The 72,089-nt window shown below is 33.2% G+C and overlaps 4 protein-coding genes and 1 pseudogene across 9 annotated transcripts; 2 read left to right on the forward strand and 3 right to left on the reverse strand.

Moving 5' to 3' along the window:
• Positions 1-19,503: 19,503 nt before the first annotated feature.
• LOC133302658 (protein trichome birefringence-like 3) lies at positions 19,504-21,570 on the reverse strand. Of its 3 annotated transcripts, none has more exons than XM_061502475.1 (6): positions 21,376-21,570; positions 21,018-21,243; positions 20,741-20,912; positions 20,365-20,564; positions 20,026-20,184; positions 19,504-19,834 (listed from the first exon to the last, which is right to left on the reverse strand). In XM_061502475.1, exons 1-6 carry the CDS (start codon positions 21,554-21,556, stop codon positions 19,504-19,506), a joined length of 1,269 nt encoding a protein of 422 aa, XP_061358459.1. In that variant the 5' UTR covers positions 21,557-21,570. The 3 variants fall into 3 exon arrangements, with proteins under 3 accessions (XP_061358459.1, XP_061358457.1, XP_061358458.1); XM_061502473.1 differs by having other exon boundaries at positions 21,018-21,258; XM_061502474.1 differs by having other exon boundaries at positions 21,018-21,251; positions 21,372-21,570.
• A 1,600-nt stretch (positions 21,571-23,170) lies between these two features.
• Positions 23,171-25,386, forward strand: LOC133302656 (bifunctional monothiol glutaredoxin-S16, chloroplastic). The gene is made up of 2 exons (XM_061502471.1): positions 23,171-23,610; positions 24,603-25,386. The coding sequence occupies exons 1-2, from the start codon at positions 23,227-23,229 to the stop codon at positions 25,104-25,106; spliced, it is 888 nt and encodes a 295-aa protein (XP_061358455.1). The 5' UTR covers positions 23,171-23,226; the 3' UTR covers positions 25,107-25,386.
• An 876-nt stretch (positions 25,387-26,262) lies between these two features.
• Positions 26,263-31,021, forward strand: LOC133302655 (beta-glucosidase 11-like). 2 transcript variants are annotated; one of them, XM_061502470.1, is made up of 14 exons: positions 26,263-26,441; positions 26,513-26,564; positions 26,741-26,810; positions 26,943-26,998; positions 27,128-27,203; positions 27,856-27,927; positions 28,061-28,148; positions 28,291-28,546; positions 28,718-28,833; positions 29,014-29,234; positions 29,941-29,972; positions 30,062-30,149; positions 30,253-30,343; positions 30,587-31,021. In XM_061502470.1, the coding sequence occupies exons 4-14, from the start codon at positions 26,948-26,950 to the stop codon at positions 30,840-30,842; spliced, it is 1,347 nt and encodes a 448-aa protein (XP_061358454.1). In that variant the 5' UTR covers positions 26,263-26,441; positions 26,513-26,564; positions 26,741-26,810; positions 26,943-26,947; the 3' UTR covers positions 30,843-31,021. The 2 variants fall into 2 exon arrangements, with proteins under 2 accessions (XP_061358454.1, XP_061358453.1); XM_061502469.1 differs by having other exon boundaries at positions 26,263-26,564.
• Positions 31,022-33,218: 2,197 nt separating this feature from the next.
• On the reverse strand, positions 33,219-48,569 carry LOC133302651 (receptor-like protein 13). Of its 3 annotated transcripts, XM_061502462.1 has the most exons (6): positions 39,161-39,856; positions 38,940-39,014; positions 36,618-36,656; positions 36,283-36,351; positions 35,942-36,010; positions 33,219-35,542 (listed from the first exon to the last, which is right to left on the reverse strand). In XM_061502462.1, the coding sequence occupies exons 1-6, from the start codon at positions 39,174-39,176 to the stop codon at positions 33,324-33,326; spliced, it is 2,487 nt and encodes an 828-aa protein (XP_061358446.1). In that variant the 5' UTR covers positions 39,177-39,856; the 3' UTR covers positions 33,219-33,323. The 3 variants fall into 3 exon arrangements, with proteins under 3 accessions (XP_061358446.1, XP_061358447.1, XP_061358448.1); XM_061502463.1 differs by lacking the exon at positions 36,283-36,351; XM_061502464.1 differs by lacking the exons at positions 36,283-36,351; positions 36,618-36,656; positions 38,940-39,014; positions 39,161-39,856 and adding an exon at positions 48,529-48,569.
• Positions 48,570-54,528: 5,959 nt separating this feature from the next.
• On the reverse strand, positions 54,529-66,981 carry LOC133302649 (receptor-like protein 15; annotated as a pseudogene).
• Between the last annotated feature and the right edge of the window lie 5,108 nt (positions 66,982-72,089).

Genomic DNA, 72,089 nt, shown 5'->3' on the forward strand with positions numbered 1-72,089 from the left:
AAGTCATCATTGGCTGTGGCAATTATTACCAGAAACATGCAAGGGCTTGGGAAAATGATGATAAAAAAGCACATTGACCCGAGCAAAATTTCATATTAATTTGTTTAAAAAAAATTTTGTTGAACACATCCAAAATAGTTAAAGTTAAATTCACTCAAACAGATGAGAAACTAAACTAAAACATGAAAAATCACGAATGTAAGTTAAATAAAACGTTTATGCCACAACAGTAACTTTACAGAAGATCTTTAAAAAAAAAAAAAAAAAAAAAAAAAAGGTAGGGAACGAACGAACTAAAACTAAACTGCGAGCAAAGTATCTACACAGTGAAAAACACAAGCAAATCGAAACCTAGGACAAAGGAGAGCGCATGTGTTAAGGTTTCTTATATACGCCAATCCAAAAAGAATCTAGGGTTTCGGTTTACTGGTAAATAGTAATTTAGGATTTTAGAGGCCCAAATGTTTTAGTGTCGGATGGGCCGGGTTTGCTTGATTTCGGACCCCGAGGAAACTCTTTTTTTAAATAGATTTTTAAATAATTTTCAATTTAATCTTTCAAATATTATTATGTCACCATATTTGTTTTTGAAAGAATTTTATCTTCAAATTATTTTTCTCAAATATTAGCGTGTTATCACTTTGTGTTCTAAATATCACCAAATTAATCCCTAAAAAATTTAAAACATTACTCTATTTGTTATAAAATATATTAACTAATGAAAGAATAATTTGATGACAAAAAGACAATTTTGTACTTGCCAATCTTGTTATTGACTTAAGCTTTATAGTACTTCCTCCTAGCAAGTTTACCCCATGATGAACAACCTCCTATCATACACTCCAGCAACTTAAGAAAAATACTTAGGATTAACAATTTTTCGTTTAATAAAATATTAAAAATAATATTTAATTATATAAAAAAGATGTGATAATGATTAATAATTAATATGAAAGGGTTTTTCAATTAAAAAAAAGAACATTAGACTGATATTTGTTGAAGTTTTAATAATAAAAAATTAATTACTGACTTTTTAATATTAGGACAGAATTATTTTAAGACCGAAAATAATTACAACAGGTCCTAATCATCATCAGTGTTATAACTAAAAAACATAAAGGAAGTTACACTGCTTTTTATTTTAAAGACTTTTTGGGGTTCTCTTTCACATGCTAGTCGATTTTAATTGTAATTGTAATGGTAGAATCCTGTTTTTTCTTAATCTATCAATTTCAACCAAGCTTTGACATTGTTGTTATTAAAGAAATAAATCAGTTCCTAGTGATGAGCCATTTATCCGGTAACCAAAACATGCTACTTGAGTAAATTGACCTCTTGGAATCGTTTTAACACTATGATAACTTGAGCTTCTTTTATCATTCGATATCTAATTCAAAGCTCCAACAAGTTGTGGTTGATTATATGTTAATTGTATTGTGTACTTTAATTGACTTGAGTTGTGTAGATTGAAGATATGTTTTGATGATAACAAATAGGTAACAATAAAAGAAAGGACTCTTGATCAAGAACAAAAAGCATCATGCATATATGAAGATTGAAGATATATGATAAAGCCATAGAAAAGGAATAATGACATATCAAAGTGCCAAGAGCAAGGATAAGCCTTGAAAAAAGTTAGCAATGAACCAAGAGCAAATCTAATATCAAAGGTCACAAACTATGAACAACATTCAAGAGAAGCTTAATGTCACAAGCCATGGTAAAAGAGTACATATATCAAGTCAGACAAAGGGTCAACTATTGCCAATCTAACAAGTTAAAAGAAGCGACAAGGTCCAAGAACAAAGATAAAAGTTATGTCCAAGACCTCATTAGATTATACCTTTAGGACTTAGACTTATATGTAATGGTATATGATATCTTGCATAGCATGAGCTCGAGCATTTCCATCTTTGCATAATGAAAAAAGTGTGAAAATCTTAGTTAGATAGGTCAAAAATGAATCGAAATGACTTTGACTTGGTTTGAGCACACAAGCATACTTGTACAACCTAATTACACATGTTCACACTACTGAAATTTTATTTGAACTTAAAGAAATGCATTTTTGACATTGCATGATGAAAAAGAGCTTGATTCCTTGGTTTGATGTACTAAAATTGGATTGGAATGATTTTTATAAGACTTGAGCACATATACATATTTTTATAGTCCAATTATATATGTTCACATTGTTGGAATCTATTTTGAACCAAAAGGAATTAAGATTCGAGCTATAAGTGCTTGCAAGTTGCAACTAATGATATATTTGGATATATGACATTGAAATATTCAGATATGCCTCAATATATATCCGGATATGCACTTTCTAGAAAGTGTACTAATGGCTATAAACTACTATATTTTGTGGAAACTTATAAATAATCGACCCTAACGGTTCTAAAAAATCTCTGACACTACTGGATCATTTTTTGAGCCTTCTTTGATAGATTTCATTTCTCCTACACTTGCATAACTCATTATGACCATTTAAAGTCATTGAGCTCATTTCTTTGTGAAAGATCATATACTCATAGAGCTTCAATTTGTATTACCCACACTTTGAGATTGTAAATATTGGACACTATTGAATCATTTTTTTAGCCTTCTTTGATAGATTTCATTTCTCCTACACTTGCATAACTTCATTTAAAGTCCTTAGCTCATTTCTTTGTGAAAGATCATATATTCATAGAGCTTCAATTTGTACTACCCACATTTTGAGAGTGTAAATCCTTATTCAAGCACTTTTTCCATTGAATTTTCTGATTGAGTGTACTAAGGCCCCAAAAGTGTAAAGATTTCTAAGCATCTTGAAGCATAGAGGTTGTAAGGTTGCTAAGCACTTGTGAAGCTTAGTGGATTGCAAGGTTTCCAAGCACCCGGAAACTTAAAGGTTATAAAGTTTGTCAAACACCCGTGAAGTTTGACTTATAATGGAGAAAATCTTGAGAGGTTGTAATCTGGACGTAGGTCGCAAGTTGTGGTGACCGAACTAGGATAAATTGAGAATGCATTATTCCTTACTCCTAACTCTTTAGTATTAGCACTTAATTAGCTTATTCTTTAATATATTTTAATACACATTATTTGAATATATTGGGGAATATCTCATATATCAAAGATTGCATGAAATGATAATTTAAAAATAAGAAGGGGACATTTGCGAAAAATTTGTTATACTCAATTCAATCTCTTTCTTGAGTGTGGAAGCCACATTCCTAACAACTTGTAACTCCATTATATATTTATTGTATGTTTACTAACCTTCATATCATATAGAAACAAGGGCATATAGGTACCTAAGATTTGGGAATAATTGAGATGTTAATTGTGGTTGATGTAATGGAATGTACTTAATTATTTGATGTGCATATCGGCGTCGGCACGTTTATGGTGCGATTATAAGCTCTATACATTAATTTCGAGGTAAAAATTTTAAAAGGAGAAAAGATATATAACGCCCCAATCTTTATGTCTTAATGAGAAAGAGTGATTAAAATTTTAGGGCTTTATAGTTGGGTCAGTTTTATGAATTTGAAGATCTTAGGGCAGAACCATAAATGGGCAGGTTTTTAAAATAATAATAATAAATAAATAGAATATGGTAAGAGATGTAAATCAGAATGAGTGAGGTGCAATTAAATAAAATCCTCTAAAGAACCTTCAGCCATATAAATTGGATCAAATAGTTGCATGTGTGGGGTGTAAAAGGCTTAAATTAGGTAAGGTTGTACTCGATTTAATTTGAGATTCAACTACTCCAATTCTGCCAAATTCAGTTTGTCATCGTGCCAGCCAACCAAAACCTCATTTTTGTATCAATTTATATACAAGAAAAGGTCTCTAGCCAATTTAGATTGTTTCAAAGATATTGTAAAAAATTCATCAACATCAACATCAACAACACCTTTATCCCAAATTAATTGGGGTCGGTGGTAGATGAACCCACATGAAAGATACAAAACGGTTGAAAAAAAGTTAAAAAAAAAAAAAAGTAAAAAAGTAAAAAAAGCCAAAAATAAATAAATAAAAATAAACAAATAAAATAAAAATATAAAATAAGATAAAATAAAATAACAATATATGTATATATAAATAAATAAAAGTAAAAAAGAAAGGGACAAGAAGAAGTGGGGGAAATGAAGGGGAAAAGGACTAAAAAGGGACCATCTGGAACATAGGAATAACAGCGGGTCTAACCCTCCACCATACTTATAGCTTTTCTCCATTCCGTTCTAAGACATACTGTCCGCCAATCTATATCCCACTCCATTAAATCTTGTTTTACTACTTTCCCCCAAGTAAGCTTCGGCCTACCTCTGCCTCTTTTTGTGTTGAGCTCTTGGTAACAAACTTCTGTTCTTACAGGAGCATCCATGGGTCTTCTCATCACGTGCCCAAACCACCTCAATCTATGTTCTCTCATCTTCTCGGCTACCGGTACTACTTCGACCTTTCGTCGAATATCTTCATTTCTTATCTTATCCATCCTTGTGTAACCACACATCCACCTTAACATCCTCATCTCTGCTACTCCCATCTTATGCTCATGTTGCCTATGTGCTGGCCAGCATGCTCCATATAGCATTGCCGGTCTTACTGCCGTTTTATAGAATTTTCCTTTCAACTTCAGGGGGATTTTGCGGTCACACAAAAATGCAGATGCACTGCGCCATTTCATCCACCCTGCTCTGATTCTGTGATTTACATCCTCATCAATCTCTCCACCGTTTTGTAAAATGGAGCCCAAGTATTTAAAAGCATCTTTTTTGGGTACCTCTTGACCATTTAGATGCACAGGTTCTTGGTCATCATCTCGTACCAGAGAAAACTCACACTTCAGATACTCAGTCTTGCTTCGACTTAATGTGAATCCTCTGGATTCCAATGTGCTTCTCCACAATTCAAGTTTTCTATTAACACCCTCCTTGCTCTCATCAATAAGCACAATATCGTCTGCAAAAAGCATACACCATGGCACTTCCTCTTGAATATCTTTTGTTAGTTCATCCATAACTAAGGCAAAGAGGTAAGGACTTAGAGCCGACCCTTGGTGTACACCTACCGTGATAGGAAAATAACTTGATGATCCCTTGGTGTAAAAAATTAAAGTGAAAAAAATATGATTTATGTAAGTTTTGTATCAATTTACCTAAATTTGCATGACAAAATCTGAAGGATTGGGCAGGGTGACACTGTTGAAAAGGCATTGATAATTAAACTTAATAACACACATAGAAATTGTTTGAAGTTTTAACATCCATAATTTGATAACAGACTTTAATTTTAAATGAAGGAAAAAGTAAAGATTAACTGTTATTACGTGATTAATAACCAAGTATTAAATGAATTTAACAAATATTAATTTAGAGATTAATGTTTAGTGAGAGAGTATGTTAGAAGTAGAAGCAGAGTGTGTAGAGTGAAGCAGCAGGACCATCCCTTCTAATTTCCATTACCGATTGCAGGAGGGGTAAAAGAAAATGATATCGTATCTATTTTCAGTCTTCATCTTCCTCAAAGTTAATTTTCTCGTTCTCTCTTTCAAGCTCTCTATTTTTATTCCTCAACTTTCTTTGAGTGGCTGTTCGCATTTTATGCACTCCCTCCTTCTGATTGGAATAGTTTTATTTATTTTTTATTTTATTTTTCTTTGGTCTCGATTGCATGCATCTGGTTCACATTGCAGTTGCTATACTGTGACAGTAATTGCTACTTTCCTCTCCATCATCCTTTGCATGAACTCTTAAGATGATGGTCCCATAATGATTGATTTCAATTCCAAGCTCAACCTCAAAGCCCGCCCTAAGCATTTTGAGCCACATATAATTTGTGATATCCTTATCCATTTCACAATTCTACAAGAACTGGAAATCGAAATCAAAATCAAAAGGAAAAAATTGTGGAAAATAGTCTTCTTCCCGTGTAGTAGTAATTATGACTTGGCTGCATCTGTGGTTTTGATTTTGTTGATTGGTTTCTTTGCTTTCTACTTAATTAGGATGAATGAAAATTAGTAAAGAAGTAAGGACAAGTAGGGCAAAAACAGACAAAGAGGATAAAACATTTCAGTTTTGATAAATATTTGAATAAATTACATGAAACCACCTTATAGTTAAATGCTCTTTTGAAGAATCACTCTCCATTTTCAGTCCAATCAAATAACCCATGTAACACTATTATTAAACCCGATCTAGACTCGGTCAGAATACTGGATCACTGGTTGGACCGATTAACCCGTATATATATATATATATATATATATATATATATATATATATATATATATATATATATATATATTATATCTAAAATGAGTTAAATAAAATTTATTAAATAAGCTCAAAAATTGCACAATTTATAAGTTCATAATTAATTAATAAATTGCATAAAATAAGCACAAATAAATAGAAATGCACGCTTTCACTATATCAATTTAAATTGTAACTTAGAATCCCTGTAAACATATCTCTCAATGATATCCAAAATGTTATATTGAACTCATATTTTTGAAATTCATCCATATTGAAATGACATATGTCACATTCTCTTAATTTATTGTTCCACAAATTGCTTCAGTATTAGAAGCTGAAATCTAAGGTAATTGTAGAAGAGTATACTACTAGCAAATAAAATTACAAATTTTTTTAAAATGAGTTATACATTTTTTTCAGACAAGATGAAACAACTATGAATTTTGTTTTTTTTAAATGCATGACTCGACCGGGTCACCGATTTTGGCTGAGTTTTTACTGGGTTTGATGTATGGCATGTTCTATGCTTGACTCGAATTGGTCCGTTGATTGATTCATTGGGTTTCGGGTGGGTTTCATAACACTGCCTCATAACCTTTCAAATTATAACAATAAAATATATTTAATAATTTTTTTTGACAAAAATACCTCTATTCTTGTGTAACCATCACACTGTTTTTTTTTTTTTTTTGTGGTAATAGAAAGGGCATAGCCCACACAAAAAGAAACAAAACTAACCAGGCAGGGAAACTATATGTTCCCTACCAGCAGACGCTAGGTCTGCAACAAAAATTAATCTAATGCCCTCTGGAGGAGTCTCAAACAAAACATGATCACTAACTTCTGCTGAATTTTTTTTCAAATCCGATCCGATCCGATCCAATTTTTTTCGGTTTGGATTGGATCGGTTTTCGGTTTTTTGAAAATCCTAAAATTTGTTTCATGATTATCGTACAAATAACATCTTTTGTATATATTGGCTTTGTAATTTCTTTTTTTGAAATACAAAAGCATTAGGAAACGACAATATAGTTTTTTTTTTTTTGACAATGAGATATGAAGCTTTTCATATATGAAATTTTGTTAATGAGATGTGACTAAGTTTTTTCTTGGATTTAGTTGATGGGTTAGGGTTTAGAATTTTTTAGGTTATGATTGGGAAAAGACCCAATTAGGTAGAGGGAAATTAATATATTGGATCGGTTTGGATTGGATCGGTTTTCATCAACCAATCCGAAATTCGATCCAATCCAATTAAAATTTGCGTTTTTTTTCAGTTTTTGGTTTATTCGGTTTTTGGTTTATTCGGTTATCGATTTTTTGGTTCGGTTATTGCGGTTTGAATCGATTTTGATTGGTTGATGAACACCCCTAGTTAAAATACAAGAGCAAGCCCACCAAGTTAAGGAGAAGGACACTGCAACTTTGGATAAAGATAAGAAAATAGATGAGGAGCGTACCAGCTAAAAGACAAAGGTGGTATAAGAGAAGTAAAACCAAGCTCAAATGAATATGAGACTACATGATGTAATAGGCTGAAAGATTGCATGAAAGACTGAGCGATGAGTAACGATGATGGTTGTTAGAAAGGGTGTGTAAGCATTGTAATTTTGTTTGAGTGAGTGGGGTGTAGCTTTTTACAAGTTTGAGCATTTTCTGTTTTGCTATTATGTGAGTGACTTTGTATAAAAGACCTTTATCAAAATCATATGTTGGTTTAGGATTGGACAATAGGCATTTTTTCTATTTTTTATCTCTGCTTATCACCTCAGTTAACAAATTGGTTCCTTTATTGATTTTCACCATATTTATTTATTTTTAAACTCGTATTTATTTTTAAACTCTTAGATGATAATTAATTTCCTTTTTTCTCATTTTTTTCTTCTTAGTTCTTCTTATGTAACAGAAGAGGGAGTGTTAACATTATTTTCTTTAACATACTTTTCATAACACATTTTTTTATTAACATTTAAGTTATGTGGGTTTCAATAAATAAAAAATGAACATCAATTATTTAGTAGGATAAATATAAAAGTCATATAACAATATAATCACCACTTTGCCACTTTTTTCAAACTATACGATGCTTATATTTAATGAATGTCAAGATTTCCTTCTCCTTTCACCTTACACATGTCTCACCTAACTTAGACAACATACATAATATGTTTAACACAACTATAAAAACATTAAAAATAATAAAATGGGCTAACATTAATATAATTTTTGTTACCTAACCCGATCATATCTATATTCGAACTCTTCCTCCAAAATCTCTTCTTCCAAAATGCTGGAAAGTGAAAGCAGGCTTTCCCTATATACAATTGTATCTATTGTTGCAAGATCATCCTCTGAATTATATTTGAGGTTTTCTAACACCTCACCTTCACTGTTGCATCTTACGAGTCCTTACCTCCATATGTACGAACAAGTATATTGTTTGAGAAATACATTGGTACAAAGTTGTACGTATGATGTTAACCAGTGATACATTGATCCATGTTATCCAAGATGACATCACTTCATACTCTATCATCATCCATAAAGAAACTTCATCCATGTTAGTCGTATGATTCATATCCACTAAACAAATACAATCTTTTAACACCTTTAACTCAAAAAACTTTATTGAAATCATCATACACGGACAACTCTCTTAAACTCTGTTTTTCTAAATCAAATCCAAGGATTGCTCATTCAGCTTTTGTTATAAAACGCTCACCAAAAAATGAAGAGCACCATTTCAGAGGGAAGTATCCGCTCTATCAAATTCAGTTGTGTAAGGGTCCCTCGGACCCTCAACTTGAATTGTTTTCCAAGTACCGACTCTATCTGAAAAGACCTGGAAGACAAGATTCTAGTCATCCTCTAGCACGTATGATACTAGGCCTACCAAGTAGTCATCCTTAGAAGAACCATAACCCAAACCATAAAATAATTCTATCTTGCCGTTCTATTGGGGAGCTTTTGGTATGCTCTTGTGTGCATATTTGATGGATTCCAAATGAAAATTTGATCAGATAATAAAAGAACAAAACTTGTGCATGAACCCACAATCTTGATATGTAAGCGATACATTGATCCATGTAAGCGATACATTCCAATATGACATCGCTTCATACTCGATCATCATCCATAATGAAAATTCATCCATGTTAATCGTATGATTCATATCCACTAAACAAATACATTCATTCACCATCAACTCACAAAACTTTATTGAAATTATCATGCACGGAAAATTCTCTTAAACTCTGGTTTTCTAAATCAAATATAAGGATTGTTCATTCGAATTTTATTGTAAAATGCTCAACCAAAAAATGCAGACCATTTAAAAGGGAAGTATCCGCTCTTTCAAAATCTGTTGTGTAAGGGGTCCTCGGACCCTCAACTTGAATTGTTTTCCAAATGAAAAGACCTGGAAGACAAGATTTCAGTCATCCTATACCACGTATGTGAAGACCTCCTATGCATTATGGAATATGGAATATATTTTGATGATGACAAAGGGTTTACAAAAAGTCTCAAGTTGAAGATGGAGTTTGAAGATACAAGTGGTTAGCTATTTTTAGATATTTTGTTACACACTATATTATATCATATAGTATTTACCTAAGCTCCAATGCATATCATTGCATTTCATGCATTTAATTTCATATTAAATGATAATGATTAGTTTTGTTTGTTATGGTTAAGTTTAAAATTTAAAACAATTAAATAAATATAATAAAAATAAAGTAGCTTTACCATACAAATAAAATACATGTATCAGGTCACGTAAATGTGCAACGTACTTTAAAAATATATATATGGACACGTGGGTTTTTAGATCTCAATTACATATAAAAACTACTTTAAATAGCTTTTTGATAAAGCTATCAGGGCACGTTGGTTTTCAGGTTACTTGAATGTAAAGTTGCTTTAAATAATAAATATAATAAGAAAAAATAAAATAAAATAGCTTTACCAATTGAAAAAGCTATACGAAAGTTCACGTCGTGGGTTCTCTTAAGAAGATACTAAGCAATATAAAAAGAAAATAATAAACAAAAAGGGAACACACACTTTACCAATTCATACTTTCGTCTTCGTTAGTAACGCTCAGATCATTTTTCTTGTTAACATCCATTTTGAATGAAGAAGAAAAAAAAGAGAAGAAAAATACAGTGCTCATTTTCACTTGCTGATCGAGTCTTCAACATTCAATCATTCAAGAAACGCTGATTCTCTCTCCTTCTCACCTATCCGTGTTCATCATTTTCTTGGAGAAAAAATCTGGTTCTTGTGAGAACAAATCATGTCATATTTGGGGATTTTTACGGTATACTCAAGAAACTCAAATCCTTTGTGAGTCTTTGATTTAAAACATTTAATCTGAAATTTTCAGATCTATTATTTCATATGCTTTAGAGTTTTTGAGTTGTTTAATCTGAATATTAAATATCTTGAGTTGTTCATTGGTATAAAAATTTACTGTTAAAATTTGGAATTTGATTTTTTGTATTTTCTTTGTGTAAGATTTGTGTTTCTAATTTTTGTGAAATATTGATTAAAATATTAAATCTGAATTTATCTTTACACCTTGGTATACATTGTGTTAATTCAGATTTTTGTTTAGGATTTATTGTTTAGAAACCTAATCTTGAATTGTTCTAGAAATTTTATTGTTGGAATATTAAATCTGAATTTTCTGTTTTAATTGAAGTATATTGTGATTAAAATTCAGATTTCTTTTGGTTTATTATTAAAAGATTTATCTAGAACTAATTCTGAATTTTATGTGAAATTTTGAGATAAACTTCAAATCTGATTTTGCTGGTTATAATTGTGATATTCTTTTTAAATCAGATTTCTTGGTGTCCATTGATTAGAAAAATAATTGGTAATATCTAAGCTCCTTTGTGCATTAATTTTAGAGATTTTAATACATATGTCATTGGATTAATTTTCTGCATATGGCATAAATTTGTGGAGCTTAGTTTGATATTACTGTGATATATTTAGTGTGATAGGACACTGTAATTTCGGTTTATTTCACTTGTTACAGTTCTGAAAAATTATGTATTGATTGTTAAAGTGGAGTAGTAGCGTGTTGTAAAATCTGTTCTAGGTGTGTGGGTGGAACCGTGTGGGTTGGCAACCTTGTGCTTGGCTTGAGAGTGTACCTCAAGGCTTGGAGCCTCAAGAATCCACTAGGGAGAGTGGAGGTTTTGTGTGAGAGGAGTTGGTGAACTCCGTAGGTTCGGCTTGAGAGTATTCTCAGAGCTTGGAGCAGTGTAGGCACTATGAAGATTTTTGATATTTTGTTTGATGGCATGTGTGACGCGTGTTTGTAAAACAGGTACACTTGTGATAAATAAAATATCTGCAGCTACTTCAGTCTGGACGTAGCACCCTACTTAGGCTTAGTGGGTGTGAACTAGGATATATCGTGTGTCTCTTGTCTCTCATTTAATTTCTGAATATTTTGTTTAGAGACTGACAGTTACACTGATACTATTATAATTGCTGTAGCACTTAAACTGTTTTCTGGTATTTGGAAATTAATCATTTTCTGTTTTGTTTAAGAAAATTACATTGCTGTGTTTATACTCTATAAATTGCTAAGGTACGCTTTCTGTTACTACATTGTTCTTAGCATTGCGAAAAACTATTTTGGGCATATAGGGATTGAAGAAAAATTGTGTAATTGTTTACTGAATTCAAAAAGATTTTGAAAAAGTTTAGAACAACTATTCACCCCCCTCTAGGTGTTCCGTAAGCGTCCTGTGTAAGAAGCCACTTGCCCAACAGTATGATAGGCCTATCAATTAGTCCTACTTAGAAGAACCATAACGCAACTATAGAATGATTCTATCTTGTCATTCCTTTGGGGAGCTTTTGATATGCTCTTGTGTGCACATTTGATGAACTCCAAATGAATAGTTGATCAGATAATAAAAGAACAAAACCTCTGCATGAACCCACAATCTCGATATGTAAGCAAAAAGTAGAAAAATTCATTTTCCGTCGTCCTGAAGAGAAGCATCCAAGTCCAAAGAAAATGTTTCAACGGTAAAACAAACAAACATAGAAATCGCTTTCAAGACTTAATGTGCAAAAGACTCTATCAATTTTCTATCGTTCAAAGTGTAATTTTGAAAATCTTGGTCCGAGATATGCGAGTTCCATCGTTGGGACACTACATGGACACTGTATTTCTTTCCCATCACCAAGTTATATTGCAAGATCATCCTCTGAAATAAAGTTGAGGTTTTCTAACTGCTCACCTTCACTGTTGCATCTTACGACTCATTTCCCCCTTATATACGAATAAGTATATTGTTCGAGAAATATATTGGTGAAAAGTTATACGTATGATGTTAACTAGTGATACATTGATCCAAGTTATCCAATATGACATTGTTTCATACTCTATCATCATCCATAATGAAACTTCATGCATGTTAGTTGTACGATTCATACCCACTAAACAAATACAATCTTTCAACACCTTCAACTTAAAAAACTTTATTGAAATTATCATGCACGGAAAACTCTCTTAAACTACGATTTTCAAAATCAAATCCAAGGATCGCTCATTCAACTTTTGTTGTAAAATGCTCAAGCAAAAAAATGCATAGCACCATTTAAGAGCGAGGTATCCGCTCTATCAAAATCTGTTGTGTAAGGGTTCCTCGGACCCTCAACTTGAAATGTTTTCCAAGTGAAAAGATCTGGAAGACGAGATTTCAGCCATCCTCTACCACGTATGATAATAGGCCTATCAAGTAGTCATCCTTAGAAGAACCATAACCCAAACTATAGAATAATTCTATCTTGCCATTCCTTTGGAGAACTTTTGATATGCTCTTGCGTGCAATTTGATGGACTCCAAATGAATAGTTGATCAGATAATAAAAGAACAAAACCTCTGCATGAACCCACGATCTCGATATGTAAGCAAAAAGTAGAAAAATTCATTTTCCGTCGTCCTGAAGAGAAGCATCCAAGTCCAAAGAAAATGTTTCAACGGTAAAACAAACAAACATAGAAATCACTTTCAAGACTTAATGTGCAAAAGACTCTATCGATTTTCTATCGTTCAAAGTGTAATTTTGAAAATCTTGGTCCGAGATATGCGAGTTCCATCGTTGGGACACTGCATGGACACTGTATTTCTTTCCCATCAACAAGTTATATTGCAAGATCATCCTCTGAATTAAAGTTGAGGTTTTCTAACTGCTCACCTTCACTGTTGCATCTTACGAGTCATTTCCCCCATATATACGAATAAGTATATTGTTTGAGAAATATATTGGTGAAAAGTTATATGTATATGTTAACTAGTGATACATTGATCCATGTTATCCAATATGACATCGTTTCATACTCTATCATCATCCATAATGAAACTTCATGCATGTTAGTCGTACGGTTCATATCCACTAAACAAATACAATCTTTCAATACCTTCAACTCACAAAATTTTATTGAAATTATCATCCAGGACAACTCTCTTAAACTCCGATTTTCAAAATCAAATCCAAGGATCGCTCATTCAACTTTTGTTGTAAAACGCTCAAGCAAAAAATGCAGAGCACCATTTAAGAGGGAAGTATCCGCTCTATCAAAATCTGTTGTGTAAGGGCCGCTCGAACCCTCAACTTGAATTGTTTTCCAAGTGAAAAGACCTAGAAGACAAGATTTCAGTCATCCTATACCATCCTATACCACGTATGATACTAGGCCTATCAAGTAGTCATCCTTAGAAGAACCATAACCCAAACTATAGAATGGTTCTATCTTGCTATTTCTTTGGGGAGCTTTTGATATGCTTTTGTGTGCACATTTGATGTACTCCAAATGAATAGTTGATCAGATAATAAAAGAACAAAACCTCTGCATGAACCCACGATCTCGATATGTAAGCAAAAAGTAGAAAAATTCATTTTCCGCTGTCCTGAAGAGAAGCATCCAAGTCCAAAGAAAATGTTTCAACGGTAAAACAAACAAACATAGAAATCACTTTCAAGACTTAATGTGCAAAAGACTATCGATTTTCTATCGTTCAAAGTGTAATTTTGAAAATCTGGGTTCGAGATATGCGAGTTTCATCGTTGGGACATTGCATGGACACTGTATTTCTTCCCCCATCAACGAGTTATATTGCAAGATCATCCTCCGAATTATATTTGAGGTTTTCTAACACCTCACCTTCACTGTTGCAAGTTACTAGTCATTTCCCCCATATATACGAATAAGTATATTGGTACAAAGTTATATGTATGTTGGTAACCAGTGATACATTGATCCATGTTATCCAATATGACATCGCTTCATACTCTATCATCATCCATAATGAAACTTCATCCATGTTAGTCGTATGATTCATATCCACTAAACAAATACAATTATTCACCATCAACTCACAAAACTTTATTGAAATTATCATTTTCGGACAACTCTCTTAAACTCTGGTTTTCCAAATCATATCCAAGGATTGCTCATTCAACTTTTGTTGTAAAATGCTCAACCAAAAAATTTAGAGCACCATTTAAGAGGGAAGCATCCGCTCTTTTAAAATTTGTTGTGTATGGGCCCCTCGGACCCTCAACTTGAATTGTTTTCCAAGTACTTACTCTCTCAGAAAAGACCTGGAAGATAAGATTCCAATCATATTCTTTCTAATATGATACTAGTGTAGTCATCCTTAGAAGAACTATAACCCCAACCGTAGGATAATTATGTCTTGCCATTCGATTAGGGAGATTTTCGTAATGCTCTTGTGTGCTCGTTTGATGGATTAAAAATGAAAGTTGATAAGAAAATAAATGAACAAAATCTCTGAATGAACCCACGATCTTGAGATACGAGGGAAAACAAAAAGTAATCCATTTTCCATAGTCCTGAAGAGAAACTACCAAATCCAAAGGAAATGTTTCAACGGTAAAAGATTCATAGAAATAACTTTCAAGACTTAATGTGCAAAAGACTCGATCGGTTTTCTATAGTTCAAAGTGTAATTTTCCAAATCTGTGGTATGAGATATGTGAGTTTCATCGTTGGGACACTGTATTTCTTCCCCATCAACGAGTTATAGTGCAAAGCACACTGCATTTCGAAAAATGTTACAAAATCAGAATTTCATTCAATTAAAAAGTAAATGTGACTACAGTTATATATAGGTGAGTTTAGGTATTTCCTTTCTAATAAAAAAATGAAAATATAACTAACAAAACAAACGACATATAACAAACTTGAAGATCTTGTAAAGGACACATAATATACTTGGAAGGCTTTTAAGGACTTCTCAGTAGCCTCTTTTCACTCATCCCTAACCTTAAGTTCAGTCACATAACTATAATATTCACCTTTCCTACAATGAAGGGGAAAGCATTTTGAAGAATATAATAATCCTAATCTATGAATTTTGAATTATGAAATAATTAAGAAAAATAATTATGAGATTTTGAAATGATCATAGATTTAATCATGATAAATGATAGATAATTAGATGGAATATATAATCTTAAATAATAGTAATTTTTTGGTAAAAATTGCAATTAGTGAGAGTCTTGAGATAAAATGATAATTAACTAAATTATACGCGAAATCATAAAATAATACTGTGGGACATTATTTAATGTCATTGACAAAGTTTAAAATCACATTGGATAAATTAAATGTAGTCTTGTGATTTAAATTTAAGAAAGGATATAGAAGGCATTACACAAGATGTTGCTTTATGCTTTATTAAACTAAACGAAGACTTAAACATTTTGAAGAAACCATTATCCCTTTCGTTGGCCAGCTTCCAAGATTGAAGATTTCATGCAAAAAGCTTCAAAACTTATCTTCCTTAATACTTCATGAAACAACTTGGTATTTGAACTAATGTTGCTTATAATCTTAATAGAAACATAACCTTTAATTCTTAATCCACTAAAAAGCCTTAAGTTATAAGATATTTGGTGGTGAAGGAGACGACCTAGGTGAGGAAGAAGGGCTTGGTGAGTGGTTTGATTTATTGGAGGCTTGAAATCTACTCCCTATCCCTAGGTGATTCTAAGATCATCCATGGCAAGATATCACTCTTTCATCCAAGTTTTGTGATTTTTTGATTTTAGAGTTTTCCATGGAAATGTGAATGTGAGTGGGGCTGTTTAGAGTTTGAATGAGGCTTAGGCCATGTTGACAAAAGCGTTTAGGTGGTGATTTAATAGGTGGAAATGTGTTTAGAAAACTATTTTGGCCATCTTCCATAAATTTCAATAATCATGCCTCAAAATGATAGGTCTCTTATATTCCAAGTAACGTAGGTTGGTTGCCTTGTATTGAATGAGTTCATGGCAGTGGCAGAGCCAGGGACAAGATCCAACCAATGCCAAAAGATTCAATTAATAAAATCTAGCTAGTACCAATGTTGTATTATTTTTAAAAGCCTAACTAATATTAAGGTTATATCATAATTTTTAAAGAAAATATGTAGCATTTTTGAAAATTAGCCGGTGCCAAGGCACCACCTAAGAGCCGAGTGGCTCCGCCATTGGTTCATGGTGTTTCTAGGTTGGAAACAGGTAGACAATCTTTGAGGAACCAAGCCATAGATGATGCTATGATGGTGGAGTTGAATCTTGAATGATTCAAGTCTAGGTGAGTTTCCAACTTTGTGAAATGATGTGTTGGGATGCCTTATGTTGATGTGGATATATATATATATATTCACATGTTTGCAATGGAATGTGTTGTATGTATGCTAAATTGATTGATTCTACATTCTTGAATAGGATGTATTGGTCATTGGAAGGAATTACCAAGTCTACGTACCAAGAGAGAAATTCGTGTGAAATAGTGAGGCGTTCAATGCGGGGCGGAGCATATGGTTGCCTGGTTGGTTAAATGCCATTAATGAGAATAGTAATTCTCTATTCTTAACAATAGGGCCCGGAGACTTCTTGGTTCATCATGAGCTAGAAAAGCTTGCAAAGGACGGAAAGTATCAAGAGGCAAACCTTTGGATCTTGGAGGTTCATCTCCCTTATTGTTCCACCATTGCTTTTATGGAAGGAATGGTTAATGAATGGATGATTGAGTGGTAATGTTAGTCGTATGGTATGTTTGCATTCATATAGCAATGTTGTGTCATTGGAGGAAAGACCAATCGACAAGCACTAGGGGCTAGGTTGTATACTTAGTGGAAATGACTAAGATGCAATTGAAGCTTATGTGATGATTTGATTGTTTAATTCTTTGGTCATTTGAATATAAGTGTTTATTACAGTTAAATCATTAATGTTATTGCCTCTATATATATGATATAGTTCATGCCATGTTTATGCTAACCTTCAGTCCAAGAAGTGAACTTATGGGTTGGAGGAATACTCCAAGAACCCTGGGTTTATTGAGATTTTTATCTCACCCAATTTGGGGAATGCCATGTCAAGTACCTCCGGTGGTGAAGAGGGTGCATCTTTGGGCAAGAGGCCTACTTAGATCCTTGTTATTGCATGTTGTTGCTTTTGGATCGTGTAATGTATATATGTCTTGATGTAATCCATTTTGAGAAAATTATGTAATTAATGATTTTATGGAACTTAAGATATGATCATAGTTATTTTGTATTACATTTAATGTATACCCTTGCATAGGACTTTGATCATATTATGTAATTAAGTTAAGTGATGTAAAGATTGTTAGATGATGATTTGTATCTTATGATATTGCAAGTGGTTTAAATCATTGGCATGAAGCCTTTGATGTGAATATCCATTGATGGATTATGAATATCAAGTTTTTGAACAATTATATTTGTGTCTTTGATAGGAGAAAATGATAAATTGGCATTAGGAAAAGCTTAGATGGTAAATTATAAAGATTGAAGAAACAAGGAAAATATGGCATTTTTGAATCATTAGATGCAAACAAATCAATGATCAAGATTTAGTGTAAGACTCTTTATTCTTACATTGGTGTAAGAAGATCCTGCCCCACATATAATTTTTGTTCTGATTTATTAAATATTTAAGCCATTAGATACATGTTTTGTTTGTTCTGAAAATAAAAAAAACTGTATTTTTTGGGCTTTTTGAATATTTTTTTAAAAATAATTTTTTGATTTTTAGAACAAAAAAGAAAATAAAAAAACTTTGATAAAGCCTGTTTTATAAAAATAATTCTAAAAATTATAACTATTTTTTGTTTTTGTTTTTAGAATCAAATTTAGAGAATATGAGTTGTTTTTGTTTTGTATTTTGATTTTAAACTTTCAAAACAAATAAAACACAGAAAACATATATTTCATTGACTATTCTACTAAACTGTTTTAAGAACATAAAATACAGAATACAATCAAACAAACCCTTTGTTTTTGTTATTTTTTGATTTTTCGTGTGTTTGTTTTTTATTTTATTTTTATCTTGCTACTTTTCGTTTTCTCGCTTATACAAGGCCATGAGTTGAGTTGGGTATTTAGGGCTCGTTTGGTGGACAAGATAGTATAAGAGTAGGATATGATATGTGGCTGATAAGCCTATATCATTTCCTGTGTTTGATGAGCACTTGATTAATAATCTGATAAGATTATGTAGAAGGAAGAAGGAGAAAGAAAAAATAAAATATAATACAATAAATACAAATATATTGGGTAGCGTGGGGATATATAGTGGCGATATATAGTGGGGATATATTGGGTATCCAATATTAATATCTTATCCTATTGAATCCTAACCTAGCTCCCCCATAGGATAAGAAATCATGTAATGGCTAGGATAAAATGAGACAATAGGATAAGCTAATCATACTCTATTGACCCACCAAACAAGAGAAAGAGATGATACGATACCCTATCATATCCTCTTATCAGATTCTTATTTCATATTTCATATGTATATGATTTATATCAGGCATATTCTTTTTTACCTATTTCTTTCTGGATTCATAGGACGGAAGCTTAATTGGACTCAATCAGCGTTCGTATTCTATGATTGATCCCGACCATTAAGTACCTGGCTTGCAACTTGATCTGTTTAATTCATACGAGCTATGATCAAGAATTTTACTAAAATCGTATATCTGGTGTTTATGTAAGCTTGAATCTCCTTGTAGGCATTTATGATGCATGTATGTTTATATCACACAAATGGCAATGAAGGATGAATGGTGAATTGGTGAAACATACCTTTACATAATTGACATCTTCATGTCAAAAAAAGAAAAAAAGAAAAAAAAGAAAGAAAGGGCATGGGCCTTTGACCATTTGTATTTGTTATAACATTGCAAAAAATATTTGATTCCAAGTATCTGGAACTCCAGGCAAACACCAATGTATGCAATCTGCATTTAGTGGGTTAGCCCTTTCCTCCTCAGTTAACAATTTACCACCAGTTTCAGTGTAAACTGAGGAATGAGCATCAATCCTATACTCTGAGATCTGTGTTATGTTGATGACACTCACTGGAACTTTCATTTTCTTCACCACTTTTGCCACCACACTCATCATACCCTTATTAGAACCACTTCCCCAGTGATTCTTTTTCCTTACAGGCTTTGTCTCATTGAAACATTTGACACCATCCATGTTGCCCCAGTCCGCGCTTCTGAAAAAAATAAAATAAACGTGACATTTGAATTGTTAGAATCATAAGTTTTTTAGCACTAGTGTTCACTAAACTTGAGGATTTTTGAAACATGCTTCAAAGAACTACTTGACATAAAGTAGAAAGCTGAAGGTTGAAGTTTTTGTGTTTGTGTGTATGTGTGTGAGAGAAAGAGAGAGAGAGATAGAGACTTTGTATGTGCAGGGGACATAGTTGTGAAGAAGACCCGGGTTTTGTTTGGATTGATAGTTGAGTCCACCCAGTTTGCCCATGTCTTCAAACCTAATTTGTAAGCAATTGATGTGTCCAATTCTTCATAGCCTTCTTCTCCATTGGCAAATGAACCCCATCTGCAAATAAGCTAAGCATAAGACTAACATTTTCTTCCATTTGGTTAAAGATCAAATGGTGTAGTATATTGATTGTTGATGAATGAAAATGATCATGAACAAAAGATGAATGACAGAGATAATTATGACCATCAAATAATTTATTTCAAAATTTGAAAGATAGGTTCAAAGAGGACTTACAATGCTTTAATCCTAAGACCACTCATCCACCAAACATAGGTATTGAAAACAAGAATATCCACTCCAGTCCAGTTTTTGGCACGCTCAGTGATAGCATCCACTTTTATTATCCTCTTCTTTGGATCTCCTATGATACGAATGTCAGTGTTGGACTCCACAAGAAATGGGGCCCAATAGAATTCTATGGTAGCATTATATTCCTATATGAAACACACACATATACAATAGAATCAGTTTTGATATCCAAAGGACTTCCCAGGAGCTTTTCTTGTATTTATTTGGTAATTACATGTTTCAGAACCATAAGAGGTTCTGTTAGAGTTGTAGATGCTTGAATCTACATGTTTGAAAATATACTCAATGTATCATTCATTACCTTGGCTTTGAAGACTGAATGAACACGCCCTCGTTTCATTGACTTCTGCTTTTTAGGTATGATACCTTGGACCAAACAGACAAAAGATTCCCATTGGTTTCTTTGCAGTGAATCCCCAACAAATAGCAGCCTCTTTCCTTGAAGCTTTTTGAGGGCTTGCTCTGGATTGAATCTACCAAATATAGTCATTTTAGAATGTGGCTTAGATTAGTTAAATATACACCTCAATGGTCAAAAAGTAGAAGATGAATAAAACATAAAAAAGTGTGAGACTTACTGAGGCAAGGTACAATCTTCAGGCTGCCACTCCCAATGGAGGTAGTCAGAATCATTCCTTCCATTCTTGACACAAGAAAATTGTCTATCTATGTATGGACAACTTGTGTCTGAGTACAAAGGCTTTGATGAATGGTTAAATACCCATTTTCCATTAGCTACATTACACTCCTCTGGGTCAAAATCGAACCTATCGTCAATCCATGAGGCATTTACACGCACATCTTCTGTTCTTCTATCAACTGTTGGACAAGGACATAATGGGATATCATTGCATTTGAGAAAAATTGGTAAGAGACAAAGAAGGCAAAAATTATGTAAGATAGTTATGAGTTATGACATTTGTGAAGCTAACTTACTAGATTTTGATTTGGTATGCTTTCTGGGACAGGTTTTGAACTTGAAAATAGAGCTGGAAGATAGAAAACTGAGTCTCTCTGCATACAAGACTGCTATGAAGAGAAGAACGCAGATTGTGATTATAATGATTTGCAGAGGAAACTTTCCTCTGGGAGGCTTCATTATTCCTGAAGGGATCATGGGAATGGGGGTGACAGAAGCTTAAAGGAAGCCGAATGGGAAGAAAGAGTATTAATTAATGCACAGGACAACAGAATGATGATGATGTTGTTAAGAGGGTTTTGGGGGTATTATGGATTTTTGAGTAGGAGTGAAGTTAAAGCATAGTATGCTTTTGTCATGAATTAACTACGCTAATATTTTAGGCTCTTGTTATGTCACTGTAGTGGAAGTTATACATTGATCCAACCACTATGCTTCTTATATTTTATGTAGACCGTGAGGAACATCCATCAGGTTGGAGATATGTTATTAGAAGGTTTGTTGAGTCTCTCCAATTAATTCACGCTCTCATGACTTGTGTTTCAGCATGATTGCATGTGTGTTGATACCAGCTGGTAGATGTTTGTCAATAGCATAGGAGACACGATTCCTATATATCATTTCTTACACAATCTTTTTATCAGGTTGCGTTTTGCATAGTACATATATTATACATGGTGAGTCTCCTGAGGTGATTGAACCAACCCTTAGAAAAGAATTTTTTTTTTTTTGGATTGGAGCTTCGACTCGACTATGTCCAGTCCGACCCGGGTAGGTTACCTAGTATTGGCTGAGCTTTAGAAAAGAATCTGAATGATGTAAAACCAACAACACAGAACTATGTATAATTAATTTTCACCGTGACACAGATTGATATCAAAAAGTTTCACTCCCTTTGAAACTTTGGATATTGAATGAATGGCCCACGGTAGTTTGGCATGTTATTATTCAGAACTCAATAATTATTCCGTGACATAGAACTATATATAATAAAATTTCTTTTTAGGATATTCGGAAAATTGTATCTTTTTGTCTTTTTAACATAAATGTTTATGTTGCGCCCATCTAGTTGGCTATCAATTGCTATCTATTTCATTCACTATTATCACAAGTTTTTCTTTTCTCTCGGAGGCTCAAATGAAGTATATTTGAAGTTATACACCATCTCGTTTCCTTTGCTAATATAAAATCAAATTCCTATGAAATCATATGAAACGAGAAATTGACATTAATAGTAATTCTTGCCAAAAGAAGGAAAAACAAGTGGTGATATATATACATATAGTAATTGACATGGATTGAAAAAAGAAGAGTAGGAAAAAATTAGCAGAGAAGCAAAGAGGGAAGAAAAATAAGTATAGTTTCTTCAATAAATGAGGAAGAGAGATTGTCAAAGGGTTGGATTTCGTACTTGACAGAAAGTAGGTGAGGTAAAAGGTATAAATGTACATGAAACTTAAACAAATGTGCCTTGAATCTTGAGGAATGAGTGAGAATTTCTTAACATATGAAAATGATATTTGTGTAACGTATTTAGTATGATTTGTCTTTTTATCATTTCATTGTAAGATGAAGCTACATTGTATTCAATTCTTTCAGTTGTGCATAATGCACCACAGAATGTTTGATACCATACCTATCAATATGTCAGTATTTTCAACAGGGGTCAAATCCTCTTAGAATACTAAAGATGGGTGAAGTCATTTTGAATGCCCTATCACTTGCTGTGCCTGTGGACCTTGAATCAATCCAAAATAATCTAATTGGGCCTGGGCTCACCTTGTACCCATTTTGCAAGAGCAACCAGTGAAGCTGAAGCCATTGTTTTTATCATATCAGACACTTGTGTTACTTGTGGCCGTTCATCAATGGCTACCATCAACCTCTCTTCTTTGCAAACTCTCCCCTTTCATCGTTTGTTCTCTTCTTTTCCCCAAAATGCCCCTACCCTTTCGTTCAATTTACACACCAAACCCTCTGTGAATCTACGCCCAATTTCTCCAAAACCCTACAATTCAGAGAAGCCTCGGACATGGGCGGTGGCTCTGGCCGTGAAGAACCTCGGTGCGACAGAGGCGGTGACTGTGTCGCTGGCAAACGATGGACCTGCCGGAGAACTGCCGTCGGGTGCCGGCGTTTACGCCGTTTACGACAACAACGGTGAGCTTCAGTTCATTGGTTTATCGCGTAACATTGCGGCAAGCGTTTCGACTCACCGGAAATCGGTGCCGGAGCTCTGCGGCTCCGTCAAGGTAAGGCTCCGTGACATTACTTTATTTTTTATAATCTTAGAACTTTATGATAATTAAAGAGATGCATAATAGAATTCGCATCATTGAATGAAGTGAAGTATCTTCATGAACATGGTCTTTATCAATGTGCTGGTTCGAAATTATATAAAGCCATCTAAAACCAAGCTTGAGAACTTGGATACTTGTTTAATAAATGAATGTCTTTAATAGAATGATATAGTTTTTTTTTTTTTTTTTTTGTAAATATAGAATGATATAGTTTATGTAGTACAATCTTGTGCTAGTTTTTAAATTTTTCTGAGTGAGGTTAGTTTTGATCCAACCTTATGTTTGATGAGGTTCTCCAATGATGTTTTATAATGAAAGTAGATACTTTATTTCACTTTTTTTATGCGTTGTTTGTTTAGAGTTGCATGAACTTTATTCTTTAACATCATGACTAATATCATCTCAAAAGATTATCCTACAATCCAACCCCATGAATTAGGGTTTTTTTGTTTATTATTTCTCTACCAGTTCATCAAAATTCCAACTAATTCTGTTCGAGCATGGTTCATCCAACACCATTTTTATATCATTCCTAGAACCTGAACGTGAAACCTTTGTTGTTTACCATGAGTTAGGAGTTTTGAGAAACGAAATTTACTCATCTTATTTACACTATCTGGGTTATAGAAATGGAAAACCAAAGGGATGGTCTAAGTAATCATCCTATTCATAATTTACAGCTCATTTGTTTCTTTTTCTTGCTTTTTAATATGATTTAAAACTACCAATGTAGACTGAAAGCACAGATGCAATGTGCAAACTAACAGTATTGGAGGTTATAAGGGCTGTTGAAAAATTTTGGCCTTTGATTTTTCTAATATGTGTATCATTATAATATGCTCTGTTACACTTTTTTTAATCTGATTAAGATCACCAATATCCAAATTTATTGTGAAATTACTTTCTTGTTGGTGGATATTTTATTGTTAGATTGTGTGCTGTAGGCTGGGATAGTGGATGAACCTGACAAAGAAGCTCTAACCAAAGCATGGAAGTCTTGGATGGAAGAATACATAAAAGTTAGTGGAAAAGTTCCACCTGGTAATGAATCAGGAAACATTACTTGGGTCAGGCCACAACCTAAGAAGAAGCCTGATCTTCGATTAACACCTGGTCGCCATGTGCAATTAACTGTTCCTCTTGAGGACCTTATTGACAAGTTGGTAAAAGAGAACAAGGTAGTTGCATTCATTAAGGGCTCTAGAAGTGCACCTCTATGTGGATTCTCACAGAGGGTGATAGGCATTCTTGAAAACGAAGGAGTAGATTATGAGAGTGTAAATGTGGTGGATGAAGATTATAACTACGGATTAAGGGAAACACTTAAAAAGTACAGCAACTGGCCCACATTCCCTCAGATCTTTGTAGATGGTGAACTGGTTGGGGGTTGTGATATATTGACCTCCATGTATGAGAAAGGTGAACTGGCTAGTTTGTTCAAAAAATAATGTTGCAAGCTACATGCATTTAGATTTTCTTTTGAAACCCTGGGACAAGGAGTAGAGCGTGGGACATTAAGGCATAGAGTTATGCAGGTCATGTCATGTTTTGTTGTATTAATCTTTTAGATATAAGGGGATAAAAAAAAGAAGAAAACTAGTTATGTATATTTAATGCTAATCGTATTAGAAAATGCTTGCTTTCCGAATATTTTCTTTATATACGGCCACTGCAAAATATACTCATGAGAATCGGATGTGGAGCTTTTCATGAACCTGATTTGTGAGGATGTATTTCATTAAGGATTGCTCATACAAGTTTCTTTGGAAGATCGATAAATCCGTATCTCGTATGTCTTGAGGAACTAAAGATACTGTCACAAACAAAAAGAATACCATTACAATTCACACATTCAGCAAGCACTCATCGATCATTTTGTCTCCATTTTAAAATTAATTTATCACTATCTTTTTTCCTTTCACTCTTTTCAAATTATATATCAATCTACTTGGGTCAAATAAATATTGGTCAGTTAGGTACATTTTGATAAATTGTTTGGGAAGGGGATAAAGTGGTAAAAAAAAATTAAACAGGGACAAAATGGTCAAGTTACATGGCAGATAATGGTACAAAACACTGGAAACAATAGTAATAAGGTACTGTAATCTCGTGTTATTGATTGCTGCATACAAAAACATTTGCAGACAATAGTAATATGTTATTACGATACTTGTAAACTGTACAATCAAGACTAATTCTAGACCTCACCTACCTCTTCCACTCTAAAAATATAATATCATTTATGAATTACTTTATGAATTTAATCTTATTGTCATTATATAACTTTTTTATGCTGTTATAAAATAATATGTTGTTATATTATTTATAATACTAATATTTTATATATTGTCGAACTCTTTTAATGATGCGACAGTCACAAGATGACAAATGTATCGACATTAAACTTTTAAATTATTGTTTTTGTTTTTACTTAATTATTGTTTTCTTAGATAGAATGAACATGAAAGCATTAAATTCGTCATTTTTTGTACTCTAATGGGAATGAAATCTCGACATCTAGATTTTCTTAAACGTAACGCTATGAAAGAGTATCTTATTCTACTCGAGACAATAGACAAAGCATAGGTGATATCAGACCCTGCCGACCTACCAATTCAAGCACTGGTCTCTCTCTCTCTCTCTCTCTCTCTCTCTCTCTCTTCGTATTGTCCACATAATTAAGAATTTTAGACTTGTTTTATCGTTAAAGAATCTAATATACTTACATATGTTGATGTTCCAAAAGCACAACTCAAAGAAGAAGAAGAAGAATATCAATGAAGGTCTCTGTTCTTATGCATTTGTTAGTAGCAGCTGTATTGTTAGTAGTTCCTGTTACTAATGCTTTGAGCAGGGATGATTTTCCACCTCACTTCTTGTTCGGGGCATCAACATCAGCTTATCAGGTTCTCCTCTCTCTCGCGCACTCTTTCTCTTAATATATATGATAAATATAAACATTGGCATGAACATCCTTCGTTTTCATTTGAGTATCACTATTTACTATGCTGGTCTTTTCATTTAATTCTAATTGATAATTTTGCATTAAACAATGCTCCTGGAAATTGGGATGATGTGAAAGGTTGAAGGTGCAGCAGATGAAGATGGCAGGAAGCCAAGCATATGGGATACCTTCGCACATGCTGGCAATGGTGCTCTTTCTTAATTAGTTGTCTCATATATACTTCATTTCTTAAATTTTTGTGTGTGCTTTTGAATTATAATAGGGTGTATTTGAGTAATTAATGTTTTATTATAATTCTCTATTGCAATTAAACTTTCAGCAAAGATGTACAGTGGTGACGGAGACATTGCATGCGATCAGTATCACCAATATAAGGTCAGTAGATGTGGTATATGTATGCACAAGAAGCATCTTATACATTCCATCAAGGGAATATATAAATTAAATTGATCTTTCTTATCTACCAAATACTTTGTACCATAAAGCACCCTCCATGTTTTGCAGGAAGATGTCCAACTCATGGCCAAAATGGGCTTAGATGCCTACAGATTTTCCATATCATGGTCAAGACTTATTCCAGGTATGATCATTTAAAATATGCGATCATAGAGTAAGAGTATTAGATTCAAGACTGGTGTTTGATTAATGTCAAAAGCTGTCTGTACTTCACATATACTTACTTGATTTGATTCTGGTGTCATGCATTAATCTCTTTTCTTCATGAGCATCTATGAATTTATAGTTTCTTACATCAAACTGATATGCTATGTAGCACCGATACTGACATGGGACACGTGACACGACACTCCGACACGTTAATTCTAAAGAATGTTAGATTTCGACACGTTAGGACACGTTTTGATATTAAATAATATTTTTAATTATGTAGTGTATATTATATTTAATATTCAATAATTTAACAAAAATATGAAACTAAACTTATAATATTCATCAATTTTGCACAGAAACATAAGATATCAAAAATATTTATATTAAACTCAATAAAATAGTAATCGTAATCCAACGAATCTAATAGTTGGAACTAAAAATCCAACGCAACGCAACCTTTGAACTTTTTTTGAATTTCTATAACGTGTGTTGGAGTGTCGGGGAGTGTCGGAGTATCGGAGAGTATCGGGAAGTGTCGGACACGACACGTCAGAGTTTTTGAAGTGTCGGTGCTTCATAGCTGATATGTTATTTGTTCTGACCTTGATCTCATATATTACCAGATGGGAAAGGACCAATCAATTCCAAGGGATTACAGTATTACAACAACCTTATCAATGAACTAATAAACCAAGGTTCATTTGCAACCTAGATTTACCTTTTCAATTTTTTTATTTTTTTTTAGTACAATACCTTTTCAAATTTAATTAACACTTATGTCCTTCCAAGTTATATATTTATTCTTTTTTAATTTTCTTCATCTTCTAGGAATTGAAGCACATGTCACATTACATCATTGGGACCTACCACAAGCACTTGAAGATGAATATGGAGGATGGGTTAGTCGAAGAGTTGTGTATGGTTCTCAAACTTCCAAGTGTCTAACTGCATGACCATCTTGTGCTAGATAGGAGTTTAAACAAACTGCATCTAGCCCTAAAAGGGAAATCATCTTTCTGTGACTAACATGTTATATATTGATTTACGTATGCTTGTAGAAAAGACTTCACGGCATATGCAGATGTGTGCTTCAGAGAGTTTGGTGATAGAGTTAAATATTGGACCACAGTGAATGAGGGAAATGTGTTTGCAATTGGGGGCTATGATACAGGATTTCTACCACCTCAGCGGTGTTCTCATTCCTTTATATTTAACTGCTCCCAGGGAAATTCTTCAACTGAACCATATATGGTAGCCCATCATATTTTGTTAGCACATGCATCAGCTGCTAGATTGTATCGGAAGAAGTATCAGGTAAATTAATGAATGTCACATGCACCACTCTTCTTTGTCATTCATCTAGGCCTTCCTTTTACATTAAGTAACTTAGTTATGCAGGATATTATATAAGCTGATGGTTATGATATCATTTTGATGATGATAATCAAAATATAATGTCTAGAAAACAACCTCTGCTACATGCAGGACAAGCAACGGGGATTTATTGGGTTTAATCTTCTCGTTTTTGGTTTTCTTCCTTTAACAAATACTAGTGAAGATATAAGTGCCGCTCAAAGGGCCCAAGACTTCTATATTGGGTGGTAAGTAGAAGCTTGTTTTCAATATCTGTCTTTAGCATGTCTGTTGTCATTATCCAAGTAATGGATATGGTCATGAACGTCCAACACTGTGTTTTTCTTTAACCAATTTCAAGGTTATAGCTCTTTCTCCATACATTAATTAATTTCTAGACTTGATTTCGTTTATGATTTGTGTTGAAGGTTTCTGAATCCCTTAATTTTTGGAGAGTATCCTGACATCATGAAAAGGAATGGTGGCTCAAGGCTTCCTTTCTTCACCAAAAGTGAATCAAATCTGGTTAAGGGCTCAATGGACTTCCTTGGAATAAATTTTTACTACTCATTTTATGTTAAGAACAGCCCTGGCAGCCTCCTGATAAAGGATAGAGATTACATGGCAGATATGGCTGTTGAACTAGAAAGTATGTTCAAGTTGTAAGCCATTTACTATACCAGTTTTGATTACGTAACCAATTCATTATTGAGGTTTAACAAGTAAATTCCATATAAATGTCTCTTTATTCCATGAAATCTCATCCTCAACTTTATGAATTGAGATCCTTTTTGTTCATGGACATGTTTTAATAGCATTTTATATGCTGAGACAGGAGGAGGTTTAATGAGATTGTATTTCTACATTTATGTTATTTTCTTTAAGTTTGATCAAGGCATTTGTAGTCTTTAACTTTTCTAATGGTTTGGGACATTGTGTTTGATTTTGACAGTCAGTGTTTCTTGCCCCTGTTGGTACTTGCTAATACTAGTTATAGTCATATATACACCATCTTTGGCAATCCATGTACTCACCCTGGTGGAATTTCTTTTAGACGCAAACATGTCATATCGCATTCAACATAATTTTTAGTATACAAATCCGAAGTGTTAGGAGATTGAGTTTTATAAACTGCAACCATTTCCATTTTCTTTTCTTACAACTATCAGATCATATATTCGTTTCTTTTAACATAATCACCAATTTCTGATGTTAACAACACCTGTCTAAACGTTTGTATTTCCTCTTATTTTCGTAAGACTTACTTAGTGACTCCAATAGGCCAAATAAAATTGTGGTAATACTCTTTCATCCAATTTTGAGGAGCTAGCTAATTATGTTCTTTCTGGTTGTAGCCTTCACTGAAAATGGTACTTCTACATATGAGGTAAGAGTAGAGTATGAACATGGTGATATTCCTCTTATTCATTGAACATGGGACTTCAATGTTTTCCGCTAACAAGCTGGTTGATATAGGTTCCAATTACACCCTGGATTTTGCAAAGTTTGCTTCACTCATTGAAGAACATTTATGGCAATTTTCCAATTTACATTCATGAAAATGGTATGTCTTCATGAGGTCAACATTTCAAAAGCTTCACAATCCTTTTATTGACAAAATCATCTTTGTTTCTTCTAGTGTTATGATAAATCCTTGAATCTCTCAGGTCAACAAACACCTCGGAATTCGTCATTGGATGACTGGCCAAGGGTGAAGTTCTTTCATGAATACATTGGTAGCATGCTTGATGTACTAAGGTACTTCTATTTTTGTTTTCAAGTTGGGACTCTACAAACTACAAAGGGTGTATGATGTGTTAGCATGATTTTCATTTTCAGCATTCCTTCGGTTTCACTCTACTTTATTTCCAATAAATGCATCCATTAAGCAATTCAAAGTTTTTATTAGTATTTTCTTAATGCTTATGGACTTTGTTTTTCTTTTCTTTTCTCTCTTCTTTCCACTGTCCATCTTTTTCATCATACTTGTCACATTGAAAGGAATGGGCTGAATGTACGAGGATATTTTATATGGGCCTTGTTGGATGTGTTCGAGTTATTGGGTGGATATGAATCTAGTTATGGGCTATATTACATAGATCTTAAAGATCCAAGCTTGAGGAGGCAACCCAAGCTTTCTGCTTTGTGGTACTCAAATTTTTTGAACAATAGGACTACAGACCGAAAGATCACAATGGAAATTGAGAAGAATGTATCTCTGCTCTCCAGCACTCCCTTATTGCATAATGCCACTTAAGTAATCTGGACTAGTTAATATTGAAGTTTTTCTTCCTTTTTTCTTTTTTTTTTATCGTAATATGCTACTTTTTGTGATTGAGCGAGAGAATAAAGTGACATGATTTATGGTGTAAGTTTATGAAAATTGTTATAATTTAATCGATATGACACGAGGTATTTTTTCTATTATATTATGAAGATGAATGTTTGGGATAAATTTGTTGTTGATGCTGATTATGAAGATGAATGTTCTCATTGTTTCGTACTATATATATCCTTGATAAAGTTTGTATGGAAAGATACGCCTGATAAAATTTAAATGAAGCTGATATACTTTGTTCATCATAGCTAGATCTAATAAAGATTACGGTCAGGATTTATTTAAGGGTTTTATATTTCTCATTCAACATGAGAATTGAATTCTCATGTTGTAGAGACAAAAAGCATGTGGAACCCTTATGATAGAAAAAATTATGTGTAGCACCCACGTTGGTACGGAAATCGAAGGGTGTGTAGGAAAATTCAAAATCTGATGTTAAATGAGAATTATAAAACCCTTTATTTAAATGTTAAAAGTTAAAAGTGCCTATTTGAAAAAAGGAGAAAGATCCGTTTACAAATTTTTTTTGAAATTTTTTACAAATAACACTATGTTCTCCCAGGAGAACAGAGAACATAGTGTAACGAGTGTTCTCCCGGGAGAACGTAGTGTAATTTGTAAACAAAAAAGTTTGTAAATATAACCTGTCCTTGAACAAATAGTGTAAAATTTAAGATACTTTATACTCTTTTTTATATAATTTAAACTTTTTCCCTCCGTCTCTTAAATCTTATGTCAACAACATCAATGATCGTTAAGAAATTTGCTTTTGAATGTGACTATTTTATTGCGTTTTAATGTATTCTTTTCCATTTTCTTTTATGATTTTCTAGTTACACATTGATTATGTCGTATGTGCATTTTTTATTTATTTCCATTGCCACAATGACAAGTCAAACTTGTAATATGAAATCCTCTATAAAAGAAAAAAAAAATTAATGCAGGAAAAACCTTAGGAGGAGAAATCTTCCTTGGCCTACTCTTTCTCTTCTTAAAAACCTTTTCAATAAATAGTGAGTCACTTTTCCTATCTATCTTTACTTCCATTCAAAAGAAGAAACTGAAATACATTCTTTTTCTTAATTGTAGGCCAAAATCAAAATGGTATAGTTGTTATCAGAATTTACATTAAGGCTAAGATATTACAAGACTAACATACAACTACTACCAAGAATTTTGGAGTCAAATTCTTTTTTGTATATAAAATCCATTAATGAGCAAGATAATGTTGTGCAGGATCTTGATATAGTTGTTTCTATCAAATTAAGTTTTTAAAATTTAGTACAAAAACATAATCTCATGGGTATAAAATTTAGTAACGTTTTTTTGTTTTAATTTATTACTTCTGTTATTTGTCTAAGACAATTTTAATTAGAGCATTATAGGTATAAAAATAACATCTCATGTGTCATTTTTTTTCCTAGAGTTTTTGCAGGAATTTTTTTTAATAATATTACATTTTATAATCTCATGGGTTTTATAAAAGAATGTAAATACAATTTCTTGGAATCTTCCACAATTTTTTTTTTCTATTTTAAAAACTTCAGGAAAGTTAAGAAGAAATAAAAGTAATGCTGTCGTCCAAAAAAAAAAAAAGGTAATCCAATCCCCACTCATGAATCTAATTGCAAAAGCATAGGAATATAAAACAGAGACATGCATGAAGAGTTTTCCTTAAAATAAAAAGAAGGGCAAAGCAATAATATTATTTAAAGGGTTCTCGATCCTGTCGTAGGACATCCTGCAAAAAAAAAAAAAAAAACTATATATTATGAATAATATATAATTATTATTTTTTCCATATCCCTTATAACTATGTACTATGGGTAGTACATAGAGTTATAAAAGGAATGTTATATTTATAACCTATTTTCGTTTACAACTTCTTACAACCATATCTTAACCGTTGATTTTCGTCAATCAACGGTTATCATTTATTACGAATTAATAATTAATTAATAAATTTGTTTTGCGAAAATCTTAACCGTTGATTGACGGAAATCAATAGTTAAGATATTGTTGTAAGAGGTTGTAAACGAAAATAGGTTGTAAGTATAACCTTACCCTAGTTATAATATTAAAGTTTTTTTCATATCCCTTATAATTATGTTCTACCTGTAATACATAGTTATTTTTTCTATTACAAGAATTCGTGAAACATGATTCTTATATTTCCCTTAATTAAAAACAGAAAAGAACCATCTGAAAGAAGCAAGAGCTCTTCCTTGTTCTTCCCCAAAAACGCGAAAAAGGGCACAATGCAAAAAGAGAGAAAGAGAACATCAACCTCTCCATTTTAATTCAAATACTAAAATAGTGTCCCAAAGTATTGGGATTATTTGTGGGAATGTTCTTAAGGTTTCATATAGGAAAACATATAATCACAACAAATGATATTTTTCAATACAGAGGAAACGATGGAAAACATGTACGTATAAGCTTGCCCATATAATAAAACAAAGCCATGCGCCAATAAGCATTTATGTAGAACACCATTATGAACCCCAACAATATTGTTATATAGGATGCACAAAAACTCCAATAGAATGCTTCCATGTCCACTGTTGTTTCCTTTCCTCCCCTGTTGTTGGATTCTGATGATGGCGGAGGTGCAACACCTTCACACTTCTGCTTCAGTAGTGGTCCACAGAGACCAGGATTACCTCTGTAGTTGTCCTCATCAAAGTCTCCAAACTGTCCTGTACTCGGTGGTGTTCCAGATAGATTGTTGTATGACACATTGAAGATTGATAAAGAGTACAACTGTGTTAGTTGAGAAGGTATCTCACCAATAAAGTTGTTGTAGGACAAGTCAAGACTCTCTATCTGTGTAAGATTGGAAAAAGTGTTTGGAATAGAACCTGACAAGCAATTGTGGGATAGGTTCAAGGCATGAATTTTTTTAAGGTTTCCTATTTGAGAAGGAATGACACCGGTAAGCATATTGCTTGATAAATCCAATCCAGTCATGTTCTCTAAAATTCTGCCTCTATAAGAGTAGTAGTTATTCTTCGTTCTAAATTCAACAGTTGTTTTTGTTACCTCATTAAAGGCTAACTCCTCATTAAAGACTAACTCATCATTAACAAGCTCATGCAGCATATACAGTGACACACTTACATTAAGTAAGTTTCTAGAATAAAAAAAGGTTTTGTCTTCAAGGTCAGATGGCCACCATCGAAATTGAAATATAGGGTCATGATCTACCATTCCAAATGACAAATTATTAAAGCAAGATGGTATTGAACCATTGAGCTTGTTGCGTGAAAGATCCATAATGGTGATATCTTTTAATTGACATAATTGGATTGGGATATGGCCATGAAAATTGTTCCCTCCTAGTAAAAGCACTCTTAGATTTGACAGCTTTTCCATCCAATAAGGAATACTCCCAGAAAAGTTATTATTTCCCAAGTCTAGAGTTATTAGCTGTGATCCTTCAGACAATGTGAAAGGTATAGAGCCCGAGAAAGCATTCTTTTGCAAATACAAGAAATTCATGGATGAAAGAATGATACTGGAGATTGACCCTAATAATCTATTTTGAGAAAGATCTAACATATAAAGGCTTGTCAGGTTGGAAAACTCAAATGGGATCTCACCTTCTAATTGATTTTCTGCCATAAGAAGAATATCGATTGATGAAAACTTCCCAATTGATGCAGGAATTTCACCTGAGATTGAATTATTGGATATGTCTAGTATCATCAATTCTTCACTGTTTATATTTTCCAATACTTCTTTAAGAGTGCCATTGAGTTTGTTATTGTTAAGATATAGCTCAGTAAAATTAGAAAATTTGGGAATATTCCCTTGGAGAAAGTTATTTGAAAGCTTCAACCTTTGCAGATTAGTCAAATTTGTGGCTAGTTGTTCAGGTAACTCACCTGAGAAGAAATTATCAGACAAATCCAAGACGGAAAGTTGTTGCATTTTACCCATTGATGCATGTATATCTCCTTCAAAGTGGTTTATAGACAGATTCAACCTCTTAATCTCTGGAAGGAAAGTACCAATATTTATCGGCAGCAAACCATTGAAATTGTTGTTTGATATATCCAAATGATAAATGTCTTGTCCGATAGAGGATAGTTGAAAGTTCCCCACAAATGAGTTATTCATCAAAAAGAAATATTGGAGTCTTGAATTATTTTGTATCAACCAACTTGGGAATGCTCCAACTAATTTGTTATGGGATAGATCGATAAATCGCAAGTCTTTTTGATATAGAAGAAAACTAGGAAAGGTCCCTCCTTTATCCATGTTCAAGTTGCAGCTTCGAAGAATGAGGGATTTCAGTTGAAATGTCGGAACCCAGTGTTTCTTTTCGGTTTCAACTTGTGCAGTAGTTCTTAGAGAATTAATATATAGATCCTCGAGGTTGGAATGGTTAGCCAAAGTGCTCAATAAAAATGATCCTTGTAGGTAATTGTCAAGGAAAGACAAGTACACTAGAGATGTGAGATTACTTGTGAATGATGGAAAATTGCCACTGAACAGATTATGGGAGAAATCAAGGACTTGGAGGTTCCTTAATATACTTAGACACTCTGGAATTGGACCACTAAACAAGTTTTCACTAAGACCCAACTCTACAAGATCCTTCATTTTGCAGAATCCTGCCATAAATAATATATATATATAGGTCACATTTTGCATTGTGTATCCTTCATTTTGGAAACAATTCTTAAGTATGCAAAGTTGTTTAGAAATAATATCATGCCACTAAATGTTAAAGAAGAAATATTAATAATTATTTAAGGTGTCATTTTGAACATATATATTTTTAAGTTTAGGATTTATAATTAAAATATTTCTTAAAATTTTTAAAGGATTATTAATTATTAGCTTATTTTACAATTCTTGTTAATAGAAAAATAAAAGCACGAGTTCAATTGTAAGATTTTAAAAAATATTTAACAAAAAATTTAAAATAAGTATTTTATTAGAATGCCGTAATTTTTTTTCCCTAAATAATATTTCCAAACAAATTATATATGTATGTATTTTTATGATACCTTCTATTGAGCCGTTCAATTGATTGTTAGATAAGTCTAACACTTTTAAGTTTTCCAATTTCTGAAGATCTGTAACAAGAAAAATATTGTTAGAGATAAATAATATTTATAAGCATGTAACAAATTTGTCATAATATCAAAGTCTGGCCATATATATATCACCGATTAAGTTTTTACCATGATTTGTTTTACGTTGTCTGTTCGGTATTAAAAATATTATTAATGCTTATAACCAAAGCAAATAGTCTAATGGAAAACAAAATATATTAACATCCCATAATTATGTTTTTCCCTATTCCAAGCAAACAATGTATGCATGTATTAAATTACTTTTACGATACCTTCTATTGAGCCGTTCAATTGATTTCCAGATAAGTCTAGCACCTTTAATTTTCTCAATTTCTGAAGATCTGTAATAAGAAAAATATTGTTAGCATAAATAATATTTATGAGCCTGTAACAAATTTGTCATAATATCGAAGCCTGGCAATATCATCGATTGCAGTCTTTACCTTGATTTTTTTAACGTTGTCTGTTCGGTTTTAAAAATATTATTAGTGCTTATAACCAAAGCAAATAGTCTAATGGAAAACAAAATATATTAACATCCCATAATTAGGTTTTTCCCTATTCCAAGCAAATAATGTATGCGTGTGTTAAATTACTTTTATAATACCTTCTATTGAGCCGTTCAAATGATTTCCATTCTGAAGATCTGTAATAAGAAAAATATTGTTAGAGATAAATAATATTTATGAGCCAGTAACAAATTTGTGATAATATCTAACTCTGCCCATATTGAAGTTTTTACCATGATTTGATTTATGTTATCTGTCGGGTATTAAAAATATTATTATTGCTTATAACCAAAATAAATAATCTAATAGAAAACAAAATATAAAACATAGTTACTGTTAATTTAATTCAGTTCAGATTTCTTTTTCATTTAAAAAATCAAACAAAATAAACTTACATGTGCGCGCGCACGTCTGCGTCATTTTCTTTATATTTATATGATGAACATTTTTGGGCCAGTTTATTATTATCTGGGCCCTTAAAAAATTTATTAAACAACTTAATTTATTTACGAAAAAAGTAAATATAAAAATTTAAACAAAATGATTAAGACATTTTTGGCATAAAATTAAGGGTTATATTTATCTCATTTTACATAAGAGAAATAAATTTTTTACACACAAAAAAGGGGTATGTTCCATCTTTTTTTTTTCTCTCCTCTTACTTACGGGTCCCACTTGTAATTTTATTTCTACAATATAAGATAACCATTTTCCTACGACATAAGAAAAGTATTTCCCTAATGAGTATTAAAAATATAACAAGAATAACTATGAAATTCAATGGGCGTGAATTTATTCTTCATTTCAAGTTAAACTTTCTCAAAAACAAATACCACCATTCCTTTACTTTCAGAAAGAAATAAAACAAATTATTCCTTTTTGATACATGAGAGGAGGGGACATACATTTGGTAATATACAAAGTCGAGAAAAGCTTCTTATTAAGATCAAAACCGAAAAGAATTTTCAAAGGAGAGGCTATGTTAGAGAAATAAATTAGTTTTGAAGTATAACATGAGAAAATAAATTATGATACAATTGATTATTAATAAATAATAAACTGAAGCCTTGTAACAGAATAATATCAATTTAGTTTTCCGATCCAAGAGGAATGTTTCTATCAATCTAGCTAGTGTCCAAATTATAAAAACATCATCTACTTAGTCCTTCCTTGAAAGTTCCATTGAGGTTGTTTATTCTCATGCCACTTTCTATAAACAAAGTACTAAGTTGACCTAAAAAATCTTTATAACACCATATTTTCAGTCTTGAGAATGCCTACGCATGCACATCTAAGCACCCACTTTGTAAAATAAGACCCATTGATAGAAAGCCCAAGTTTGAGATTATTCCCTATATATAAAGGGTTTTATAAGAGTTATGTTGTAGGAAAAATGATCGTGTAATGTTATAGAGATTCGTTTTACGTGTCTTAATTTTATTTTATTTTTGCTTTAAAAAGTGTCGGCTCCACAAAATATTATGTGTGTAGGAAACTTTTTTATGTCATGTGACATGATAGATGCAAATCCCATAAATAAAAAGTTGCTATCTAGGGTTAAAATCCTATGTATTTTGAAAGTTACAAATCTTTTACTTATATGAATATTTTTATTTATTTTTTGGAGTTACCCAAATCATGTTGGCTTTTCCCTGTATTCTCATAAGTTTCGACTTTTTGAGCCAGTTATGAGACTAATTATGAGTGCGGGGCGGATCAAGGATGAAAATATTTAAACTCCTCCCAAAGGTGACATATAGGGATTGAATCGGGGCCCTTTCCTTTCCATTTACTCAACTCCAATATTATCAACTGAGCTACCACCATTTGATCTTATATGAATATTATTGAATCAACACCTTTGTATTGTGGGACTTATTTTATTGACATTTGAATTTCTAATCCTAGTGAAAAAATAAAGATATCTTAACGTTGATATACAGCAAGTTTTTCCTAGTGTTCGTTATTAGGGATAATTTAGTTTAAGGGTTAATATTTTCTCATGTTACATATGAGAAAATATTTTTCTCCTATACACACAAATCAAATATGGAGCTCACTCTATATTTTTTCTCTCTCCTTTATTCTCTCGCCTCTCTCCTCTACTTTGTGGGTAGGAGATTAATCTTTTTTCATATAACATAAGAAAAGATTAACCCTTAGTCTAAAGCATATACTTTAGAGGGTAAAAAAAAGAAAAAAACTATTTTTAGTGAGACAATCAGGAATATAAACTTTACATTAAATTTTTATAATAAATATAATAATTTATTATGAATAAAATAAGAAAGGGACATTTAAAAATATTGAAACTGTATTTAAGCTATTTTTTATTTTTATTTTTTTTGGTCACACTAGCAGTAAATAATGTTTGGATCTATACGGTTCAAGTTCAAAAAAACAACAATAATGATAAGTACCTCTGTCGTCTATGGAACCCTCCAAAAAATTGGAACTTAGGTCCAGCAGTTCCAACCGACTAAAATTGACGAAATCTGTGGCAAGGAAACATTAAAAAAGAAAAAAAGAGAATAAAATACCTTTTTTGTCATATAGGAAAATAGTCAAGTACTGTGATCCATCGTTGGTATAATCACAGAAAAATAATAATAATAATAATAAACATAATAAAGATACATACATGCCTTTAAAATCATCAATATGGTTGAAACCGAGCTTCAAACTTTTTAGCAATGGTAATCCATTCAGACTTGGAAAGATGCTGTTATTTAGCAAGTTTCCTGAAAGGTCTAGGGTCTCCAACTTGTTCAATCCTTCAAGAGAAACAAGGTGTGAGAAATTCAAACTTGGTAACAAATATGCATAATATTTTGTCAAAAGAAAAATGTTTCATTTATTTATTATTTGAAAATTTGCAAAACAGAAAGCAATGTGAAGAAGTATATAAGTAGAGCTAGAATGGCCCATAGGAACAAGAAACCTTCGTTGCCAATCAAGCCTGTAATGATGTTCCAAGACAAGTCGAGGCTGAGCAACTCTTCAAATGGACCAAATATGGAAACGTTTAACATTACCGAAGTGTAAGCACTAGAAAACTCGATGCTAGACAGGTTGAGGAATGTTACGTGACCAGTTGAGAGGTTAGAGCATTTGACTCTCTTCCATTCGCAACAATTGCTGCCTCTGTCATCAACCCACGATTCCAATTCAGTGTTAGCATCCTTACCAACGTGCGCTAGGAAATAGGACTTGATATGGAGAAGGCCCATTCTCTCCTTCACTAAGCAGCCGTGACATCTTTGATTTTGAATTAGCAAAGCCACAAAATAGAAAAGGGAACTCAATACAAAAGCCAACCTCATTTCTCAGCTATATTATGATTCAGTTCGGCTATTATGTGAAGTCCTTAATTTCCTTCACTATTTATAAGTAAAAATATGTGACATAATTCAGCATGATTTAGTGGAACTTCAACATTGCCTCGGAAGTCCTTGCCATCATGGTCGTCCCACTCACAACGTGATTCATACTCACTCACGCTCCAAAAGTTGAATGTCTTCGGCTCAAAAGTCTTAAGCAGCCTATGTTATTACGTGTAAAGTACATTGGGATACACCACCCCAAAAGCTAGCTCAAAGGTGGGAGTGTCCAAGACCTTATAAACTCCACATTAGTTGCACATACAACCAATGTGAGACTATATATCTTAACACGCCCCCTCACACAAGAGCCTATTAGGCTTGAAGAGTGGACAATATGCAACAGGCCCAGCCTACCTGTGCTAAGAAACGCCACAAGAGAAAGTGGGGGGCGGCAAGGCTCTGATAAACCTTGTGATACACCACCTCAAAAGCTAGCTCAAAGGGTGAGAGTGTCCAAGGCCTTATAAACTCTACATTAGTTGCTCATACAACCAATGTGAGACTATATATCTCAACATTATGCTCCACTCACAACGCGATTTCATATTTATGTTTTTCCACTCAACTGAATAACCCCAAATGCCACAAGTATCATGAGATTTCAGATCACAATCTCATGTTATTGGTCTCTGTAGTTGTTAGAAATATATAATAAAATTATTAACATGACTTCCCTTAATAACTTAAACTTTTGTTTTAAACAGCCTAAGCTGGAGGTAACACTGTTGAGCATTTCAAATTTGATGTCTCTTGGTGTAATATTTCAATCACCTCTAAACTCTTCTTTTTCAAACTCATAACCTCCAACAATCTTGAAGTATTAGCTTCGTCTGTCGAATTTGAGCGAGTAAGGTGTCTATTCGAAGATATCATCGAGTGGAACTCATAATTTAAATCATTTTCGCGATTCGACGGAAGGATTTACCGGGATCTGAGTTTGAAGAAACTGGAGCCGCAACTTTTCGGTCCAGATCCCGAAAATTTTGGCCATTTTCAGAAAGTTAAACCTAATGGGATTTGTTCTACTCGTCGAGACGATCGTTTTGAGTGGTCACTCCCTTAAACGGAGATCAGACGAAGGAGATATGGCCTTTTGAAGTTTTGAGTACACTTTTATGCGAAAAAGAATATTCCTGCGAAAAGGAATATTCTGTTAGTTGGGGAATATTCCGTAGGGGACATTTTAAAAATCAAAAAATGTTCCGGTGAGTTTCTGGTAACAGGAGTAGTCTATCTTAAGGTTTTTGGGCGCTCCGGATCTGTTTTAGGGATCTATTTTGGCAAATTTCAAATCTACAGAGCAGTTTGATGAAAGTTAGAGCCTTTGCTTTAATTTGTGAAGTCTGTGAACTACAAGGTGCACTCTTTCTAACTCTTAGCTTTGATTAAAATGCCTACATATAGTTCCTATGATATTATGAAATGAAATCATTTGATGTTATTGAATTTTATGGTTGGAAATTACATGTTCAATTAGGCATGGAAGAACATGAAATATTTCATAATGTATTAAATGATCTTGCATTTATCATCAGAAATTGTGGATTAATATCAATGGAACAAAGATGAATATATTTGTAGGGATTACTTGCTAAATTCTCTAAATATCCATCTAGCTATGACTTGTAGTGAATATAAGACGATGGAAAAAGATATGAAATCACTTGAATACTTAGTTCCAAAACAAGAGGAACTCTCCAAAACTCTCATAGCAGAGAAGTTATTTGTTAACTCTTGTTATTTTGGCTGTGCATTCATGATTAATGGTATGTATAGATTGAGTTTAGATACTGTGAGCATAAACCATGTGAGTTCAACTTTGATTGATCCAAAGTTGTTACATAATAGACTTGGACATGTGAACTACAAGAAAATGCAACATCTAGCTAAAACTCTTAATACTCTATTAGATGCTTCTATTCGATTTGACAAATGTGAAGTATGTGCACAAACTAAGATCACTAGAAAACCTTTTAAGTCGGTTTCTAAAAGCACACAACTTCTTGATCTGATACATTTTGACCTTTGTGACTTTAGAAATTATATTACTAGAGGTGGTCAGAAGTACTTAATAACATTCATAGATGATTTTTCTAGATATTGTCATGTTTATTTGTTGAAATCGAAAGATAAAGTTTTGAAAGGTTCTAGATTTTCAAGTCAAGAGTAGAAAATCAACTCAACTTGAAAAGTAAGAGGTTTAGGAGTGATAGAGGAGGAGAGTACACAATGGCAGGGTTCGAGGAATTTTTGCGCTTCAGAGGGCATAATACTTGAAACCACTGCTCCTTACTCACCCCAATCAAATGGTGTTGCTGAGCGCAAGAATAGGACATTAACTGAAATTTTAAACTCTATGTTACTTACAGCTGGCATGCCTTCCTCCTATTGGGGAGAAGCAGTTCTAACTGCCAATCACATCCTGAACAGTTGCCGCACTCTAAGTTATCTATGACTCCTTATGAGATATGGCATAAGCACTCTTGTAGATATGATACTCTTAAGACTTGGGGATGTATTGCTTATGTAAGAATACAATATCCTAACAGGCCTAAGGTGGGACCTAGAACCATTACTTGCGTATATCTAGGAAGTGCAAAAGACAATGCTGCAAATAAATTTTTGGATCTATCTACAACTGCGGTGATAGAATCCAGAGATGCAATTTTTTTGAGAATAAATTTATCAAAGATCTTGGCTTGAGTGTTTCTAGATCTACAAATATGATTTTATAATCTCCTATAGAATCTGATGCAAGCCTTTCTGACACTTACCCCACACAACTGGTTGTTGAATCAGTTCCAGTTAGAGTATCTATGAGAGAGAGAGTTCCCAAAGACTTTGGCGAGGACTTTGTCACTTACCATCTAGAGGATGATCCATTCTCCTATCAGGAAGCAATGAGATCTAGGGAATCTCTACTGTGGGCAGAAGCCATAGATGATGAAATGAGCTCTCTGCTGCATAATCATACTTAACAACTAATCAATTTGTCGAAAGGGGCTAAGGCTATAGGTTGTAAGTTGGTAGTGAAGAAGAAACTGAATAGTGATGGATCGATAGCCAGATACAAAGCATATTTTGTAGCTAAAGGCTATAGAAAACAAAGTGAAGTAGACTATTTGGTGTCAACTCACCTGTGTGTTATCTATCAACTATAAGAATTCTTCTTGCTTTGACATCTATTGAACACTATGTAGTGCATGAAATGGATGTAAAGACAACTAGTGGATGACATGTTTATTCTTGGTGTTGATCATTCTGTAGTGAGTGACATGAAAGCTAATTTAGCTAAATAATTTGACATGAAAGATCTTGGTATTGCAAATACCATTCTTGGTATGAAAGTAAGCTTTGATAGGCAAGTTATCTCCCTTAGCCAGACTCATTATATTGAGCAGCTACTTTCTACCTGGGGATACAGTGAGTGCAAACTGAGTGAGACACCATGTGATTATAATAAAAGACTGAGTCCTCATGAAGGGACCAGTATGGGTCAGTTAAAGTATTCAAAACTGATTGGTAGTCTCATATATGCTGCAAGTTGCACTAGACCTGACATAGCCTTTACAGTTGGCATGCTGAGTCATTTCACTAGTAATCCTAGTAAAGAGCATTGGGATGCCCTCGATAGGCTGATGCGATATCCTAAAGGTACTAAAGATTATGCTCTACACTACTCTGGTTATCCTTCAATTGTGGATTAATATTCTGATACGTCATGGTGTTCAGAAATCAGAAATAGTAAGTTCACCAGTGGATATGTATTCACTTTGGGTGGAGCTACTATTGAATATGTAACACCCCGTATATATCCGGTAATGTTATCATACTATCGTATTAAGCAGCGCTTAATTAAAAATGCGGAATATCTTTTTCTTTTCAATTATGATGTCATTATCATTACCACCTTGCTTATTAATCAATTAATAAAACATCGCCTGTATGTAATTGCAATAAAACAGCTATCTGAAAATACCTCATAACATATATAATAAAAGTGTGGCTCTAGTCACGGAACTACAACAACGTAGACCGGGCCATCTAACAGTTTATACAACTCCAAATCAAAAGCACTAACATAAAGTGTCATGGACAATCCCCATGCTCACTCAAATAAGGCAACATGCCCAACATCAGTCTCAATAACAACATAAACGTAAATAGAGGAAAACATAAACAACATCCATATCTAGTCATGGCAGCAAACAGCATAATATCATCAACTAAGCTCTGGCCTCCTGCCGCCAGAGGCATCAGTCACCAAACTACCGGAACCTGAAATAAGCATTCCCCAAACGTGGGGTGAGATCTCTAAACAAGAAATCTCAGTAAGACAAGGGGTCCTCAAGGATCTTCCACCCCAAGCTCACTTACATGTGCAATATAAGTTTAAAAGCAGATATCATCATCAGTTCTAAAATAGTGCAATGCAGCAGATAATCATGTCATGTGTGTCAATTCTATTCTACTGGCCAGAGAAATGCAGGATTTACATACGCTAAATACCCACATTAGTGCAAGACGCTACTTGCATTCACCCCGGATCACCATATTGTATGACGCCACATACTCAGGCTTACCGTCAAGATGAAACAACACATGCATATTAAAAGCCATTACACATAAAGCTCAACAACATTTCAAATAATCAAAGCATGTAACACAGCATGCATACAACCATACCCCCATGGGACATGGTGGAACCACAACATAGCTAAACCGAGGATACGAAAGCTTACCTTGCAAGCTAACACCCAAGGCCAAGAGTCCACAGCTCAAAGTCCAAACACAGCAGATTCACAATCTGTTATGGACCAATACTATATCAATAATAATGTAACACAAACATATAACTTAAAAACAACGTCTTTCCTTACTTTTTACGTCTTAAGGCTCCATACCAAGCCATAAGTCCTTAATCACAACGATTCTGACTTAAATCATTAATTACAGAAGTTCAACTTCATCAATCTAGGGTCCACAAACCCCCAATAGCCTACTGTACACACAGTACAGCTACTGTTCTACGAAATCCCAGAATATCCGGATATTCCTCGGGACCATATCCGGATATGCAATATCCGGATATCTCACTGGACATATCCGGATATGCAATATCCGGATATCCAGAATCCCATATCCGGATATCTAATATTTGGATACTCAAAACCCATATCCGGATATCACATATTCGGATATTGTTCGGGCACATATCCGGATATTTTCGGTTGAGAAGTGGTCTAGAGAGACCTCGGATACGTATGTGTTTGTTGTCATCAAAGTTTTCAAAATGCTCTGTACTATGTGGTGTTCCAAGAAGATGGTTGTATGACTCATTTAAGATACACAAAAAGTTCAACTGGGTTAATTGAAAAGGTATTTCGCCACTGGAGTTGTTGTAGGACAAGTCAAGGCTCTCTAATTTGGTAATATTAGAAGTGCGTGGTATAGAGCCTAACAATAAATTATGGAATGGGTTCAAGGCATGGATTTGATGTGCCTTGATGTACGTTTCTCCAACTTATACATTCAACAACAATATTTCGAGAAATTTTGTTGTCCCTAAGGTCCAGTACTATTGCTAGCTTTGACCTTTTAGATAACGTGAATGATATAGAGAAAGAGATTATTATTTTCCAAAATACAAAAACCTCAAGGATTATACATTGAAATCTCACTATATATGTAATTCATTATTTGTTTTAGAAGCATTCGCGTGTAAGAAAACTTGACATTTCAACTAGGAAAGGAACCTGAGATTGAATTATTGGATATGTCTAGCATTACTGTTTGGTAATACTCCATTAATATTAATTTACTATATGATAGGGACTTTTCTATAGCAAAAAACTATGTCCCAAAGAACAAGAAAGACATGAAGTGATTGGAGAGAAAGAAGTTTAACAACTATGCATAACTTAGAAGTCTTTGCCGTTTCAGTCACGCTACTTTGAAATTTACATTTCTTTTGCCGTTATATATACTCACACTGAAGTCTTTGTCGTCACATTCATTCAAAAGTCTGTAGTCTTATTACCGAAATTCTCGCGCTCACAAGTTTAAGTGTTTCCACTCGGGAAAAAATTTAAATATTATTTTTTTAATAAATAATTACGTAAATGTAGTCATTTTAAAATTATTTACGCAGAAGTAGCATTCAAACACGCTCACATAGGGGTGACCCAGTGGAGAAAGACCACCCATGTGAGACGTGAGTCATACGACAGACATGCCTACATGGGGCGTGACCAGAGAGAGACACGCCTAACGGGGGGCGTGAGTGGTTTGGAGAGACACACTCCCCATTTGGACATGATCGAGGAGAGAGACACTCCCCTGTGGGGCGTGTTTCACCAGGTGCTGCCACGTGTCATAATAGTCGACAGTTTGACCGTAAAACTTTGGAAGTCTATAACTTTTGACTCGGGAGTCCGAATTAGGAATTTTTTTTGATTCCACATAACTTTTCGAGATCTACGTAATGACACCTCATATGACCTATTTTGTCTCGCAAAAAAATTGAATTTACAACAATAATACTATAAGAACGTTTAAACCAAAATTAATAAAGAGAAAACCACTGTCATGATTAGAAACATTCCTAGTAAAGATCCTTATGATTATGATACCATTTGTTGAAATTATATTTAAAGAGAAAACCACAAAGTTATGTCATTTTTAATAAAACTATGTCGTTTTGATGTATTTTTACTATAATCATAAGGATCTTTACTTTGAATGTTTCTAATCATAACAGTGATTTTCTATTTATTAATTTGGGTTTAAACGTTCTTATAGTATCTTTATTGTAAATTAAAAAAAAATTATGAGAGACAAAATATGTCAAACGAGGTGTCATTACGTAGATCTCGAAAAGTTATGTGAAATCAAAAAAAAAATTACCTAATTCGGACACCCGAGTCAAAAGTTATGGACTTCCAAAGTTTTACGGTCAAACTATTGACTTTTGTGTCACGTGGCAGCACCTGGTGAAACACGCCCCAAAGGGGAATGTCTCTCTCCTCGGTCACGCCCAAATGGGGAGTGTCTCTCTCCAACTGGTCACGCCCATGTGGGACATGTTTGACTGCGATACCTGCGTAAATAGTTTCAAAAAGACTATAGTTGCGTACTTATTTATTGAAAAAGCAATAAATTAATTTTTTTGCCGTTTCCACTCAACCTCGTTATCCCAGTGTTGAAATGCTACGAAACACTGACACTTCAAAAATCCTGATGTATTGTGTCCGACACTTTTCGACACTGTTCGATACTTTGACACTCTCCGACACTCCAACACGCATTGCAGAGACTCAAAAAATTATTCAAAAGTTGCGTTGCGATACAATTGTAGTTCTAATTATTAGATTCGTTGGATTACGATTACTATTTTATTGAGTTTAATATAAATATTTTGTATATATTATTTTTTTTGCAAAATTAATTGGTATTATAAGTTTAGTTTAACTTTTTTATTAAATTATTGAATATTGAATATAATATACACTACATAAATTAGAAATATTACTTAATATCAAAACGTATCCTAATGTGACATAATCTAACATTTTTTAAAATTAACGTATTGGAGTATCGTGTCGTATCATATCTCGTATCTCATATCGGTGTCGTGTCGGTACAATATAGCTGAAATGCATTATTCATAAACACAGAGTGTAAGAAGATTGTGCGCAATAATCGTTCTGATAGGCTTAAAGGTTTCATCCTAAGCGAAGCAATTTAGGTTCATTGCCAAAAACCTTCACCCTCAACGTTATAACGGGGTGTTTGGTAGGGGATTTTGGTTTCTTTCCCCATGAAACTTGAAGTGGGTTTTCTATTTCACTGTGTTTGATAGAAGATTTAATAAAATTTAGGTAGGAGAATGCTTTACCCATAAATAATATATATAGGTCACATTTTGCATTGCGTATCCTTCATTTTGGAAACAATTCTTAAGTATGCAAAGTTGTTTAGAAATAATATCATGCCACTAAATGTTAAAGAAGAAATATTAATAATTATTTAAGGTGTCATTTTGAACATATATATTTTTAAGTTTAGGATTTATAATTAAAATATTTCTTAAAATTTTTAAAGGATTATTAATTATTAGCTTACTTTACAATTCTTGTTAATAGAAAAATAAAAGCACGAGTTCAATTGTAAGATTTTAAAAAATATTTAACAAAAAATTTAAAATAAGTATTTTATTAGAATGCCGTAATTTTTTTTCCCTAAATAATATTTCCAAACAAATTATATATGTATGTATTTTTATGATACCTTCTATTGAGCCGTTCAATTGATTGTTAGATAAGTCTAACACTTTTAAGTTTTCCAATTTCTGAAGATCTGTAACAAGAAAAATATTGTTAGAGATAAATAATATTTATAAGCATGTAACAAATTTGTCATAATATCAAAGTCTGGCCATATATCACCGATTAAGTTTTTACAATGATTTGTTTTACGTTGTCTGTTCGGTATTAAAAATATTATTAGTGCTTATAACCAAAGCAAATAGTCTAATGGAAAACAAAATATATTAACATCCCATAATTATGTTTTTCCCTATTCCAAGCAAACAATGTATGCATGTATTAAATTACTTTTACGATACCTTCTATTGAGCCGTTCAATTGATTTCCAGATAAGTCTAACACCTTTAATTTTCTCAATTTCTGCAGATCTGTAATAAGAAAAATATGGTTAGCGATAAATAATATTTATGAGCCTGTAACAAATTTGTCATATTATCAAAGCCTGGCAATATCATCGATTGCAGTCTTTACCTTGATTTGTTTAACGTTGTCTGTTCGGTTTTAAAAATATTATTAGTGCTTATAACCAAAGCAAATAGTCTAATGGAAAACAAAATATATTAACATCCCATAATTAGGTTTTTCCCTATTCCAAGCAAATAATGTATGCGTGTGTTAAATTACTTTTATAATACCTTCTATTGACACTACTAGGAAAGTCCAAATTTTCGACAAACATTTTCGACGGAATTCATTTTGCGTCGAAAATTTTCGACGGAAAATAATTTCCGTCGAAATTATTATATAAAAAAAATAAAAAAGAAATTATATTTATGACTTTTCGACGAAATTCTATTTCCGTCGAAAATCATTATATAAAATAAATCAAAAAGAAATTATATTTATCAATTTTTGACGGAATTCGTTTTCTGTCGAAAATCATTATATAAAAATAAATTAAAAATAAATTATATTTATCAATTTTCGACGGAATTCAATTTCCGTCGAAAACTTTTATATAAAAATAAAGAAAAAAGAAATTAAATTTATGAATTTTTTGACGGAATTCTATTTCTGTCGAAAACCATTATATAAAAATAAATCAAAAAAAATTATATTTATCAATTTTTGACGGAATTCTTTTTCCGTAAAAAACCATTGTATAAAAATAATGAAAAAAGAAATTAAATTTATGAATTTTTCGACGGAATTCTATTTCCGTCGAAAACCTTTATATAAAAATAAATCAAAAAAAAATTATATTTATCGAAAATTGACGGAATTCGATTTCTGTCGAAAATTTTTATATAAAAATAAAGAAAAAAGAAATTAAATTTATGAATTTTTCGACGGAATTCAATTTCCGTCGAAATCCTTTATATAAAAATAAATCAAAAAGAAATTATATTTATCAATTTTCGACGGAATTCGATTTCCGTCGAAAACTTTCGAAGGAATTCTATTTCCGTCGAAAACCATTTATAAAATAAAGAAAAAAGGAATTAAATTTAGGGAAAAGTGTGTATAATTTTAAAGGATGTAAAGTTGTGTCATTTTAAGAGAGAGAAAGAGATAGATAAAGGAGGAGAGAGAGTTGACAAAAAAAAATAAAGGTGTGGGTCCCACCTCTTTGTGAGAGTGAAAGGATGTAAGTTGTGTAATTTAAAATGATAGACACTTTTCCCTTAAATTTATGAATTTTTCGACAGAATTCTATTTCCGTCAAAAACCATTATATAAAAATAAATCAAAAAGAAATTATATTTATCAATTTTCGACGGAATTCGATTTCCGTCGAAAAATTTTATATAAAAAAAATTATATTTATGAATTTTTCGACGGAATTCTATTTCCGTCGAAAATTATTATATAAAAATAAATAAAAAAGTAATTATATTTATCAATTTTCGACAGAATTCTATTTTCGTCGAAAACCATTGTTTAAAAATAAAGAAAAAAGAAATTAAATTTATGAATTTTTCGACGGAATTCTATTTCCGTCGAAAACCATTATATAAAAATAAATAAAAAATATTGATCACCAAATCTTATGATTATTTTATTTTATTTCACATTACTTTTCGAGATCTACAAATCACAATTACTGTACTGATCACCAACCACAATTATTGTACCAATCAAAAATAATTATGATTGGTACTTTAATTGTGATTAGTGATTGATACATTAATTGTGATCAAAATTAATTATGATTGGTGATTGATACATTAATCGTGATTAATGATTAATATATTAATTGTGATTGGTACATTCATTAAATAACTTTTTTTACTTCGTTTTTTTTAATTATTTATTGTGAGTGGTACATTAATTCTGATCGGGTAATGAGATTGTGCAGCGTAGCGCAACAAGTGCCCCATATCTTTTTTTTAACATTTTTTAATATTTTTTTATTAAATTGTATTATTTTTAAAATTCTATGTAGTTATATATATTATCATTTATTTCAAGCTCGATTTGTTTTGTATGGTGGCTCTGATGGTTGGGAAGTTTTATTGACTAGCTTATAGTTAATAAATTTTGTTTTGTATGGTAGCTAAATTGCTGGCAAGATGACTTGGCTGTGATTTGATCCTGAGACCAATTAGGTCTCCGAAGGGACTTGGTGCCCCTTGAACTATGCCTCTTGGGCTGGAAGCTAATTTTTTGCATGTAGGGCCCTGATGGTAGAAAAAAATATTGGTTTAAGGGAGTATGCAAGACAAGATACTTTGTGTTTGAAATTGGGGTTCTTTGGTCAAAATATAAGTTCATCCGAGGGGTGGAAGTATTGAAAGGTGTCAACCAATCCACCAAGTGTCTCACAAGCAATTTATCAGGGGGTGAGAATAGTTTAGACAACTGTGGGGCATGAGTGAGGCTAAATTTCGTCATTTGATGTTATAAAATTGATGAATGTCGTGGGAATACATAAGTGTGTGGAAAGTTAATCTATGTAGAATTGCTTGTGAAGGAAATTAAAGTTATTATATGAAGCTTCCATGCAAATTTGCATTTAAATATTTCTGGCATTTGGTTTAGTTGGCTCTGTTCCCTGCATTAGCCAGGGAATATATATGTAGAATAATGGAATGTTTGATGTCTATTTAATTTATTTTAATCCTTGTGTTTGTACAATTGATAGAAAAATGGTTGACAAGCACGTTAAGCCATTTAAATATTGTTATTGTGTTTTTTTCTTAAATTTATTTTAAAACATGATCTTAAAATATATATGATCTTAGGGATTCACTATGATGTGATTTTTTTAATCAGGCACTTCCCCAACCGTGGATAGTTTCAAATTGGAAGATGATGCTCCTGATGAAGAAAATGGTCAGAGATAGAGAAAAGGACCAAGGGTTCAAGTTAATGCGAGCCTTGATCAGAGAGGAATGTTTAAAGTTCATCCATTTAAAATCAATATCTATGTGTATGAAGAAGAGACTTTTGGTTCTAAGTCTATTAAACTTATTACTCTTAGGTTTGAGTACAATATATTTTTATTGTACACCGCTCGCTAATTGTTGTATAAGCCTTTTGTAATACTTAGCTTAATATATAATATTGACTTTTATGCATTTAATGTATTAATTGAAGAGACTTGATTTTGATATATTGTTTACTTTGATTATATTTTTTTTATCAGGTGTAGTACAAAAAATTGATATTAATTTTATTGAAGAAAAATTTTACAAAAAAATCTCTAAAATTTTTCGACGGAATTTATTTTCGTCAAAAATTTTTAAATCAGTTTTCGACGGAATTTCATTGATTTTCCGTCGAAAATTTTCAACATAATCTGTTTTCCGTCGAAAACCACCACCACATCAGTTTTCGACAGAATTTCATTTATTTTCCGTCGAAAATTTTCAACGGAATTCATTTTCCGTCGAAAATCACCACAACAATTTTCGACGGAATTCCATTGATTTTTCGTCAAAAATTTTCCACGGAATCCGTTTTTCGTCGAAAACCACGACAACAATTTTCGACGGAATTCCATTTATTTTCCGTCGAAAACTTTCCACGGATATAAATTCTGTCGAAAATTTTCCACGAAAATAAATTCCGTCAAAAATTTTCGACGGAATCTTTAATTCCATCAAAAAATGGGTTATCAACGGAGGAAAATTCGACGACTTGAATATCGTCAAAAATTCCGTCGAAAACCTCATTTTTGACGGAATTTATAACATTTTCGACGGAATTTTTCCGTCGAAAAAATGGACTTTTTTAGTAGGATGAGCCGTTCAAATGATTTCCATTCTGAAGATCTGTAATAAGAAAAATATTGTTAGAGATAAATAATATTTATGAGCCAGTAACAAATTTGTGATAATATCTAACTCTGCCCATATTGAAGTTTTTACCATGATTTGTTTTATGTTATCTGTCGGGTATTAAAAATATTATTATTGCTTATAACCAAAATAAATAATCTAATAGAAAACAAAATATAAAACATAGTTACTGTTAGGGGTGTTCATCAACCGATTCAAACCGCGGTAGTCGAATCGAAAAACCGACAGCCGAATAAACCGAAAATCAAAAAATCGAAAACCGAAAAAAACCCGCAAATTTTAATTGGATTGGATCGATTTTTGGATGGGTTGATGGAAACCGATCCAATCCAAACCGATCCAATATATTAATTTCCCTCTACTTATTTGACTATTTTCCTAATCATAGCCTAAAAATTTCTAAACCCTAGAGCCATTAACCCATCAACTAAACCCAAGAAAAATCTAGTCACATCTCATCAACAAAATTTTATCTTTGTAGAGCTTCATATCTCATTGCCCAAAAAAAACTATATTTAGTTTACTAATGCTTTTGTATTTCAAAAAAAAAAAAAATTACAAAGTCAATATATACAAAAGATATTATTTGTACAATAATCATGAAATAAATTTTAAGATTTTCATAAAACCGAAACCAGTTTGAATTCATCATGTTAAAAGTGCCTACTCTTTCTCTTAAAGATTTTCAAGATCTAATAAAGATTTGGGCCAGGATTTGTTCAAATGTTAAAAGTGCCTATTTGTAAAAAATATATATAAAATTTAAGATGACTTAATACTCTTTCTTACATAATTTAAACGTTTTTTTTCCCTTTTACCACTTAAATCTTATGTCAAGAACATCAATGGTCGTGTTCAAAATTCGCTTTTGAATGTGATTATTTAGTTGCGTTTTAATGTCTTCTTTTCCATTTTCTTTTATGGTTTTCTAGTGATGCATTTATAACAACTCAAACTTGTAATATGAAAATCCTTTATATATGATAAAAAAGGATTCATTTTGAAACCTTAGGAGGCGAAACCTTCCTTAGCCTACTCTTTCTCTTCTACAAAACCTTTTCAATAAACAGCAAGTCATGTTTCCTATCTATCTTTACTTCTCATTCAAAAGAAGAAACTAGAATACTTTTTTCTTTCTTAATTGTAGGCCAAAATCAAAATGGTATAGTTGTTATTAGGATTTACGTACATCAAGGCTAAGATATCAAGACTAACATACACCTACTACCATGAATCTTTGGAGTCAAATGCTTTTCTGTATATAAACTCCATTAATGAGCAAGATAATGCTGTCCAGGATCCTGATATAGGTGTATCTATCAAATTATGATCAGAAAATTGTTTATTAAGTATTAAAATTTAGTACAAAAACATCATCTTAATAACATTTTTTGTTTTGAAAATTATTGCCCTTTTAACAAAAGCCCGAGTTCATTTTATTACTTCTGTCATTTAACTAAGACAATTTTAATTAGAGCATTATATATAGGTATAAAAATAACTTCTCATATGTCATTTTTATTTTTTTTCTTGAGTTTATGCAGGAAAATTGTTTTTTTTTTAATAATACTACATTTTATAATTTCATGGGTTTTATAAAAGAATGTAAAAATAATTTCTTGGAAACTGCCCTCAATTTTTTTTCTATTTTAAAAACTCCAGAAAAGTAAAGATTAAATAAAAGTAATGCAATCCGCACTCATGAATCTAAATGCAAAAGCGGAGGAATATAATTATATAAAACAGAGACATGCATGAAGAATTTTCCTTAAAATAAAAAAGAGCAAAGCAATATTATTATAAAAACATAAAAGAAGAATCACATGAAAGAAGCAAGAGTTCTTGCTTCTTCTTCCCCAAAAACGCGAAAAAGGGAACAATGAAAAAAGAGAGAAAGAGAACATCAAGCGCTCCATTTAATTCAAATACTAAAAGGCTATCAAAAAATAAAAAAAATCAAATACTAAAATAGTGTCCCAAAGTATTGGTATTATTTGTGGGAATGTTCTTAAGGTACTATATAGGAAAACACGTACTCACAACAATAGATATTTTTCAATACAGAGGAAACGATGGAAAACATGTACGTATAAGCTTACCCATATAATAAAACAAGGCCATGCGCCAATAAGCATTTATGCAGAGCACCATTATGAACCCCAACAATATTGTTATATAGGATGCACAAAAACTCCAATAGAATGCTTCCATGTCTACTGTTGTTTCCTTTCCTCCTGTGTTGTTGGATTCTGATGTTGGCGGAGCTGCAACAACTTCACACTTCTGCTTCAGTAGTTGTCCTCATCAAAGTCTCCAAACTGTCTTGTTCTTGGTGGTGTTCCAGATAGATTGTTGTATGACACGTTGAAGATTGATAAAAAGTTCAACTGTGTTAGTTGAGAAGGTATTTCTCCACTCAAGTTGTTGTTGGACAAGTCAAGGCTCTCTATTTGGGTAAGATTGGAAAAAGTGTTTGGAATAGAACCTGACAAGCAATTATGGGATAGGTTCAAGGCATGAATTTGTCGCATGTTTCCAATTTGAGAAGGGATGTTACCAGTTAGCATATTGCATGATAAATCCAATCCAGTCATGTGCTCTAGGATTCTGCCTCTATAAGAGTAGTAGTTTCTCTTCGTTCTAAATTCAACAGTTGTTGTTTTTACCTCATCAAATTCTACCTTCTCATTAGAAAGGCCATGCAGTGTATACAGTGACACACTTACATTAAGTAAGTTTCTGGAATCAAAAAAGGTTGTGTCTTCAAGTGCAGTTGTTGGCCGTGGGAATTGAAATATAGGGTCATGATCTACCATTCCAAATGACAAACTATTGAAGCAAGATGGTATTGAACCATTGAGCTTGTTGCGTGAGAGATCCATAATGGTGATATCTTTTAATTGACATAATTGGATTGGGATATGGCCATGAAAATTGTTCCCTCTTAATAAAAGCACTCTTAGATTTGACAGCTTATCCATCCAATAAGGAATACTCCCACAAAAGTTATTATCCCTTAGGTCCAGAGTTACTAGCTTTGATCCTTCAGATAATTTGAAAGGTATAGGACCTGAGAAAGCATTCTTTTGCAAATACAAGTATCTCATGTTTGAAAGATCCATACCCGAGACTAACCCTAATAATCTATTTTGAGAAAGATCTAACATATAAAGGTTTGTCAGGTTGGAAAACTCAAATGGGATCTCACCTTCTAATTGATTTTCTGCCATAAGAAGAACACCGAGGAATAAAAACTTCTCAATTGAAGCAGGAATTTCACCTGAGATTGAATTATTGGATACGTCTAGTATCCTCAATTCTTCACTGTTTAAATTTTCCAATACTTCTTTAAGAGTGCCATTGATTTTGTTATTGTTGAGATATAGCTCAGTCAAATTAGAAAATTTAGGAATATTCCCTTGGAGAAAGTTATTTGATAGCATCAACCTTTGTAGATTAGTCAAATTTGTGGCTAGTTCAGGTAACTCACCTGAGAAGAAATTGTCACACAAATCCAAGACGGAAAGTTGTTGCATTTTACCCATTGATGCAGGTATATCTCCTTCAAAGTGGTTCATGGACAGATTCAACATCTTAATCTCAGGAAGGAAACTACCAATATCTTTCGGTAGCAAACCACTGACGTTGTTGTTTGATATATCCAGATGATATATGTTTTTTCCGATAGAGGATAGTTGAAAGTTTCCCACAAATGAGTTATTCCTCAAAAAGAAATATTGGAGTCTTGAATTATTTTGTATCAACCAACTTGGGAATGCTCCAACTAATTTATTGTTGGAGAGATCGACATATTGCAAGTCTTTTTGATATAGAAGAAAACTAGGAAAGGTCCCTCCTTTATCCATGTTCAAGTTGCAGCTTTGAAGGATGAGGGATTTCAGCTGAAATGGCGGCACCCATTGTGTCTTTTCAGTTTCAACTTGTGCACTCAGGCTTAGAGAATTAATATATAGAACCTCAAGGTTGGAATGGTTAGCCAGAGTGCTCAATAAAAATGATCCTTGTAGGTAATTGTCAAGGAAAGACAAGTACACGAGTGATGTGAGATTGCTTGTGAATGATGGAAAATTGCCACTGAACATATTATTGGAGAGATCAAGGACTTGGAGGTTCCTTAATTTGCTTAGACACTCTGGAATTGGACCACTAAACAAGTTGTTGCTAAGACTCAGCTCTACAAGATCCTTCATTTCGCAAATTCCTGCCATAAATAATATATATAGGTCACATTTTGCATTGTGAATCCTTAATGATGGAAATATTCCTTGAGTATGCAAAGTTGTTTAGAAATAATATTATGCCACTATATGTCAGCTCAGTTGGTAACTTGGCGCTAAGTTAGTGGGGTTGTATATGTGTTTGATTTTCGCTGAATGCATTCTTGGGGAGGGGGCTGAACCTTTAGCCATCACTGTTCCCCCGCACTCCGGATTAGTCACACAGCCGGCTCAAAGAGTCGAAGCTCGTGGGGATACCGGAGGGAGCCAACTCGTCTCAAAGAGATAATTAGGGGTTGGGTAACTCCAAAAAAAAAAAAATCAATAATAATTTAAGGTATCATTTTGAACATATATATTTTTAAGTTTACTATTTATAATTAAAATATTTCTTATCGTTTTCAAAAGATTACTAAGTTATTATCTTGTTTTAGAATTCTTTTTAATAAAAAAATAAAAGCATGAGTTCAATTGTAAGATTTATACAAAATTTTATACAAAATTTTTTAAAATAAGTTTTTTATTAACATGCCATAATTATGTTTTTCCCTAATCCAAGCAAATAATATATGCGTGTATTAAATTACTTTTACGATACCTTCGATTGGGTCGTTCAATTGATTTCCAGATAAGCCTAACACCTTTAATTTTCTCAATTTCTGAAGATCTGTAAAAAGAAAAATATGGTTAGAGATAAATAATATTTATGAGCCTGTAACAAATTTGTCATAATATCGAAGCCTGGCAATATCATCGATTGCAGTCTTTACCTTGATTGTTTCACCTTGTCTGTTCGGTATTAAAAATATTATTAGTGCTTATAACCAAAGCAAATAGTCTAATGGAAAACAAAATATATTAAGATCCCATAATTATGTTTTTCCCTATTCCAAGCAAATAATGTATGCGTGTATTAAATTACTTTTATAATACCTTCCATTGAGCCGTTCAAACGATTTCCATTCTGAAGATCTGTAATAAGAAAAATATTGTTAGAGATAAATAATATTTATGAGCCTGTAACAAATTTTTCATAATATCAAAGTCTGGCCATATTGAAGTTTTTACCATGATTTGTTTCATGTTATCTGTCTGGTATTAAAAATATTATTAGTGCTTATAACCAAAAATTTAATAGAAAACAAAATATAAAACATAGTTACTTTTAATTTAATTAAGTTCAGATTTCTTTTTCATTTATAAAATCAAACAAAATAAACTTATATATGTGCGCGCGCAAGTCTGCCTCATTTTCTTTATATTTATAGGGACAGGATCCGTTTACAAATTTTTTTGAATTTTTTTACAATTTACACTGTATTCTCCCGGGAGAACATAGTGTAGTTTGTAAAAGTTTATATTCTCCCGGGAGAATATAGTGTAGTTTGTAAGAGTTTGTAAACAAAAAGTTTGTAAATATAACCTGCCCCATTTTTATATGATAAACATTTTGGGGCCAGTTTTTTATTATCTGGGCCATGAAAAATTTTACTAAACATCTTAATTTATTTACGAAAAAAGTAAATAAAAAATTTAAACAAAATGATTAGTATTTTTTTGGCATAAAATTAATCAGCTAAGAAATATAAAAATATAACAAGAATAACTATGAAATTTAATGGGCGTGAATTTTACATTCTTCATTTCAAGTTAAACTTTTTCAAAAACAAATACCACCATTCCTTTACTATCAGAAAGAAATAAAACAAATTATTCCTTTTTGATACATGTGAGGAGGGGAGATACATTTGGTAATATACAAAGTCTTCAATATAATATGAGTGAGAAAAGCTTCTTCCTAAGATAAAAACCGAAAAGAATTTTCAAAGAAGAGGTTACTTTAGATAAATAAATTAGTTTTGGGGTAAAACATGAGAAAATAAATTTTGATATATACAATTGATTATTAATAAATAATAAATTGAACATATGTAATATAATAATATCAATTTACTTTTCCGATCCAAAGAATGTTTCTATCAATTTAGTCTCTAAATTATAAAAACATCATCAACTTAGTCCTTCATTGAAAGTTCCATTGGTGTTAAATGTTTATTCTCATGCCACTTTCTATCAACAAAGCACTAAGTTGAAAAAAACTTTATAACACCATATAGCTAGTTAAGGTGCTGCTATTCATGTTGTTTCTTGATTTTTGAAAGGTCTATGCAATCCAATTTTTTCACCCTCGAAAATCCTTCAAAAGATATAAAGCAATGTCCTTAATTTCTTTATTAAATGCGTGAAAGTAAACATGGTCAGCTCATCTGTATATATTGAAAGGGACCATGGTCTACTTAAAAATTTTCAAAAAAATATTACTAATTTTTTTTATCAAACAGTTAGTTTATGTTTTAGTTTTCAAAAAATTTAACATAATCCTCGAAACAAAAATATTGCGTTCGTTAGGTGTGTGTTTCATTAAAATTCTCAAACTGATTTCATATGAACCTAATAAACACGTAGCATGTCATGTTTTAAGAGACTAAAGTGTGTTAATTAATTCCTAAATTTAGTAAAACAAAGCATGAAAACTAATAACTATATATTATGATTAAAGGAATCGGTTATATACTTACAACCTCTTTTCCCTTATAACCACTTTTGTCGTGATTAGATCAAAATCATATCAACGGCTTTATAATAATCTAAATAATTAAATTAAATAATTAGGGGTTGCTTAATGATTAAAAGAGGATAGTTAGATTATTACAGGGTAAAAATGTGAATATTGAAAGTTTTGTGATAAAAATACAAGTAAACAAAATTGCCCGAGACTTAAAAATAAACTAGTGGAAACTACTCCATAAATTTTAAGAGCCCAAAATCATAAGTTAAAGAGGAAGGATCATTTGACTCCAGAGTAAGACTTATAAGTCTTACTCCTCATCTCCGCCCTTGATTTTCGTTCATCCAATAGTTATAATTTAGTAAGTCAAATTAATTAATTAATTATTAATTACTTTACAAATGACAACCATTGATTTTCGTCCATCAACGGCGAAGATGAGGAGTAAGACTTAAAAGTCTTACTCTGAAGTCAAAAGAACCCTCCCCTAAGTTAAATATTCCAAGTTGTTGGTTTAGTGTATGTGAACCATGCAAGGAGGTAAATGAGACTTTATTCATGTAGATATTTTAACTTATCAAAGAGTCAAATATCTCACAATTTCACTCACTTTCCTCTCTCCACTCCCTCGAGCTCTCTTTCTTTTCTCTCGGCAGTCTCTCTTTTCTCCTCACAACCGAAAACTTCCCCCTCCATTTGTTGGAAACCCATCAGCCAAAGCAAGGAAAATGGGTGGCAATCTTTATCTCTTTCACTCTCTCTTCCATAAACACCAAGCCCACACCCATTGTCCAATTAGAAGCTCTCTTTGAGGAAGAAGGAACCAATCTTGGAGGGACCCATTTTCATGCAAGCAAAGGGGGTGGCAATGAAAGGTGGTTTTGGAGCTTGAAAGACCTTTTCTCTTGAGTTTCATGAAGATTTGATGATTTAAGGTTATGCTAAATAGGGTTATAGGGTTTGAGTGATTGGGTGTTGAAATAAATAAAGGTTCCTTTGTAAAACATGCTTAGGATTGTCTCTTGTTTGAGAAAAATCAATAAGATTACCGTTTGGACAACTTTTGAAGAAAAAAATGTTCATGAGCGTGTGTTGGAATTTTGAAAATTCTGATTATGTGGAGTTAAGATGAATTGTGATTAGGGGTGTTAACGGGCCAAGCCGAGCCGAGCTTTGGTCTTAAAAGGCTAAGCCTGTGTTTAAATATGTCGGCCTTATCAAGCCTGTTACCTGTTACGAATATAATTATCGGCTTGTGGCCTGCCTTATTTACAAAAATAAAAGCCTGACAATGCAAATGATTTGGTCATCTTCTATATAATATTATGGCAGCAAATGATTCTGATCATTCGGAGGTCAATTCTCAACCTCCTCCTGTCAAAAATTCTCCCAATATCATCTCTACCAATGTTGGGTCCATTACCTCTTCAAAATTGAAGGGTTCTGTTAATTACAAGAATTGGGCCACCTCTCTTGCTGCGAATATAGCTCAGCAGTCAGACAATGCATCATTTGGTTCAGTTTCTCTCTCACTTGCGGACTATGCTGCACTCCAAACTCTTATCAAGAAGGCTTCTCCTCAGTCTCAGCCCTCCGCTCCATATACTGGTAATCTCATTGCTTGTGTTTCTCAATCTACATCACTTGGCACTTGGATATTTGACTCAGGTGCTACCGATCATCTCTGTGGTAATAAGGAACTCTTTACATCTCTTACTTATTCTGATCATTTACCTTCATTTACCCTTGCTGATGGAACCAAAGCTCTAGTTCGTGGGATTGGACAAGCTCGTCTGACCTCTACCTTGGCCTTGACATCTGTTTATTACATTCCTGGCATCCCTTATAACTTAATTTCTATTAGTAAATTGATCCACTCCCTCACTTGCACCATTATTTTTTCTAACCATTCTGTTTCTGTGCAGGATCCGGGTACGGGGAAGATGATTGGAGTGGGTCGTGAGAGTCACGGGGGCTTTACTATCTAGAGGTGCCTTGTCCTTCAGTGGCATGCTCTCTCACAGAATCTCCACAACTTATCCACAGTCGCCTCGGTCATCCAAGTCTTTCAAAGTTGCAGAAGATGGTTCCTCTTTTATCCGGTCTTCAGTCTTTAGATTGTGTGTCATGTCAACAAGGGAAGCATACACGCTCCTCTTTTACCAGTCGAGTAAATAAACGAGCTGATGCCCCTTTCTCTCTTTTTCATTCAGATATCTGGGGTCCAAGTCGTACCTTGTTTGTTTTAGGTTTTCGGTATTTCGTTACCTTTATTGATGATTTCTCGCGTTGCACTTAGATTTATTTAATGAAAAAACGTTCTGAGTTGTTTTCTATTTATCAAAAAATTTCTGCTGAAATTCATACTCAATTTGGTGCCTCTATTCATATTTTACGTAGTGATAATGCTAAAGAATATGTTTCTGTGGACTTTTCTAATTTCTTAGCCAAACAGAGTACTTTACACCGAACTACTTGTCCTCACACTCCACAACAAAATGGAGTAGCTGAACGTAAGAATAGACATCTTATTAAGACTGCACGGACTCTTCTTATTCACATGCATGTTCCTCTTCACTTTTGGGCCGATGCAGTCCTTGCCTCTTGTTTTCTCATCAACCGTATACCTTCATCTGTGCTTAATAATGACATTCCTTATAACTTATTGCTTCCAGATGTTACTCTTTATCCTCTATCCCCACATGTCTTTGGTTGTACCTATTTTGTTCATGATCTCACCCCTAGTAAGGACAAGTTAACATCTAAAGCCTTTAAATGTCTTTTTCTTGGTTATTCTCGTCTTCAAAAGGGTTATCGTTGTTATTCTCCCAATCTTAAGCGTTACTTAGTTTCTGCTGATGTCACTTTTCTTGATCAATAACCTTTTAATTCTATCTCATCTCCGTTGTCACAGGTTGATCATGTTCTTCCTGTCCTTTTTCTTGACTTGTCTTTGCCAGCTGCAGGTGCTTCTATTCCAGATGAGCAACCTATTGCTTCTATACCTGCGGACCGTCCACTTCTCACATATTAGCATCGTAAAATTGTGCTTCCTGTCGACTCGACTCTTGCTGACTCATCGCCCACTGCTATTGATTCTTCCTCTCCGGATCCTTCACCAGATGCTCTTCCCATTGCTCAAAGAAAAGGTACACGTACTACTCGTAATCCTTATCCTCTTTATACCTTTTTGAGCTATGACCGTCTTTCTTCACCTCATTTCACCTTTGTTTCTGGTCTTTCTTCTGTTTCTATTCCTAAGACCACAGGTGAAGCACTTTCTCATCCAGGGTGGCGCCAAGCGATGCTTGATGAGATGACTGACTTCATTCCAATGGCACTTGGGACCTTGTTTCTGCTCCTCCAGAGAAGTCTATAGTTAGTTGTCGTTGGGTGTTTACTGTGAAAGTTGGACCTGATGGCCATGTCGATCGACTCAAGGCGCGCCTAGTTGCAAAGTATTTTACTCAAATCTTCGGCCTTGATTATAGCGATACATTCTCTCTGGTCGCTAAGATGGCGTCAGTTCGCCTATTTCTTGCTCTTGTTGTTGTTCGTCATTGGTCACTCCTTCAACTTGACATCAAAAATGCATTTCTTCATGGTGATTTACAAGAAGAAGTCTACATGGAGAAACCACCTGGTTTTGTTGCTCAGGGGGAGTCTGGGAATGTGTGTCGTCTTCGAAAATCCTTATATGGTCTCAAGCAATCTCCTCGAGCATGGTTCAGTCGTTTCAGTTCTGCTGTTCAGGCGTTTGGCTTAATTCGCAGTAAAGCTGACCATTCTGTATTTTATAGGATTACATCTCCAGACAAGTGCATCTATTTGTTAGTCTATGTTGACGACATCATTCTCACTGGAAGTGATCAAGACGGAATTTGTCAGTTAAAACAACATTTATTCAGTGCATTTCAAACAAAGGACGTTGGGAAGCTGCGTTACTTCTTGGGAATTAAGGTGGCGCAATCTAGACAGGGCATTTCTATTTGTCAAAGGAAGTATGCCTTGGATATCTTAGAAGAAACTGGTATATTGGGGAGTAAACCAGTTGATACACCCATAGATCCTAATGTCAAGTTATTGCCCGGACAGGGGGAGCCGTTGTCTGATCCTGGACGTTATCGGAGGCTAATTGGGAAGCTCAATTATCTTACTGTGACTAGGCCAGATATTTCTTTTGCTGTTAGTACGGCTAGTCAGTTCCTTGATTCCCCTTGTGATTCACATTGGGATGCTGCTGTGAGGATCCTCTGATACATCAAAGGAGCACCAGGAAAAGGTTTGTTGTATTCGGATCAGGGAAATACAGAAATTTGTGGTTATTCAGATGTTGATTGGGCAGGATCACCCTCGGACAGGCGCTCTACTTCCAGTTATTGTATCTTCTTTGGAGGAAACTTAATTTCATGGAAGAGCAAGAAACAACCTGTTGTTGCTCGATCTAGTGCAGAAGCTGAGTATCGTGCATGGCAAATACTACCTGTGAGTTAATCTGTTTAAATCAGTTGATTCAGGAGCTTCATCTTTGTGAACAGAAACAACCCATGACACTCATCTGTGATAATCAAGCTGCGTTACATATATCCTCTAATCCTGTATTTCATGAGAGGACCAAACATATAGAGATTGATTGTCACTTCATTCGAGAAAAGATTCAGTCAGGAGAAATCAAGACAGCGTTCGTCAACTCTTCTGATCAACTAGTGGATGTCTTCACTAAAGCTCTTAGAGGTCCTTGGGTTGAATACATTTGTAACAAGCTTGGTGCTCACAATATATACGCACCAGCTTGAGGGGGAGTGTTAGAATATATTAGATGTGATTATATATGATTAGATGTGATTAGATATGATTAGATATGATTAGATTACTTCCTATCCGTAAATATTCTGATTGTATTAGGTCTGGACCTTTCACTTAAGCCCATTAGGGTCTCTATATATTGTAACTCTCTGAATTAGATCAATACACAACATATTATTTTATATTCAAGTGTATATATGTTTGTGTGCTACACAAGATGAGTTACCTTGTATGTAAAGCATAAGAGGAGTTACCTTGTGTAATGCATACATGTTGTATTCTCTAGCCAGTAGGATTCATTATTGCACACATGCATTGATATACATGTTCTGTTGCATACATAATTTTTTACTGTGGTTATACCTGAAGTGAACCTAGGGGTAAATGAGTCATCTAAGGACCGCTAGTTTACTAAGATGGTTGATCTCACCCCATGTGGGGACTTACATTTCAAGTATAGTGGCTGAACGTGCTGAGGCATCACACGGGAAGAGGCCGGGAGAGGGACATTATCTTACATGGTATCCATGATTTAGACTATCATTTTGTTATGTACATGATATGCTTTACGAGTTTTACTATCTTTTGAGATGTATATGTCATGTTATTCTTTTGAGATGTATATCTATGCCATGTTGATAGTTTATCTATGTTGTAGTGATGTATGCATATGTTTATGTTACTTATTTAATTACATCTCTTTTGTATATTTGATGTAATCATGTAAGTAAGATTATGGACATTATTTTGAGACCTGATGGTTATGAGATAGCCTAGGCCATGGATAGCTGGACAATATGATTTATGCATGCATAATTTTTTGAGCCTAATGCGTATGAACCCATGGATGGATTTCAGGTTGGAATTATCATGGTGGGAACTATCCTCAGTGGTCCAAAATACCGTCCATTTTATTTTTGACCAAAGAGACGATAAAGAATTGCAATACATAAAGAAAAAGAAAAAATTAATCACGTTTTCATACTAGACTTAGTAGTGATTTAATAGATGAGCTTTCGTGTTTAATTACTTAAACATGTTGCGCTTAATATCATATATATGTTAATACATCGGGTGTACACTGGGTATTATTACAAGCTCTTACTTAATGTTATTTTGTAGTCGTTGATCTGATTTCGATCCAACAATCATAAAAGTAATTATAAGAGGGTGTAAGTATAACCTTCTTCGCGATTAAAATAACAAAACTTGACTTCTTTAGAAAGATTACAAATTCTGAGTACTTCCTGCTTTTTTTAAGTAAATTGAACTAAATTGGAAGCATGACATTAGGACATTAAAGTACGTGTTTAAAGGCGGAAGGAAGATTTCAGTATATTGACTAAACAAAATTTGGGATACGTTCAATCTAGTGGGTGCCTAAGTGCGCAGCTTATAAGCCTGAGCATTGGGTCATGAATATTTTGACATATTTTCAGTCTTGAGAGCGCCTAGGCGTGCACACCTAAACACCCACATCGTGAAATAAGACCCATTCATAGAAAGTCCAAGTTAGATATTATTCCCTATAATGTATACAAAAAAAAAAAAAAAGATTATTCCCTATAAACAAAAAGTTTCTGTACTAGGGTTAAAAACCTTTGTATTTTGAAATTACAAATCTTTTACTTATATGAATATTATTGAGTCAACACCTTTGTAAGTGAGACTTATTTTATTGACAATTGAATTTCTAATCCTAGTAAAAAAATAAAGTTATGTGAACGTTTATATACAGCAAGTTGTTCCTAGTGTTCGTTGTTAGGGATAATTCAGTCTAAAGCATACTTTAGAGTAAAAAAAAAATCTATTTTTTAATGAGACAATCAGGAATATAAACTTTACATTAAATTTTTATAATAAATATAATAATTTATTATGAATAAAATAAAAAAGGGACATTTAAAAATATTGAAACTGTGTATTTAAGCTATTTTTTAATTTTTAATTTTTTTTGTTCACACTAGTAGTAAATAATGTTTGGATCTATATGGTTGAAGTTAAAATAAAGAACAAAATGTACCAAAAGAAAAAAAAAATAAACAACAATAATGATAAGTACCTGTGTCGTCTATGAAACTTAGGTCCAGCAGTTCCAACTGACTAAAATTGGCAAAATCTGTGGCAGGGAAACATAAGAAAGAAAAAGAGAATAAAATACCTTCGTCATATAGGAAAATAGTCGAGTACTGTGATCCATCGTTGGTAATCACAGAGTAATAATAATAATAATAATAAAGATACATGCCTTTAAAATCATGAATATAGTTGCCACCGAGCTTCAAACTTCTTAGCAATGGTAATCCATTCAGACTTGGGAAGATGCTGTGATGTAGCGAGTTATATGAAAGGTCTAGGGTCTCCAACTTGTTCAATCCTTCAAAAGAAACAAGGTGTGAGAAATTCAAACTTGGTAACAAATATGCATAATATTTTGTCAAAAGAAAAATGTTTCATTTATTTATTATTTGAAAATTTGCAATAGAGAAAGCACAGTGTATATAAGCAGAGAATGGGCCATTGGAACTAGAAACCTTCATCGGCAATCCAGCCCTTAATGCTGTTGAAAGACAAGTCGAGGCTGAGCAACTCTTCAAATGGACCAAATATTGAAGCGTTTAACATCTCCAAAGAGAAGAAATAAGAAAAGTCGAGGTGTGTTACGTGACCAGTTGAGAGGTTAGAGCATTTGACTCTCTTCCATTCGCAACAATTGCTGTCTCTATCATCAACCCACGATTCCAATTCACTGTCAGCATCTTGCGCTAGGATGTAGTAGGACTTGATATGGAGAAGGCCCATTCTCTCCTTCTCTAAGCAGCCGTGACATGTTTGATTTTGAATTAGCAAAGCCACAAAATAGAAAAGGGAACTCAATACAAATGCCAACCTCATTTCTCAGCTATATTATGATTCAGTTCGGATATCATGTAAAGTCCTTAATTTCCTTCGCTATTTATAAGCAAATATTTGACTCATCTTGATTTAGTGGAAAGTTCAACTTGCCTCGGAAGTCCTTGCCATTATCACAACGTGATTCATACTCACTCACGCTCAACAGGGTTTATAATTCTTTGTTTCTTATCTGACTAAAGGGTCCTTAATGCTTGCTTTGCATTGTTTTCCTTGTTTATTTTATTAGGGGCCAAGTTGTTTTTTATTTTTTTTTGCTAGCAGGTAAAGATGCACAAACTATGTGTCTTGTATTCTCTGTGCTGGAGTAATTATGGCCGTTCTCAAAGGTAATGGAAGAAACTACTGTTCGAGGCCCCGCTTGCGTTTGTAAAGTCAAAAAGATGAGGAAAAAAAGAAAAAAGTTTAGCCACTTTTGGCTTAGAGGGAAATAAAATAAAAAATAATGGTGGTTATCAACTTTTTATTTTGAAAAAGATAATAAAGTTGGCCACTTTTGTCATGATCCATCCCCAACTTAAAAGAATGTTACCTGCATGATCGGTGTGGTTTCCTTTCTTCCTTATTTATTGAATTGTGAAGGAGGTGAGGCTCTATGCCCTTCAGACTTTTTGTAACACCCTATCTGCATACGGTGTATTAAACATATATATGATAATAAGCGTAGCTCAATATAAATACGGAAGCTAAATTTCAAATTATGAATCTTATCATATTAACTCAGTGAATCTTTTTCAAAACCCGCCAGTATGTAAAGTGCAATAAATAACTAAACTGAATAATGTCATAACATAAGTAATGTATCAAGTCATAGAACTACAACACGTAGACAAGACAAATCATGTACAATAATACAACTCTAGTCTGAAATAAAAACAGCTTATTCAAATGTGGCATGGACAACCCTCATACTCACCAAATAGACAACGTAATCAAATCATGTCTCAAGTAGAATAACCATAAAGATATAACAGCAAGGAAGAAATCATAAAAAAATGGCAAAGTGCATGCATCATCTCAACTCAACTCCTGCTTCCTATCACTAGAGGTCTCAACCTCAGAAGTACATGTACCTAAAAATGTGCCCCACACGGGGTGAGATCTCTAACAGAAATCTCAGTAAGGCAGGGAGTCCTCAAGGATCTCTCCATCGCAAGCTCACTTATGTAAGAACCCGCACCGTTAATTAAGGAATTTAATTAATTAATTATGCAAAAATAAGAAATGATTTCATAATTGACCCTAATAATTATTATAAGGCTTATATAAGTATAGTAAGTGATTAAGAATGCTGAAAGTCGCTTTTCGGAGGAAAAGTGCAGATATCGGTTCTGCTAGTCGGTATAAATGCGTACCAAAAAAGTATCCCAGAAAATTATGAAAAGTGCATGATAATTACTAGAATATTATATAGGACTTGTAAAACGAGTTTCAAGTTAATATAATGAGAACTGGTGCCAGAAACTGATACTGGCTATGAAAAGCGCGTACCGGAAATGTGCTCGGAAAAATATAATAAAAATATGATTATTCTTGGAAAAATGAGTAGTTTCATAATCCTAAGTTTGGGATTAAAATGCTAAGCGTAGCAATTAAAGTTAATATTGTGTGTTTAACCTTTAAGTGGTTATAAATAGAGATAGGCACAAAGACCTAGGTTAATTCCTTTGGTCCTCTACGTGGTGGCTGGTCAGCAACTGGTGCTCCTCCATTTCTTCTCTGTTTTGTTAGCTTTTCTTCACCTTAACCCTTCAAGACACCTCTTTTATGTGAGATTAGTCACCTCTAGCCTTGTATACCTTGTGTGGTTGGCTTGTGAGTGAGTGGGGTGTTGCTTTCTGATAGTTTTAGCTGCTGTGTGGGGGGTTTCTAGTGCTAAGTTTGAGAGTTTGGGGTGAGGGTCATCTTGTTCTTGGCTTGAAAGGCTTCAAGAAGCCATTTTGATGGTGAAAGGTCAAAGCTTGTTGTTGATTTTCGTAGTCTTGGTGGGTCCGAACCTATGTGCCGTGTAGAGGACCCCTTGTGTGCCTCATTTTCGGAGTTGTTGTGCATTAGAGGTATACTTGATCATAACTCTTGTCATTTTGATGTTTTAAGCTTGTTTAAGCAATTAAAAATCGTAACTTGAACCATTTGATAAAAGGAATGTGTTTCTGGTTTCATAGCATGTTAATAAACATCTATTTAAGAAGTTCTTGGACTCCAGATCGAGTTTGGATCATTAGAGGTCGATTTTACCTGTAAAACTCAGTTTTCTGCATTCTGTTGAAAAAGTATTCGAATACTTTTCGGACAGTATACAAATATTTTTCTGGGAAAATGCAGTAATCGAATACTTCGCGAGAAATTGTGATATCTTGAGCTACAGAGCTCTAAATTGAGTGAGGTTTGGACCTATGTGAAGCTAACACATAGGGCTACAAACTTGTAAATTTTCAGATTCATTGGATAAGTGTATTTCTCTCAGTGTATGTTTGAAGTCGAGACCCTATTGCTGGAAATTTAACTTGTTGTAGGAACTTTGCAAAAATCATAACCGAAGTTATATAACTCCGATTGAGGCTTAAGATATGTATTTGGAAATCTTGATATGTCTAGTTTAACATAGTAAAATCTTAGAGTATTTGGTAAAGAGTTGCAATGGTAGTTTTATCCTGGTAGTCGAATACTCCTTGTAGGAGTATTGGAATACTTTTCTGGGAAGAAAAGTATTCGGATACCTTTGAAGAAGTATTCGAATACTGGAAAGTATTCGAATACAATGGGGTTTGGTATTCGAATATTGTGGTATTCGGATACTGGGAGAAAAGTATTCGGATACTTGGTAGTATTCGAATACTTAAATGAAAGTAATCGAATACTTTCTGGAGACAGGGAGTATTCGAATACTCATCGAGGAGTATTCGGATACCTCCTACAGAAAATGCATAAAATGACTTATAATGAGATGGAAAGCCTTAATCACTTAATGTAACCTTGATAGATGGTTATTGATGATTACTTACTGTATAAACATATTGTGATTGTACTGTTTGCGGGCTTTGAGCTAGTGTGGACTCTTGGCTTGGATAGTTAGCTTGCAAGGTAAGCTTTTGTGTCCTCGGTTTAGCCATGTTGTGGTTCCACCATGTCCCATGGAGGTATGGTATATGCATGCTGTGTTACATGCTTTTGATGTTTTGAAAATACTATTGAGCTGTTATATGCTAGTGTCTTTAAGATATGCATGTGGTGTTCCACTTATACGGTAAGCCTGAGTATGTGGTACATACAATATGGTGAGGTTGTGGGTGAGGTACAAGCGATGTTCCTTGTACTATCTGTAGGGGATAGACGTATACTTATTCCTGCATTTCTCTGGTCAGTAGAATAGTATCAACACACATGTCATGAATATCTGTTGCACTGCATAGTTTTGAGAACTTATACTGATGTAAATGCTTTTAGAACTTATATTGCACATGTAAGTGAGCTTGGGGTGGAAGATCCTTGAGGACCCCTTGTCTTACTGAGATTTCTAGTTTAGAGATCTCACCCCACGTTTGGGGCACTTATTTCAGGTTCAAGTAATGTTGAGACCTCAGGCGGCAGGAGGCCGGAGCTGAGTTAGATTTGCTGTTATTTATGCTGACATGTTGGATGCTAGATTTGCATGCTGATTATATGTTTATAGCTTCAGTTTATGTTTATGGAGTTTTATGTTGAAACTTGTTGTTTACGCTGTTTATTTGGTGAGCATGGGGATTGTCCATGACACCTAGTATTTTTTATGTCTTGAGTCTGTTGGGAGTTGTAATAATGTATCAGGATATTGTCCGGATTACGAGATGTAATGCCGTGATTTAGATACACACTTTATTTATATATTGAGTAATTTCAGTAGATGTCTTATTGCAATTTACATACAGGTGATATTTTATGAAATGGATTAAGTAATCAACTTGGCTAAGTTTAATGACGTCATAATTGAAAAGAAAAAGAATATTCTGCAATTTTAATTAAGCACCGCTTAATACGATGTAATGTTAATATTCTGGGTATACACGGGGTGTTACAACTTACATCTACAATATAAGTTCAAAAATGATAACAGTAGTATAATAGCAAATATCTATGCAATGCAGCATATGTCCATGTCATGTATATATGCATTCTACTGGCCAGAGAACAAAATGTAGGCATTATGTACGTCTACAACTCACAGTACAAAGAGTCCATCATGTACCTCACACACGGAGTTACCATCTTGCATGTGGTCCGACATGCTCAGGGATTATCGTCTCGTGTGGAATACCCACATACATATACATATGTTAAATGCACTATATCATAATCCAGCTCAACAGTATATCCAACATTCATCACATAAATAGATATATTTTCAGAAAAACACATCATGCATATAAATTATCCCTCCATGAGGTATAGTGGAACTATCAATGGGTAAAACTGAGGATACAAAAGCTTACCAGCAGTGCCAAAATCACTATCCAAAGGCTCGATATACACAGATACACCAACAGTCACACAGTCCGACAATTGCAATCTGTTTATATCATGAATATTATTAAAAATCAGAATCCCGAATTTCATAGCAATTGGATTACGTTTTCTTTTTCGTTTAATGACCGCAAGTCCTTCCTAAAGCCATAGCATTTTAAACCTCTTTATTATTTGTATTACATTTCCAACAGTAACACTAATTCCCTAGGGTTTCATACCAAACTTGGGGTTTCCCTACGCATCAGAATTGGTTTGTGGTCATTTCTGACAGGGGAAATCGATTACCATGTAGAGGGTAATCGATTACCATGCGGACAGAACACGAAATCTGTACATTTTTCTGCATAATATGCGGGTTCCATGGCTTCTAAGGGTCCAAGGTCCAATTTTTAAACAAACAGAAGTTTAAACTACATGATTAACCATAGATATACTATCTTTTACTTGAATCATTAAGGCTTCCCCTTTTTACTTCACAAAATAAGTCATTTTTAAGAAAATGCAAGGGAAATGGTTTATAGTTACCTATGAACCTTTGAAAATAGAAAAATGGGGAAGCTTTGAGGACTTTGAAGATGCTCCAAGTT

Source organism: Gastrolobium bilobum, unplaced genomic scaffold (assembly GCF_033153095.1).
Source record: "Gastrolobium bilobum isolate Gb01-03AN ecotype WA unplaced genomic scaffold, APGP_CSIRO_Gbil_v1 utg3436, whole genome shotgun sequence".
Lineage (NCBI taxonomy): Eukaryota > Viridiplantae > Streptophyta > Magnoliopsida > Fabales > Fabaceae > Gastrolobium > Gastrolobium bilobum.

Bases quoted from the DNA above. Each gene is read 5' to 3' on its own strand.
- LOC133302656 (XM_061502471.1), top strand. From the start codon at position 23,227: ATGGCTACCATCAACCTCTCTTCTTTGCAAACTCTCCCCTTTCATCGT. The intron at 23,611-24,602 runs GTAAGGCTCCGT...TGTGTGCTGTAG, and splicing joins AGCTCTGCGGCTCCGTCAAG to GCTGGGATAGTGGATGAACC.
- LOC133302658 (XM_061502473.1), bottom strand. From the start codon at position 21,556: ATGATCCCTTCAGGAATAATGAAGCCTCCCAGAGGAAAGTTTCCTCTG. The intron at 20,913-21,017 runs GTAAGTCTCACA...TATATTTGGTAG, and splicing joins GAAGATTGTACCTTGCCTCA to ATTCAATCCAGAGCAAGCCC. The intron at 20,185-20,364 runs GTAAGTCCTCTT...GCTTATTTGCAG, and splicing joins GGTCTTAGGATTAAAGCATT to ATGGGGTTCATTTGCCAATG.
- LOC133302655 (XM_061502469.1), top strand. From the start codon at position 26,436: ATGAAGGTCTCTGTTCTTATGCATTTGTTAGTAGCAGCTGTATTGTTA. The intron at 26,565-26,740 runs GTTCTCCTCTCT...ATGATGTGAAAG, and splicing joins CATCAACATCAGCTTATCAG to GTTGAAGGTGCAGCAGATGA. The intron at 28,547-28,717 runs GTAAATTAATGA...TGCTACATGCAG, and splicing joins TGTATCGGAAGAAGTATCAG to GACAAGCAACGGGGATTTAT.
- LOC133302651 (XM_061502462.1), bottom strand. The intron at 36,657-38,939 runs GTACTTATCATT...TTCTTATTACAG, and splicing joins GGGTTCCATAGACGACAGAG to ATCTTCAGAATGGAAATCAT. The intron at 36,011-36,282 runs GTATCGTAAAAG...TTCTTGTTACAG, and splicing joins ATTGAACGGCTCAATAGAAG to ATCTTCAGAAATTGGAAAAC.